Source organism: Aristolochia californica, unplaced genomic scaffold (assembly GCF_029961685.1).
Source record: "Aristolochia californica isolate CCGP_79_NKW_82.1479 unplaced genomic scaffold, dmAriCali1.0.hap1 SCAF_2, whole genome shotgun sequence".
Classification (NCBI taxonomy): domain Eukaryota; kingdom Viridiplantae; phylum Streptophyta; class Magnoliopsida; order Piperales; family Aristolochiaceae; genus Aristolochia; species Aristolochia californica.
In genome coordinates this window covers 47,993,562-48,053,329 of record NW_027181881.1, presented here as the reverse complement: position 1 = coordinate 48,053,329, position 59,768 = coordinate 47,993,562, and the positions used below count along the sequence as shown (strand labels likewise).

General features: G+C 38.1%; 10 protein-coding genes and 1 non-coding gene across 17 annotated transcripts; 5 read left to right on the top strand and 6 right to left on the bottom strand.

Annotated features, from left to right (window-relative positions):
* Positions 1-1,625: 1,625 nt before the first annotated feature.
* LOC137956883 (uncharacterized) lies at positions 1,626-3,623 on the bottom strand. Of its 3 annotated transcripts, none has more exons than XM_068804541.1 (4): positions 3,579-3,623; positions 2,922-3,311; positions 2,464-2,820; positions 1,626-2,202 (listed from the first exon to the last, which is right to left on the bottom strand). In XM_068804541.1, the coding sequence occupies exons 2-4, from the start codon at positions 2,959-2,961 to the stop codon at positions 1,850-1,852; spliced, it is 750 nt and encodes a 249-aa protein (XP_068660642.1). In that variant the 5' UTR covers positions 2,962-3,311; positions 3,579-3,623; the 3' UTR covers positions 1,626-1,849. The 3 variants fall into 3 exon arrangements, with proteins under 3 accessions (XP_068660642.1, XP_068660639.1, XP_068660640.1); XM_068804538.1 differs by having other exon boundaries at positions 2,922-3,470; positions 3,579-3,602; XM_068804539.1 differs by lacking the exon at positions 3,579-3,623 and adding an exon at positions 3,419-3,546.
* A 2,926-nt stretch (positions 3,624-6,549) lies between these two features.
* Positions 6,550-15,019, bottom strand: LOC137956065 (long chain acyl-CoA synthetase 9, chloroplastic-like). Of its 2 annotated transcripts, none has more exons than XM_068803373.1 (12): positions 14,810-15,019; positions 12,708-13,236; positions 12,435-12,515; positions 11,082-11,354; positions 10,487-10,618; positions 10,227-10,400; positions 9,918-10,147; positions 9,389-9,506; positions 8,462-8,593; positions 8,239-8,373; positions 7,705-7,911; positions 6,550-6,963 (listed from the first exon to the last, which is right to left on the bottom strand). In XM_068803373.1, exons 2-12 carry the CDS (start codon positions 13,152-13,154, stop codon positions 6,799-6,801), a joined length of 2,094 nt encoding a protein of 697 aa, XP_068659474.1. In that variant the 5' UTR covers positions 13,155-13,236; positions 14,810-15,019; the 3' UTR covers positions 6,550-6,798. The 2 variants fall into 2 exon arrangements, with proteins under 2 accessions (XP_068659474.1, XP_068659476.1); XM_068803375.1 differs by lacking the exon at positions 14,810-15,019 and adding an exon at positions 14,608-14,682.
* A 1,379-nt stretch (positions 15,020-16,398) lies between these two features.
* LOC137957285 (aldehyde oxidase GLOX) lies at positions 16,399-17,955 on the top strand. The gene has a single exon (XM_068805042.1). The coding sequence runs from the start codon at positions 16,435-16,437 to the stop codon at positions 17,953-17,955; it is 1,521 nt and encodes a 506-aa protein (XP_068661143.1). The 5' UTR covers positions 16,399-16,434.
* Positions 17,956-19,229: 1,274 nt separating this feature from the next.
* Positions 19,230-22,975, top strand: LOC137956432 (BTB/POZ domain-containing protein At1g21780-like). Of its 2 annotated transcripts, none has more exons than XM_068803927.1 (4): positions 19,230-19,376; positions 19,511-19,656; positions 21,716-21,807; positions 21,933-22,975. In XM_068803927.1, the coding sequence occupies exons 1-4, from the start codon at positions 19,264-19,266 to the stop codon at positions 22,536-22,538; spliced, it is 957 nt and encodes a 318-aa protein (XP_068660028.1). In that variant the 5' UTR covers positions 19,230-19,263; the 3' UTR covers positions 22,539-22,975. The 2 variants fall into 2 exon arrangements, with proteins under 2 accessions (XP_068660028.1, XP_068660027.1); XM_068803926.1 differs by having other exon boundaries at positions 21,692-21,807.
* A 325-nt stretch (positions 22,976-23,300) lies between these two features.
* On the top strand, positions 23,301-29,412 carry LOC137956204 (V-type proton ATPase 16 kDa proteolipid subunit). Its single transcript, XM_068803587.1, has 3 exons — positions 23,301-23,492; positions 23,599-23,884; positions 29,072-29,412. The coding sequence occupies exons 1-3, from the start codon at positions 23,414-23,416 to the stop codon at positions 29,202-29,204; spliced, it is 498 nt and encodes a 165-aa protein (XP_068659688.1). The 5' UTR covers positions 23,301-23,413; the 3' UTR covers positions 29,205-29,412.
* Positions 29,413-29,522: 110 nt separating this feature from the next.
* Positions 29,523-38,490, bottom strand: LOC137956201 (fatty acid amide hydrolase-like). The gene is made up of 20 exons (XM_068803583.1): positions 38,391-38,490; positions 37,505-37,614; positions 37,173-37,233; positions 36,762-36,946; positions 36,545-36,674; positions 35,339-35,416; positions 35,055-35,202; positions 34,809-34,921; positions 33,028-33,103; positions 32,864-32,935; positions 32,707-32,758; positions 32,209-32,280; positions 31,972-32,052; positions 31,774-31,877; positions 31,591-31,683; positions 30,831-30,899; positions 30,476-30,540; positions 30,307-30,368; positions 30,128-30,223; positions 29,523-29,754 (listed from the first exon to the last, which is right to left on the bottom strand). Exons 1-20 carry the CDS (start codon positions 38,488-38,490, stop codon positions 29,695-29,697), a joined length of 1,827 nt encoding a protein of 608 aa, XP_068659684.1. The 3' UTR covers positions 29,523-29,694.
* Positions 38,491-39,940: 1,450 nt separating this feature from the next.
* On the top strand, positions 39,941-40,527 carry LOC137956205 (uncharacterized). The gene has a single exon (XM_068803588.1). The coding sequence runs from the start codon at positions 40,026-40,028 to the stop codon at positions 40,356-40,358; it is 333 nt and encodes a 110-aa protein (XP_068659689.1). The 5' UTR covers positions 39,941-40,025; the 3' UTR covers positions 40,359-40,527.
* Positions 40,528-40,720: 193 nt separating this feature from the next.
* LOC137956202 (chlorophyllide a oxygenase, chloroplastic-like) lies at positions 40,721-44,600 on the bottom strand. The gene is made up of 9 exons (XM_068803584.1): positions 44,517-44,600; positions 44,167-44,412; positions 43,160-43,264; positions 42,733-42,999; positions 42,501-42,648; positions 42,158-42,342; positions 41,944-42,056; positions 41,452-41,746; positions 40,721-41,243 (listed from the first exon to the last, which is right to left on the bottom strand). The coding sequence occupies exons 1-9, from the start codon at positions 44,589-44,591 to the stop codon at positions 41,064-41,066; spliced, it is 1,614 nt and encodes a 537-aa protein (XP_068659685.1). The 5' UTR covers positions 44,592-44,600; the 3' UTR covers positions 40,721-41,063.
* A 2,908-nt stretch (positions 44,601-47,508) lies between these two features.
* Positions 47,509-52,607, top strand: LOC137956203 (uncharacterized). The gene is made up of 3 exons (XM_068803585.1): positions 47,509-47,874; positions 51,164-51,441; positions 52,182-52,607. Exons 1-3 carry the CDS (start codon positions 47,640-47,642, stop codon positions 52,494-52,496), a joined length of 828 nt encoding a protein of 275 aa, XP_068659686.1. The 5' UTR covers positions 47,509-47,639; the 3' UTR covers positions 52,497-52,607.
* Positions 52,608-52,761: 154 nt separating this feature from the next.
* On the bottom strand, positions 52,762-52,833 carry TRNAQ-UUG (transfer RNA glutamine (anticodon UUG)). The gene has a single exon. It is a non-coding gene; the product is annotated as a tRNA-Gln (tRNA).
* Positions 52,834-53,355: 522 nt separating this feature from the next.
* On the bottom strand, positions 53,356-59,530 carry LOC137956199 (filament-like plant protein). Of its 3 annotated transcripts, none has more exons than XM_068803580.1 (5): positions 59,404-59,530; positions 58,328-58,583; positions 56,033-56,282; positions 54,028-55,469; positions 53,356-53,872 (listed from the first exon to the last, which is right to left on the bottom strand). In XM_068803580.1, the coding sequence occupies exons 2-5, from the start codon at positions 58,436-58,438 to the stop codon at positions 53,492-53,494; spliced, it is 2,184 nt and encodes a 727-aa protein (XP_068659681.1). In that variant the 5' UTR covers positions 58,439-58,583; positions 59,404-59,530; the 3' UTR covers positions 53,356-53,491. The 3 variants fall into 3 exon arrangements, with proteins under 3 accessions (XP_068659681.1, XP_068659682.1, XP_068659683.1); XM_068803581.1 differs by having other exon boundaries at positions 58,328-58,448; XM_068803582.1 differs by having other exon boundaries at positions 58,328-58,442.
* Positions 59,531-59,768: the final 238 nt, after the last annotated feature.

Here is a 59,768-nt window from a genome sequence, read left to right as displayed (position 1 = left end):
GGTTTCTGTGAAAGTCTGAATCGATCTCCAGGTTTTCAGAGCCGTGTCCTGACATGAGGAGGGAGATACCCTGCTTTGTCGATGGGGCGAGGCCTGGTGTGGCCATATAAAGTCCAACCAAGGTTGGTTGCATCCTTTTTAAAAATATACTTCATTTATAAGAAGCTTTTTTATTTTATTATATTTAAAATAATATCATTATTTTAATTTGTTATTATTAAAATTTAATAAAATAATAAAACTCTCAAAATAAATTTACACAAATATATAGCATAATAAATAAAAATAGAACAAAATTAATTCAATTTTGATGGTAAAAATTAAAATTAGATGCACTTAATGGAATAGATTGGTATTTTTTTCCCTTATTTATTATTCCCCTACCTGAATTTATAATTTTATTGTGATGGTTAGAACCAAAATGAAAAATAAATAAATAACTGATAGGAATTTTAGGATAGAATTATGGAAACTAGAAATAGCCTATGCAAGTTTTGAATAATAAAAATAATTTAAATTTTTTCACAAAATAGAAAATCTTAATAAAAAATTAATTCTCAAGTAAACACGATTATGTAGACATTAATTAGGTTTAATTGTATCGATATACATACATAAGTCAATTAGAAAAACTTGCGTGAACTTAGCAAGTTTTGATTAAAAAAATAAGAACCGATCCAATTAATAATATAGCTATCAATGGAAACACTTATATTGATAAAAATTTTGAACCACGAATGAGATAAAGACAGGACAATATGTGAAAACTTACTTAGACATCTTAGAAAATCCCAAGCTATTTCACTTAAACAAGTTTTAATTAATGTGAAATTTTCATCTACTAATATATTTTTTATTTAATTTTTTAACATTTTCAAATATATTTTAGGCTTTTAAAATAAATACTCCTAATTACCCAGTTAAAAAGGGGGGGAAAAAATATTTTCTCCCAAGCTGGATGCCTGATAAAGATGATGCCTTGCTTCCAAAGTCACTGCAAGCAATTTGGCCCACCCGTTGGTTGTTTTTCAGAACTCAGATACCTTCTTCATTGGGCCTTTTCTGGTTTGAACATCTCCTTGACAGTCACGTCCGACACCGAAGCTCTGGTTTCCCCTACCGGATGTGACCAAAGAAGAACAAAAGACATGGGCTATTCTCCTTTGGGGCTTTCTTCCCTGTGTATGTGTTGTCACTTTTGATCCTCCAATTTTTTGCAGCTTTATGCAACCCCTTGTGGTCCAATCGGCAGGCGTGGTCAATGGCTCCTCTTTCTCTACAGGACTGCCCCACCCAGTGGCTGCCTAAGCCTGCGTCAGTAGGAAACAACATTCTTTGCTAAAGTTTGCTTCTGTTAAGCGAAACAACAAATCATTTTTATTTTGGTTGTGCTTTTCCATAATGGAAGATGAGTGACGACTATCGCGAGAAACTTTTGGCTTTATGGTTGAATTTTAGAGTAAGAGAGACAAAACCATGGATGATTTTGTTGTTAATTGAAGTGGAGATTGCAGGGGTAGAGGTGGAGAAACCATTTCGTTTCTGCAACTAATTTACTGTTTGAAGGAGAGAAACTGGGATTATGAAACAGTTTTTTGTGTTTTTTCTTCTCTTGTGATTCAAAGTTGTGCAGAAAGGAAGAAACCCATTAAAAATTTTTCAAGCCTCTCAATTAAAAAAATATCAAAAAGAAAAGCAGTAGCAGAAAAAATGAGTTCTTTTTCGGTCTCCTTTCTGCATAGAATCTCTTTACAGCTTTCCAGTTTCAGAGTTCACACACAAACATAGACCATGCAATGGGAAGAGCGATGAAGCGAATGGGGTTTTGGGAGCACAGGTCCGCTTCTCTTTATTCCATGGTCCTCCTCTTTGTCAGAGCTCTTATCCAACCTTTTCTCCCTTTGACCGCCTCCACTTTGGTGCCCATGTGGTGGCTCATACCGGCGGCGCCACCCTTGGTTGTCCGCTGCTTCCAGCGGGCCAACTGGAATAGGTGGCCAACGCGCTTTCTCCACCTCAGTGTGGTCGGTCGGGATTTGCCGTGCTCCACCACGCTCTTCCCGACCGATTTGTTCGTCTCTTCGCTTGGGGCCTGTGCTTTGCTGCAGGATAGCTCGAAGGCCTCTGATGATGGCCTCGAGCTCAGGCTCCTGTCCCAGGAAGCCCGCCCGTTGTCTTCGAATTTGATCGATATGAACGATTCTGCGATAACCCAGGTTCGAAATCAACTTTCAGTTAAATATGAACATCTCCAAAAATCATTCTTACTTTATTCTTCTGAATAGTCAGGCTTCAATAGAACAAGGAGCTACCCAGGAAAGAGTATTGATTTTTTATTTGCTATTTCTCTATCCTCCGTCTCCTACACGCATTTGACTACTGAAAAGAAAACTAAAATGACAAAAGAAGAGCTGATGTTTCTGATGAGAAAAACTGTGGTTGATCAACAACTTTTGACATTACCTTCTTTGCTACTAGTAGAAGCGTCGTCGTCGGAGACGTGGGATTTCCGGTACCGGAGTTCGAGACGATGGAGGAAAGAGCTGAGAGCAAATACCTTGGGTAGAGACTTCCTGTACAGGCCCCTGTGTGTCCTTACCTTGTCTTCAGACGAGGGGGCCGTTTGCCCTTGCTTGGAGGCCAAGATTAGAAGCCTTTCTTTCAAACACACAGCGCACACCCCCACAATCACCATTTCCGGATGGAAGTAACAGCACGGGTTATCTTCTCCATACTCCATTCTGTTCGATGAAAAGAGAGAGAAGGGAAAGAGGGATAAAACCGAACTCCAATCCTTTGGACAGGATGGAAGGTGGTCAGCTGAGGCAAATGCAAGCAATTCAATGTTAGGATTTATATATGTTTGGTACAAGGAAATAGAATAACTCTGGTTGGTATATTTTCTGGTTTTCTATCCCCACCTTTTTCTGAATACTGATACTGAAAAAGAATGAAGATCATGCATGACAGCTTTGAAGTTTACACCATGTTCACTGCTTCTGATCTCTGTTTAAAGTTTTCATGTAAAAATCACAAGTTGGGTTAGGCTGCTTCGGAGAAAAGAAGGGAGTATGTAGCGGACCCATCACGAAGAAAGATGGATTGAGTAGAGATAAAGATGCGGGACCATAAAGAATTCTCCTTCAGAGACTACCGTTACTGCGCAGCAAACAGTGCATGACTGACACGGAATGTCTTCCCATCAGAGAGAGAATCACCATAAGCTATCCGATCAATGAAACCGATTCTCTCTGCAGGTGAAACCTCCATTGAAAATGATGATCTGGTGAGTCATTCCGAAGCCAGATAATCTACAGATAAAAGATTGTCAGAGCAGTACAAGCTTATTAAACCCTGCAGTTGGTGGATGCAGCAACTGGTAAGTGAAAGGTGCAGCTCATAAATCTTCAAGCCTTACTTATGCTTATGCTCTAAGCATATCAAGGTTATGTTTACGTCTGGCCTCATCACTGAGAACAAAAAATCATTGAGAAACTAACATGACTAAACACACAGATTAAAAAATCAGTCAATAAAAATGTTATTTCTAATAGTAAAGAGATGAGAAGAAATTTGACCAGTCCTTTGGTTTTCTTCAAAACTTAGAATCACCCAGACAGCAATACGAACCAGGCCAGGCCAACACAACAAATCATATACTCATTGATGGATGAAGAGATGAGCACTATCATTTTAAGTATCTTCTTACTGAAACAAAATGAAAAGCCAGGCCATTTTTTAGCAGGCAAAGGGACGTCGATGAAAAAGAAGGTTCATGTACACAGTTGTAAAAAAGAGGTGATGGGAACAGACGAATGAATACTCACATGGGATGATGCCCAATTTCATCTCTGTTTTAGCCTTTAAGTCAATTTCACATCACAATCCATTTGGGTCCACGCCCTGATTTCAAATTATTGCCTAGTCTCCTCTACCTCTCTCTCTATCTATATTTTCTTGCCGCTGGCAAAAGAGTCCAAGGCTCTGGCGCAATTTCGGCTGGCTAACGCAAGGGTCTTCTGTCTTTATCCTTAGATCAGTATGTCTTTCTTTCTCTGTTTATTTCTCTCAACGGAAGACCCCGGAGAGAATGGAATGTTTCAGACTGTCCGCAACCTGTATTTCCTGAACTGGATAAGGATGCAATCAGTCATGCGACTAAGAAAGGGAGAGTGAAAGAAAGAGAAAGTCTCTGTTGTGATAATTTTCCAGAAAATTAAGTACAAACAAGCAGTAACGACGACTAAGTGGCTGGGATAGAAAACCCGAAACAGACTACTTAACAAACAGATGTTTGGTATCAATTTTTTTTCTTTTACATTATTAAACAATTACGTTTACAATAAGAGACGTGATCTCAACAATATGCAAAAATCACGCCCCTTCGATTAAAAGAGGGGCGAAAAGATTGATGAACGCCATAGTTTCTGAAATGCATTAACGAGTAACAGAGAAGACACATATATAGGGAAGCTCGACCCCGTTGATGGTGGGAAGAGGGGTATTAACGATTCTTTCTGAAACCTGATTTGCTCCAGCAGATGCACCACTTGATATGTTTCATGAATTTTTCTTTAAGAGAGTCAAGGTAAAAAACAGAAGGGAAATAGAGAATTTGAGAACTGAAACCGAATAAGATCAGATTAACGTAGGTTCTTCAACTAAAATGACTTGAGAAACTATGAGTATTTTTTAAGTACTATTTCTATCCCTTCGTCCCACCTTTTTTTATAGTTGGTAGTAAAAAGTTTCTCAACAAAACGTCGTCCATCTTCATGTCAAAAATTTGATAGAGATTAATCAGTTTCTATGTTCAGTGAATTTTTTTCTATTTATTGATGTTTCAGTGAAAAAGTAGCCTACTTTAGTGAATTGATTCTGGTGAGCTGGGTGGTTGAATTGTACCATGTCATTACTTGAGATAAATGAGGTGGGGGGAGGGGCGCGCTCCCCTCGTCCCTCTTTCTATAGGACAGGAGAGGGGCCCTTCAAAAAGATTATTCACTAGGTAAAAATCTCACGGAAGAACAATAATGCTTACAGTTAATCCTCTTTAAAAAACACCTAAACATAGAAGAAACGGGCTGTTTGCAGGTGGAAGCCATAGTAACAGAGATCGAAGTCTTACCTTGAGAGAAATGCAAGTGCTTCGAAATACAGAATTGTCGAAGACATCACCCACAGAAGCTGCCACAGTTCAGGAGCCAAGGAGTTAAAATTACTTCAGGAGAAAATTGATTTCATTTCACGAAGTAACACAGCTTGTTATCATCCTCAACCTCATAATGAGAGCAGACCAACGTGGGGATCTCTCGCTTTCTCACCATAATGCCACTTTCGACATCACTCTCCTGGTTCTCCCACTTTAAGCTACTACCCATACGAGTCTCGGCTTTCGAAGGGGAGATTTATCCCCACATGGGTTATTCCACAAACACCTCGTCTGCATTCCCACATGCTGGCCCGCTGGGGCTTCGAAGATCTAAGCAATTTGACTATCAGCGCCATCAGGCGGAAAAGATTAAAAACTTTAATAGAAACGGATCCTGCTTTTCTGACAACAACTCTTGCAGAGTGGCCAGACCAGGGCTTAAACAGCGGAAAGAAGAGGGGATTGAAGGATGGGCAATCATGGAACCAGATCAGGTTCTGAGCAGCATATGGGCTGCTCCACGACTTGGGAACAGGCACACGAGGGTACCCAAGCATACCCAATAAGATGCAGTAAACCGTAGTAGAGGTGCCAGGGTCCTATTTTTGTTCTTTTAGTCTTTCAGAAGCGTGGAGACGAAAGATATTGCACGCTGCCACCCCCCTGAGACAGATAGGGCGGATAACAAAATCTCATCCAAATTTGAAAGGTTTTTTTAGGAATCAAATCTAAATATTTTAGAAGAGAGAGAGAACACCCCCTTCAATAGACATTAGTCTTGTTTTTTCATTATTGGGGAAAAAACAATAATTTACTTTTAGATGATATAATTTCTGATAGCTAATAACTTGGAATTATGCAGCCAAAAAAGGCAACATGTAGGCTTCCTTATGGACCTAATGTTGAACCATTAGCAGGCCTTTGGGCTCCTCACCTACTTCCTTCACTTATTCTTACTTTATGAAATCAAATATGAAAATAAGAAATCTTACGAAAACACACAACCATAGGCTTAGCCTGAGATGAAATGTCTAATGTGTCGGAGAGCAACACCGAATCCCATCAAATCTTTGAAAAGACCTCTTATTTTCTTCTCTGAATCCTTAGTCACATCAGACCTCTTTAGCCTGTCTCCTGCTTTACCTTTGTGGGCGCATTATTTTTATATGGGCTATCCGAACGTAACTTTTCATTCACGACACCCTTGTTGTCTCAGAGTCCAAAGCCAAAAGTGTTTCCACTTTCAGCCCATCTCTAATCTTTCGGCTTGTCTCTGACCTTTCTGGGTCAGGTTTAGACATGTCAATCGGTGTGAAGGATTTTCACTTTTGTCAAGAAGGAAAAGCAGTGTATAATTCCTTCAAAACACCTGAAACTCCCAAAGATGATAGTCCAAATTAATGTGAAAATGTCCTCTGTAAGAGAGAATAAACCCATCCTACTTCTGGGGTGAAAACTGAAAAAGAGGGCAACAGTTTCCAAGGTAAATAAGTAAAACTCAAAACAAAAAAAGCTTCAAAACAATTCCAAATGCATGTAGTCAGATAGACATAAATTGGAGAAACAAACGGGTAAAATTCACCAAGAAGGAATTCACAATGCACACCACAAAATTGAAATTAACCAATGTACAGATGATTTTGTTCTCATTCATATAACCTGGCAAGATCATCTGCAAAAGCTTTTCTAATGATTTCTCTCTTGAGTTTGAGAGCAGCAGTAACCAAACCCATTTCCGGAGTCCATGGTTCAGGAAGCAATTTGATTTTTGCAGGGATCTCAAACTTCTCCAAACGTGCACTTTTTGCAGCCTACAAAGTTAGAGACGAAATTGTAAAAGATAAACACAGTAGAGCTAAGAGCAGAGTTAAAGGAAAAGAAAGAAAAGTTCAGTGGAACACGTTCAAGGCATCTTTGAGGGTGACTCTCAGTGTGTCATTTCATGGTGCTCATCATCATTGGAACTGTTTCTGTGAAATCCTTGATCTTGCTATTTGTTTTGTTTGTAATTAGAGTTATTATGTTCTTGCTAAAGAGGGGGTTTCCATTCAATCCCTCATCGTTAGAGACCCCACACTCTATTCTTTGTAGTTTCTTCTTGCTGTTTGGCTTAAAGAAACTCCACTTTTCTCAAAAGTACATGGCATCTTTTGTAGCCTGTAATGTCAGTTCTGATTTTTTTTGTATGAATGTTCTCTTAAGTACAAAAGACCTAATTTATGTAAACAATTTTTATTTATTTTTTACATTTTTGGCGTTCAGTATTGTTTGCCTAAAAAGCTTGAATACTTGGTAATGCAACTATTGATTCTTCTTTGAGTTTCAATTTTTTTACGTAAATCCTAATCGGAAAAGAAACTGTTTTCGTGTTTTCATTTTAGAGCACTTTTTCTCGAATTCCATTTTCAATAGGGTCTATGGATGATGGATTAGCACGAGTGCTTCTAATAGTGGCCACCAAACTCCCCCACTAAGGTTTAGATGCTCCCCATAGAAAAAGTGTCATCATGCTAATCCAAAATAATTGGACAGGAGAATCAGCCAATTCAAACCTTGACAAGTGACTGATGAACTTCTTTCACCGTTTCTTCTTTTCGACATAAATCTGAAAAATCATTGACTTTGATTCCTTTACTCTTTGCCCAGTTCTCTACAGTTTGAGTAGAAGGAACCACTAGAGCCACACAAAAACTGTGGAATGGATTGGCATGCAGCATGATATTATCAATGTAAGGGCTCACAACAAGGGCAGCCTCTACCTGCGACAAGTAGTTAGTTAAAAAAGAAAATTAGATCTCTAATCACCTTTCGATAGCTTTCAAAAAACTGTGAAAAAAGGCCTGAACTATGCAAGACTGTATACAATGCAAGATAAACTAAGGATTTAAGCTCAGTCTCAGTCCAATGCATTTAGTCTCATGATGGTCAAGGCAGATGGAAACCATTGAATAAAGTGTTGCGACTGCAGTACATCGTTAACTGTAAATTGTTCAACCATGTGCAACAAATAGGCAGACTGAAGCTAGCGCCATCATCAAGGTACAAGTTCAACCCACATCTCACAATAGAGAGATAGAGATTCATACCTTTCCAAGAGAAACATACTCTCCATGCTGTAGTTTCACAATATCTTTCTTGCGATCAATAATTTCCAGACAACCATCAGAGTGAAATTGGCCGATGTCACCCGAGTAAAACCACCGCATTCCTCTTTCATCAACCTATATCTCGTCAAGACATGAACAATGAACCATTTAATTCTGGCATATCTAAAGCTCAAGAACTTTTGAAAATGTAAATTGAACTCACCTTATAAACTTCTCGTGTTTTCTCCTCATTTTTGAAATATCCAAGTGTAACATTTGGACCACCAACAACAATTTCTCCCCGTGGCATTGGTAAGTCACTTGTTAAATATCCACCTTCAGGCCAGTCAATCAACTGAACTGGAAAGATTTCTAATTAGTATGACTGTATGTGCATAAGCAAAAGAAAGGGCAAATTAGACGAGGAACATGTCGCAACATTTGTCACGTCTCTTCCTTGATTGTCCTGTACCTTGAATTTTAGCCACGACATTCGCCATGTATGCTTTCATTACTGAGCTAAAGATATTCAACACCACACTCATGAATGGAGATTAGAGGGGTATATCAGTGCCCCCAAATAGCTCTAAGTCTTTTCACTAAGAATTGTCTTTACAAATAATGAAGTGTTCAAAAATCAGATACTTGTGGTAGCATGCATCCAAACTGTTCCAAGACACATACTTCAAAATCTGAAAATTGGAGAAAGCTTATAATTGGAGCTTTTGTGCAAACAACAGGATGGAATCCACATAAAGACTACAGCTGAATTATTATTTTTCTAAATAATAATGAGAAGAGGGGTTTCATTAAGAGCTCCCGAGGGAGGAAAGAATACAAGGAATTCTCATATTGACAAATAACAGGACATCATTGTTCTTTTATGTAGTCCAACAGAGAAAGGGCACAATCTGACGACTAAAGCATCCAATTTAAAATTTAGCAAGACCCACTGGCAACCAACAAAAAACCAGGGTAGCAATTTGGCAAGACGCTTCATAATTTATATGCAAATTCGTTTTTGTCAAGAGAGACACTGATGATGAGCAAAATATTTCCTTCATCAGACAAAAGGATCAGAACAAGCTTCCTCCTTGAGACTAAAAAATAGTGATAATACCATCTGAAGAAGGAAAAAGGAAATGATTACCTTAATACATGAGCAAGCAAGTGGAGCACCAACACGACCAACAGATGTATCATCACGTGCAGAAAAGGTTCCACCTGCACAAGTCTCAGTGAGGGCATACCCTTGCACAATGGGAGCCCTAGAAATAAAATTCACAATAACAATCAGTATAACAACTGGATATAAGTTCTTTATTCTTTAATTTCAAGAAGCAGGTGCACCTTTTGGTTTGTACTAGATAGGAAACATCAGTCACAGTCAGAGTCTGTTGACATGCCAATTTCAAATGGATTTCACAAACTAGTGATTACCAATAAATTACTTTAAACCACACTGAGTGCACGGCATCCATTCTAATGGACTATTCAAGAAACTAATAGGCACCAATAAACTACTGTTAAACCAGACTTGGTTTTTGTTGGCATGATTTCTCAATGAAAGAAACCACACTCAGAAGCTACCAATAATTATGTTCTAAACCAAAATGCCTCAAAATATCCCTATCATTTTATTTTTTTTATGGAAAACTGAAGCTTTAGATTGTACAGACCCAAGGCATATATTGATGAATCGTTGCGTATCTCCAGAAAGGGGAGCTCCCCCAGAAAGAAGTAAACGGATATGACCTCCAAGAATTGCTCGGACCTTTCTGAAAACAAGAATATTCCATATAATCTTCTCTATTCCCCATGCTCCAAACCAATTACCATTTACTGCAGAATGTCTGCGGCTACATGCAACATCAAACAGTTTCTTTGAAAGTCCGCCTTTTTCATCCACCTGGAAAAGAAAAGAATAATAAACCCTGTATATGATCACTGGTATTAGATAACAAGTTTTCACAACAAAACAGCCAAACCTTCTTTTTGACACCATCACGAACACGGTCAAGTATGGCCGGGACAGCAGTCATGAGACTGGGGCTTAATGCAGAGGCATCTCCCTTTGTTCCCTTTTTTATCTTGTTAGATGAGTCAGTAAGAGTCAAAGGTGTCCCATACCCAATTGCACCTCCAACTGCAAAAATTACATTCTGCAATTCATGCAATGAGATCAAGAACATATCAGGAAAAAAGATCATGGAACTGAATACAGCTAACTTAGACTAAAGGTACACACCTCAGCTGCTAGCTCAAGAATATGAGCAAGGGGCAAGTAAGCCAAGTATACGTCATTGCTTCCAAGGTGGGGGACAACTGTCATGACAGCAGAAACAGTTGCAAGGACATTGCCATGAGTTATCATTACTCCCTGCATGAATGATATAAGTGCTCAAATGGTCAAGGAAAGGTACTCTTCAAATCTTTTAAACACATAAGTGCAGAAGGTTAGGATTGATTGGGGAGTGATCTAATGAATTAGCAAGGCAATGGACAACAAATTTTTCTAAAACGTGATTTATATGCTTACCAAGTTCAATATTTACATAAACAAACAAATAAAGATGCAAGGAAGGTTCTCTCTTACTATTTGTTTATAAACCAACAGCCACAGTCAGTTAATTCCTTAGCAATCAAATCTAGTACTCTTTCTTAAAGATAGCATACTTATACACTGTAAACCACTTTTATATTAAATATTCTACTCAGAGCTGCCGGAATTCCTTTGTCATCGACACAGCCTTTTGGTCTGTCCATGGTTATCGTCATTCATATTTTACCATATGCAACTTTATTCCCCCAATGAAGCGAGTAAAGAATCATAGTCTACCAACCTTAGGCACACCTGTACTCCCGCTTGTATACATTATAACTGCAACATCGGCTGAAACAGGCAAATCTGCATTGATAATGTTTTCTTTGCCCAGTTTCTCTACATCACTGAATGAGGTTATTGTCCAGCTCGTGTCCTTTTGAATGAACGGGTCTTCAGGTACAATGCCAAAATCATCCATAACAATTACACGTTTAACAGTATCAAGTTGCCCACCTATGTCTACAAGCTTCTGCAGCTCTTTCCTACCACAGATCACAGTTGAAACCTCTGTCTGAAGCGCCAAATGGAAAATAAAATTAGACACCCCAATTTGAAAATACAAAAGCAACCGAGAAAATGCAATGGACCAAGGGAAACAGAAATTTATACAAGCAAACAAGACTGTTTGCATTATCTACAATCAATCATTCAAAAGGAAGGAGAAAATGAGGATGATGTAAAACATAAAATAAGTGTTGGGTGGCAGAAGTAGAGATGACTTTTGGGGCGCTGGGCACAAGAAGAATGTGCCAATAAGGGTGAAGCCAAAGTCTAGAAGACAGCTGTTAGGCAGACATGTTTTATGGGGCAGAGTGCTACATTTTTTATTTTTTTAAAATGTTGAAAGGCTTTTATTGCTTATATAACAAGGGGCAGAGGTATGCCCCTAGCCACTAAGAGGGAAGGAATGGCTCACTACAAGAGATGAACAGGAAATTACAAGATTGTTTGATAATGAAGAAGCACTGCATTGAAAAGATGAGATGAGAAAAGGTAAGCAAGTAGTGATACTAGAAACAATTATGAAAGTGTACATATTATATATCAATTAGGAATAGCACCAACAGATGCAAAAAATAAAAAGAAGAGTTTGATGAGGTCTGGGCATGTGCAGTGAATACCTAATACCAGTTTGAATACCATGCTGATATTGGTGTAGGACAAAAAAGAGACAGAAGAAGTTAAAAAAATGAAATAGATGTGACCAGAGAGCAAATACTTCAATAGGGCCAAACTTACACACTGATAGAGCATAATGGAAGAGGAGGAGGAATCATCTAAGCTAGGATCAAGCTTTGATAACGATGATGAATCTAGAAATTATATAACTTGAATTACAGAATTGTTTCAAGTAGGGAATTCAACGATCCATGTGAAATCAACTGTAAAATTCCTTTTGTATCTCTAATCATGATTGAGATATCAGATGTGAGTATCTAAACATTGCAAATGAATCACTCTCCTCAGAAGGAGAGGCCAAATCTACACATGTTGAAGAGGAGTCAAATCTTTTGAACTTTTTTCCTGGAATCCAATTCTAGTTCAAAGTAGAGATTTCCACTGCTAAAAAAATACTGAGAGAGAGAGAGACCTCATTTAGTGAATGTGCAAGAGCCTCCTCTCCAAGTGATGCATAAATAGTGACAACTGTGATGTTGCGCCTGAAGCAAGCCTGTTCCAAAAGACATTTGCCAACTCAACAAACAGGACTCCTTCATGCCAGGTCAGATCATTCAATCTAAGGCTACACTCAAGAAAAAATAGCACCTCGTGAAAACTAAGGACAAGAGTCACCTTTTTAGAATAAATTCTAGAAAGACCAACTGGCTAAAAAGAAAATGAGGAATCTTGATAATAAGATCACCTGTAAGGCTATAAACCACTCTGCCCTTGTATCAGCAAAAATTGCTGCACGTTCTCCACTCCCGTGGCCAATATTGACTAGGCCAGATGAAAAACTCCTTACAACGTCAAAGGCTTCATGATAGCTTAGCCATGCATAATTTCCCAAATGAAGCTTCTCAATAGTCTTTCCATCATCAGTGACTTCTACTTCTTTTGCTATAAGAGTACGAGTACCAAGGGATTGCTTGTTAGCATGACGCTTACATGATTCCTCAAACAATTCTGCAAGTGTAGAGACTCCTTCCCATGCTGTCTCTACTGCCGATGGGAAACGACAGTTTCGAATAGCATAACCAGGCTCCCCACCAACATTGACAGGCACACCCCGCTTTTTCTCTTTCTTGAAATTTCTGAACAACAGAGAGAATAGAAGGGGAACAAAGATTCCAACAAGATATGGACTCATCTTTGGGGCACAATAAACTTCTAAACTTGAGTCTTTACTAGCTCTCGGGACTAAACATGTGTTCAATCAATTGTGTGCAGATCTGGCAAACAATAATGGGAAAAGTTGTTCATATGATACAACATAAATTGATCAAACAAAGAAAATCAACATAATACAGTTCATGCCACAGTGTCTCTCATGTAGAGTAAATCTACAACAAGTAAATTAATTATGGAACTCAGAATATATAAATAAACAAATAAATTAAGGATGATACAAGCATGCTGCAACAAATACTGAACATCTTGTTCTCCGATCTGAAGACTTGTTCTACATAGTAAAGCTTTTGTTTCTCCTTGCAAAAGATTTCTCAGCAGGATTCCTTACTGGAAATTTTATTTTCTGTGGAAACCAACTTGAAGAAAATTCAAGATTGAATAGGACATACGAAAAGGGCCAAGCCAATCTAGAAAAATGACATGTGAGAAATTGTAATACTTTAGTCAGTAGATACATGTGCAGCAATTATAAAAGTAACAGAAATACTGAGGGAAATCTCATATAATTGAATTATAGCAAAAAAATAAAATAAAATAAAAGGGAAATGACTTAAATATTTGAACTCATATCCTGAAATGTTGAATCTAGTAGGAGTTCAGGAAAGTTTTTATTAAGATATATTTTCAATATCAAAACTTTTTGGGGAATTCTGGAATATTTCTGACTATTTACAACAGTCTTTGCATGGTAAAAAGGCTCTTCTAATTTCCTAGAAATGTTGAATCCGGTAGGAGAATTCTATAATTATATATTCATTAAGAATTTATTTTCTCAACACCAAAACTTTTCAGGGTGGAAATCTGGAACTCTTCAGAGTATTTATAGCAATTTTTCGGTGGTAAAACATTCTTCTGCCTCGGTCTTACAAAGCAAAAGCAGATTGTAATGCTGCCTCGATCTATCCTTATGTATCCCATATTATCTCCTGAAGTTCCACTTTTTCCCAGCAAGAATGGCTTGTTAAAGTATTCAGAATGTATTTGACCAGAGTCTACCATGTTTTTAATATAAAATGATCATATAAATATTCTGGGATGAGTACTGGAGAACAAAAACCTGGTTCTTATGGTTATTTTTAAAGGTTTCATGAAAAAATAGGACGCTTGCACTTTATCCAGGCTTTTGGACGAGTACGCAACTTTTCATCGTTTTTAAAAATTTTGAAAAATAAGAATAACGAGCCACTTCATGCTCAGAAAGAATAGTAGTTACACGTACACCTTCAAAGGCATTCATGGTTGCAGAGGCTCATGAAATCTACCAAGATAATAAGAGAAAATAACTAGATTATGCGACAAACAGTATGATACACCCAGCACATTACCATCCGAAAATATTCCGTAACAAATAACATCCGAAGCTTACATGTTTCAATAAAAAAAACAGCGGAAACAGAACAGAACCGACTCACATTTCATAAATAGCAGCTGAGAATTGTTTTGATTTATGGCAACTGACAAATTATCCTCACACCTCCCGAAATCATATCATGCACCAGTTCTAAGTAAGTAACCAATTTCAAACAGACAAAAAAAAAGTGATATTGCATTGCAAGGAGTTATAACCAAGGTAGTGAATTCAGTTTGACAGCCTCAAGACAAAGACTTCAATACCTGAAAGAAAGATAAGAAAGAGCCAGGCTCAAACAGAGCGCGCTCACGAACCTGCTCGTTTGCATCAGCTTTACACACTCGGCCGAAAGAGAAGAAGATCAGAAAAGATGGAGCCTTGGAATGAAGGAAATGTGTTGGCTGTTTTATACGTAGGAGAGGGGCGGGTACATCGAGAGTGCGTGAGGTTGTAGAATCAGAACTTGGTGAGACGAATTTCCATTTTTTCTGACTGCTGTATTCTTCGGCTCTAAGCGGCCGGGAAAGCATTTGCGCACGGCAAGCGAGTTAGTCGAGGGACCCACCGCATTTTTTCTTCTTATTTTACAGTTACAGTTATGTTTCATCGCGAGTGCGTTGGAGAACGATTTTGACCGACAAAGTTCCCCGAGCGCTCTAGGGTCATAACACCGGGACAGTTAGCCCCTTTATGAGTCAAACTGCGATTTTATTGGTTGTTTTAAAACAATTGTGACGAAAACAATATAAAGAGAGTTTTTTTGGGAAGGAAAAAATGTCATTAAAAATGGTATTTTGTGCCATTTTTTTTCCCTTTGATTCTTCTAATTTTTGAAAAAAATTAAAAAAAGAAAAGAAAAGAAATTCCCTGTTGCTCCAATAGAAAATTATAAGAAAAATAAACCAAGAAACACTACTATAATTTTTTATCGGCTCTTAGTTTTAACCTTATTTATTATTATTTATAATAAATTAATTTATTTCTAGTGTAAATATAAACATCACAATTATTTTTCTCATTGTTTCTTATGGTGGCACAAACGTAAAAATATACCCAAAAAGAATTTTTCTAATAATTTTTTCAATAACCAAAAAAAAATTCTATTATTATTATTATTTTAGCAGCACAAATAAGTCCTTGGGAGAATAAACCCCCACGAAATGCCCTTAACAAAATAGACATGATATATATAAGAAAAAAGACACTAAATGTAACATGTGACATGTGACAATAGACGATTTCTTGAATGGTAAAAGGCACAAGCTCCATGAATACCATTCAATGTTAATTGAGACATGATACTATGTACAAAAAAAAAAAAAAAAAAATGAGAATGAAAGGGCCTAAATTTAGTGAAGCATATCTTCCCCAAATTGGTGAAATTAAGAAGTCATTCGTTACTCCTGAATCAACCGTAGCTCTCCAATAATGCACAAATTGTAGTATTTATCTAATCATAAGACTTAAACCGTTCACCAGACAAATAAAATAAAGTTAGAAACAGGTTCCACTCATACTCTAACTCGGGTTACTAGATTCAGATTCAGAGCCACGATTCGGGTCCTAATAAATCTGTCTCGACCTCGATTAGGCGACCTGAACGGCCTTCGATATTTAATTCATTTTCGCTGCAAATTTGGTAATTCTCTCCTGCCTCCCTTCAACCCTTCACCAAGAAACCCAGAGAAAATTCACCAAGAACCCGACGCTTCTCTCTTTCTCTGGTCTGAAACTTCACCTGGCAAAGATGGCGAAATCGATGAGCTCCGTCATCCTCCCTCTGCTACTCTTCTTCTTCCTCGCCTTTCTTCTATACCCTCATCCATCTCGCGGCGAAATGCTGCTCGGGGAATGGCGTCTTCTCCGTGACAGCATCGGCATTTCCGCTATGCACATGCAGCTGCTCCACACGGACCAGATCGTGATGTTCGACAGGACGGACTTCGGTCCTTCCAACCTTTCGCTCCCCGCAGGTCTTTGCCGCATCGACCCCGACGACGTCGTCCTCAAGACTGACTGCACTGCTCACTCTCTCATCTACAGCGTCGAGAGCGATTCGTTTCGCCCCCTTTACGTACAGACCGATACCTGGTGTTCCTCCGGCGCGGTTCTTCCCAACGGAACCCTTCTCCAGACCGGCGGCTACAACGACGGTGAGCGGGCAGTCCGGATGATAACCCCCTGCGACTTCTGCGACTGGTTTGAAATGCCTGGATATCTATCAGTCCGTCGGTGGTACTCCACAAACCAGATCCTCCCGGACGGCCGCGTCATCGTTGTCGGAGGTCGGAGACAGTTTAGCTACGAGTTCTTTCCTCGCGCCGCAGACGGTTCTTTCATCCCGCTTCAATTCTTGCAAGAAACCCACGACAAGAACCAGGAGAACAATCTTTACCCGTTCTTGCACCTTCTGCCGGACGGCAACCTCTTCGTCTTCGCCAACACGCGCGCCATCCTACTCGACTACGTCCAAAATCGCGTCCTCCGGGAGTACCCAAGCATTCCCGGCGACGAACCAAGAAACTACCCCAGCTCCGGCTCTTCAGTCCTCCTTCCTCTCCGGCTTGATGCCTCGGTCCGCGACGACGGCTTAGTCGACGTCGAGATAATGATCTGCGGTGGAGCCCCGCGGGGGGCATTCCGGCTAACCGCCAGTAACTTGTACGCACCCGCAGTGGATACTTGCGGCCGGCTGCGCGTCACGGATCAAGATCCCCGGTGGGCAATGGAAAGGATGCCGACGCCGCGAGTCATGGGAGACATGCTGCTCCTCCCCACAGCCGATATCCTCATCATCAATGGCGCCGGGAACGGCACCTCTGGTTGGGAGCTAGCCCGGAACCCCGTCCTGACCCCTGTCCAATACGGCCCCTACGAGCCTCCGGGAAGCCGGTTCAGAGTCCTGCTGGGGTCACCTATCCCCCGCATGTACCACTCGTGCGCCATCGTCGTCGGCGACGGCCGGGTTTTGGTTGGAGGGAGCAACCCGCACGTGTACTACAATTTCACTAACGTCATGTACCCGACCGAGCTGAGTCTGGAATCGTTTTCGCCACCCTACCTCGCCTCACGCTACGCCGAGGTGAAGCCCAGCATAGTCTCCACCGCCCCAAGCGACTTCTTGACCTATCGACAATTACTCACCGTCGATTTCAACGTTCCGGCGACGCTTCCCGGATGTCCGATCAGTCTCACCCTCTTGTACCCGTCCTTCACCACTCATTCTCTCTCAATGAATCAGAGGCTGCTTGTGCTGAAGATCATCAAAGTGACACAAATCCTGCCATTCGCTTACCAGGTAACTGCTCTGGGCCCACCGTCTCCGACAGTCGCCCCTCCCGGGTATTATATGCTCTTCGTCGTCCACGCCGGGATCCCCAGTCGTGCCGCCTGGTTGAGAATACAGTGACTTTTCTCTCCCTCTCTCTGGATTCTTTCTTTTTTTTCAGGCTTGTTTTCGAGATCTGAGGACATTTACAGGAGTCGAAGCATCATGACGTGGTGTTTGATTAGTTCGGATTTTTCTTCATTTGATCCTTTTGTGTCTAATATTCTGCATCGGATGTGTTCGAGAGGGAGCAAAGTCGTTGGGATGAGTGGTAGAATTTAATGAAATTTATCTTTGTTGGCCCAAGAATGGCAGATATTGATGATGGTTAGACTGATTTGTATTAAATGAAAAACTGTTCAATGGAGAGGTGAGCGCAGAGGATCTTAATGGACAGTGGCTTGTGCATAGATCTTCATCATTATTGAGAACTGAGAAACACAACCGCAGCAGCAGAGGGAAACAATCATAGAGCGTTCTCCTTCAGTGCTACCCCGGCAATGATTCTCTACTCTTACTGCTTTTGAAATTCTCACCATGCCGTCAATTAGCATTCCAAGTTCTTCTGGGCTCAATGGGTTGTCACCTTCAACGATGAACTCGAGAGCGTTCTCCTTCCATGATCCCGTACTTGTATAAATACTCCTCGTCGTCCATCTGATCCTTCACATAACAGAACTCCTCCGCGGCTGCTCTACTCAAACAGAAGAAAGGAAAAAAGAGAAGACAGAAGAAGGATTTACGTGAAAATCGACTCAAATGCTTGGGAGAAAATAAATAACAGAGCGTGGTAGAGAAGAGAGATTTTCTGAGACCTGCTCTGTGTTCTGTGTTATTCAAAAAGAAACTGGTACATCAGATTCATGGGTTTATACGAATAGAAATGGAAATGAAGTTGAATTCTTAGTTTTCGCGTACACAGACTCTACTCTAAGATTAGAACTTCCCATGAACTCTGCCGCAAGACTCCACGATGCAATCTGGGAAAGTTATCTGTCTGTAACTCCAATTCGCTCAACTCACGTCATCTAACAGCCACCATTTAGCTAAGCCCTACCGTGCCAAACATTTTTTTTTGAACTTAGAGAAAAATATCAATCTTCAATAGCTATAATACTAGATCACAATTTCCTCCACCACTAAATCTCCTAGCAACTGATGAAATTGCACTGGTGAGCTCAAATCAACTTGATTAAACCCTAAACTAGTTTAATAACTATTTTAAATTCTTAGGGCACAAGTAGGCTTGGGAGTTTTGATATTCACTATAGGACCCACCCTGTCGAGGGCTTTCAGGTAAATTCAAAACAAAATATACTCGATGCTTACAGAACTCGACTCGGCAGTGTTCACTTTTAGGTGGAAGAAGGAAGAGAAACAGAGGAGACGATGAACAACTCGAAGGTGGAGACGATCTCGAGACTGGCTCAGTGGAAGATCGACAGTCTCGGCCCCTGTTTCTTCCGACGATCCGACGCGTTCAAAGTCGGGATTTGGAACTGGTCTTTTGTTTTCTCTTTCCTCCGTTCTTGCTCTTATCCTACTGGTCTCCCCTCCTGTTTGCTTGGGTTTTCATTTCGGAAGTGATCTCTTATATCTTTGCGATTCTGGTTGTTGGTTTTTACACGATGTGCAGGTACTTGTGTATTGAAAAGAATCGGTATCTCTATGTCCGGTTGTTTCCTGAACCTTGCCGCACTTCCAAGGAGCAGCCTCCGGTTGCTCGGATTGTTCTTCGCATCACAAATGCGGGTGCTAATCGCAAGCCGTACATCTCCCCTGGTAAACTTTTCTATTCATTTATCTATTTATTGGCCTTCTGTAAGAGAAAATTACTTAAGAGGTTGTTTATCAGCTGGATGAGGTTGAGTATGAGCCTAAATCTACTTTTTTTAACGTGGTTTGTGATAATATGGGAGAATTGCCTCTATGAAGAAGATTTAGTGGAACAATCAGATTTCTGCTGTGCATTTTAAGTCAAGAATATGTGCAGGTTAAGAACTACGAATTAGTGGAGCGATATCCGACCAACTGTTTGTGAGGCAAAGTTCACTCTTGTACGGATTAATCTGGACTGTCAGTATGGCCAGAATCTTTTTCTCCAAGGATAGGTGCTTGTTTTTAATGGTCACCGATGATTTCTCCTGTGACTAATAGTACTGGCCTTAATTTTATTGGACGTGAGACCTTAACGGTTTAGGATCGTCCCTTTGCTTTCATGTCTTAGGGAACTAACACTGATCCATAAATGATTTCTAGGTGGTTTCTATATGGCCTGTGGTCTCATTGATAGGTGAGGTTTGGTCAACGGGAGATGCCTGTAACGTGATTGTCATTTGTAATACCTCACTGGAACTGTTTCTCGATTTTGTAAGGAGTGTCATGAAATTGAAATAAATAAATAGATTAATGGAAAAGAATCCATTTTGGAAAGGTTCTTTTGTTGCTTAGGCACGTGTGTCTATCAATAGAAAATATCACTTGATGGCTGTGACAAAACTGTCTTGGAGAATTCTGGGAATATCTTCTGAAGTCTTTAATTCCTTTGGTTACTTAGTAGAGATTCAAACATAAGAACTTTATCATACCTTGTCATACTTGGAAAATAATTCAGGTAGGCTAAGATATGTCAGGAAGATGGTGTTGATCATTAAAGTATTTATTGTTTGAATTAAATTGCAATGAGGGGAATGCAGAGGATAAAATAAGACATCGGCCGGGAGAGCTGTTTCAGCTGAGTTATGTAATTTTTGGGCATTTCAGATGAATAGCAAAAGGATCTTCCATTTTTTGTCAGTAGACTCCTCTTTTACATTGCAGATTAATCATATTATCATTAAGAGACAAAGACAATAATCAGCTTTATCACATTTGTACTTATATTACTGGGATCTTTAACTGGTTCTCATGGATGTCACATATATGCAAATTCCTATTTTCTGTTGTGATTTTTCCTCTTCAAATTTGATGATTATGACCAAGTGATGCCTACCTCTTGCTCTGTTCTACTTGAGAAAAACCTTGGCTGATATTTCCTTCTCTAACTGAACGTGATAACTATCAAGATTTTGCTGTCTTGGTGAAGTTTAGGATTAAAAATGAATGCTGTCTAGCCTTCTCTAACTGAGGCAAATTTTTGTGATTCTCTGGTATCATTTGTTGTCAAACAATGATGCTTTCAGAAGGATCTCTTGAGCTATATTCGAGACTATTGGTCTATCAGTTGCATGTAGGAGATGTTGTCCAGCTGATAACATAATTGAAATGTACAGTGCCATTTGGATATCTCCTTATCTTGCATATTAACAAAAGAATGTGATTTGTTTAAGAAGTGGTTCTATAAAATAGATGAACTAGGACTCCCCAAACCACCCAGACAGCAGAAATGATGGCTAGAATGTGTTTCGATGGGACTACCAGGTGTTGCTTAATGTGGAAACCTTCAGATGAAAATGTTTAGATGCATTCCAGAGGAGGATTGAGATCGCACAGATACTGAATCTTTGTTAACTCTGTTCTTTTGTCAAAGATCTGCTTTCCTTTGTTTATTGAAGTGCATACTCCTGCATTCTCTCTGTTTCTTTTCATTCAGTCTAAGAAAACTATGGAAATACTAATCTGAAAGAATCTTCCACAAATAACACTCTGAAGTCTGTATGAAAGATTGATCTTTTACCAGACAAAGATGTACAATCATTTGGATCTTATCGATGCTTATTCAATTGATTTTGTTTTAACAATTTGACAGTTGTCTATATCTTATTGCATATATAATCCTGTTTATTTTCGAATTTTAATGATGAATTTCATGATGCAGTTCATGAGAAATTGCTCCGAACAGGTGATGAATTTGTGTGGCCAGTTGACTCCACTTTCCAAGGGCGATTTATCATTGATGTGGAATTTTTAGACCTCAAAATTTCTCCTATAAAGGTGAGAAAATAAATCACTTTTTCTTTTTTGTGAAACCGTTAATTGGCTATGGCACAATATGTGCATACATATTTCCTTGCTGGAGTGGAAATTGGTGCAAGCTTGATGTTTCTTTTGAAACTCAGGGTGGTGAAGCCTCTTCTATATGGCCCAATCAAGGAGCAATGGAAGCTCTTGCCAGCAGAAGTACCCTCCAGGGCCTTGCTCGCATGCTTGACGAAGGCATTCATACCAATGTTACCATCAACACATCAAATGGTTCTCTGAGAGCCCACAAGGCTATCCTATCTGCCAGCTCTCCTGTATTTGCAAGCATTTTCAGTCACGATCTAAAGGAGAAAGAATCCTCTACCATTAACATAGAGGACGTGTCCTTGGAATCATGCACGGCTCTTCTCAGTTACATGTATGGGAGCATAAACCAAGAGGAGTTTTGGAAGCATAGGTTGTCCTTGCTTGGAGCTGCAAACAAGTACGATATACCAGACCTCAAAGAGTGCTGCGAGGAGAGCCTTATGGAAGACATCAATTCAAGTAATGTCCTGGAGAGACTTCAGGAAGCCTGGTTGTATCAACTCGACAAACTGAAGAAAGGGTGTTTGACATACCTGTTTGATTTTGGGAAAATATACGATCTAAGAGAAGAGGTTAATAATTTTTTCCGCCACACTGATCGGGAATTGATGATGGAGATGTTTCAAGAGGTACTCACTGTGTGGAAGCCGTTATGATTAGAATGCTTCTTGCACTGGTGAACCTGTAGATATATCTACAAACCTCTGCTAGTGTATGTGTTTAGTATGGGTTGCACATATATTTAACTAGGAGAGGAGCTTTACTCTGATAGAGCTAAGCTATTCAAGAGGTACTGCCGATATGATTAGAATGCTTCCTGCACTGGTGAGCCTGTAGATACTTCTGCAAACCTCTGCAAGTGTGTTTAGTATGTGTTAGACATATGTTTAATTAGGAACTAGGTAGTGAACAGCAAGATGCGTGTGATGTGTAACTTACTGTTTTGTTTCTCCATGCTTCTGGGAGCCCTTCTCTGGGATTTGTCTTTGTATGTAACTTACTGTTTTGTTTCTCCACGTTTCTGGGAGACTTCTCTGGGATTTGTATCTGTAAATGTTCTCAGCTTGTCTTTTATAGCAGTTGGTGATATATATTTGAGGTTACAATTTTGATATCTAAAATCATTGTTTTCCTTTTTATGTTACATTATTTATTTATTTAATTATTTTTTATCTGATTATATAATGAAGAATTTTATGCAAACATTTTAGTTTTATACGAAGTATCTCTCCATAGATCTGTAGCTTAATTAACGGCTGAGATTAGATAGCACCCGGTTGGGAGGCCTATGATACCTTATGGACCCTCTCCTCCCCATTCAGGAACAAAAGATTGCATCCACCTCGTGATTCCGCAAATTGTCAAGGGTATTATTGTAAACAACTTCTTTTTCAGCTAACCATTCATTAACTTGCTCCTCGTCGCCGATCCAAAACCAAAAGCCAACACGCCAGAAATTGCCGAAGAAGAAGAGCGATAAGGAGAAGAAATTTGGATTTCTGAAATTTCTCTCTCCGGAAAAAGGAAAAAAATGTCTGACACTTTCACTGGCGATGAAACTGCTCCTTTCTTCGGGTTCCTCGGTGCCGCAGCGGCACTCATTTTCTCCTGTAAATTTCGATTTCTGGCGTTTATTTGTTTATTGTCTGATATTTTGTATTCAGATTTGGTTTTGATTTATTTGTCTGTGTGTTCTTTTTTCCTTTGCCTTTTCAGGCATGGGGGCAGCTTATGGTACGGCGAAGAGTGGCGTTGGAGTTGCATCAATGGGTGTGATGCGGCCGGAGCTGGTCATGAAATCGATCGTCCCGGTTGTTATGGCTGGAGTTCTCGGAATTTACGGCTTGATTATTGCTGTGATTATCAGTACTGGAATTAACCCTAAGGCAAAACCTTACTATTTGTTTGACGGTTATGCACATTTGTCTTCCGGGCTTTCCTGTGGTCTCGCTGGTCTTGCTGCTGGAATGGCAATCGGGATAGTTGGAGATGCTGGAGTCAGGTAAATAATCTGCTACCTGTTGCTGTTTGTTGTTCTGGAACTTGGTCGATCTTGAGGTATTTTGTGAATGCTTTGGACTTGTAGGTATTATGTGGAATTGTGACCTTTAGTTTGTTTATGATGTTACTTGACAGAATTTTTTTAAAGGATCGAGGATTCTACCTGGCTTTATTTTTTTGTTTTTATTTTTTTAAATTGAAGTCCTCAGGAATTTACGTGTATTATTTACTCTTTTGATTTGTTTCAGTGGTTGATTTAATTCTTAAGTACTTCGGTGTATGTTCCATCAAGGAAAAATTGAATATCTTCATTTTTTTTAAAGTATTAGGTTAATCTGGGAAACTCAGTTTTGTTTTAGCTAGGGTGTGCTTGGATTCATTAGTTGTTTCCAACCATATCTGGTTTCAATGTTGGAAATATACCAGAAATAACAAAACATTGAGTGGTCTATCAAATGTTTGTTGTATGTGTTTGAAAAGGTACAATGAACAGTGTGATGATGTGTAGTTGATTCAATACTACATTGAAAAGGAAGTCTCATGAAGTAATACCATTGAAAAGCAACTGCATTAGCGTGTGTTTTCTGTTTCCTATCATAAAACATGTTTGATGGAGATCTTTTGATATCATGTTATGTGATACTGATAGATGGAACTAATCCATTGTTCTATTGAGTTGTTGAAGAAAAAGTTGCCTGTTCTTTTTTCTTATGGAAACCAGTTAGTTCTGCATCAGTGATTTTTGTTGTTTCTTATGCTGCCTTTTATATGTTTTAATAAATGTATATTTTTTTACTGATATATTCTTAAATATATTCTTAAGTCTTAACAATATGGCTAAAAAAGCTCAAGCAGCCTCTCCAAAGCAAAAAGAAACACATGATTTTCTGCATGTGTGCGTGAATTAACTAAAATATAATTTCTAAATATAACCATCTTGGATGTCGTATTTCCAAATAAGATCAACTTTCAAAAGGGCCATGGGTTACAAAATCTGCTTTATGAAAGATACATTTGTCTTGTTGCTTTTGTTTATTTAGTAGGTAAAAAGTCCCACCTCTCCTTCTCTTTTAGCTCCAGGAAAGAAGAGGGAACAGCTCCCTCTTAGTCCATGGTCTCTGGTGGGAAGTGGAAGAGGGATGGTGTGGAGGAACATACATTTTGTCTCTTTTTTTTGCCACAGAAACAGAGGGGGGAGAGGGAGTGGGAGAGGGGAGGAGGGGGGAGCTGCTGTGGAGGGGCTTTCATACTGATCCCTCTGTTTCCTCTGCCCCGACACAGAAGGGATAGGCTTTCTATGCTTTTCCACTTTGTCTCCATTTCTGGGCAGAAAGTAGAGACAGTTGATTTCTGTTTTGTGTGGAACATAGAGACAGTTCATCTCTATTTACATCAGAAAGAGAAAGGGGGAGGCACAGAGGCCATCCCCATATCTCCTCAATATGGATTTAGAGGAAGAGGGAGGGGGCACTCCCTATCTTCTCTATATGAATCAGACACAAACAGGGAGGAGGTTTTTTTGTGCAGATACTCAAAAGAAACCAGCAGGACCAGGGAGTCCTTGGGGGTGGGGGGGTTGTCGGTTGTTGAGGAATTGGAGAGTGTACCCATTACTCCCTTCTCGCCCAGTGTTGGGAGATAAAGAGGATGGGAGGGGAGGTGGGCCTTCCCCCTTCTGCCCTTGAAATAAAATGAGAGACTGTATCCGCCATCTGTCCCACTCTTGCTCCTATGTAGTTTTTAAATTTTTTGTGACAAAAAAATCAGTGAAAAAGCAATAAAGTTGTTTTTATCATGTACATGAGCAAATAAGGAAAAAAAGTCATTTATGCATTGTCACCTGAAATGCTAATGATGATGCTATATTTGTTTGCTAGAGTTTAGCTATAAGGTTGGATTTGAAAATATAGCATATAAGAGAGACATATTTAAAATTAACGTTACTAAATAGAGGTTCCATAACCTTGGAGCTTTGTTTTGCTCTAATTAGCACCTGGTTTTCCATCTTGCTGACTCTGTAGCATATGAAATAATGATAGATATTGCAGGAGATCAGATTCTGGATTGCGTTTAAAAAAACGGACTGGACTTAGGCTTTAATTCAATGCTATGAAAACCCGATCCATGGAGGTGACTGGGCCTGGTCGAACTTGGTTCAACCAGGTTTAAATTGCTGGTTGAACTGGTGCTGGCATCATAATGACATAATCATAACTAAACAAATAAAAATACGTTGGGAAAATTTTCTCCCCCCAACCCGGTTCAACTGGTCTGTCCGCACCGGGTTTTTTAACGCTGATTGTTGCCAATGTCAGTTTTGCTTCTTCTTTTTCTTCTTCTTGTAATCTACAGCTTTCCAGCAATATATTGCCGCAGCTTGGTCTTGGCAATCATTCATCTTCTCAAACTTAATGGGACTCTGACTGCTTCTCAGCCTGTTGGTCTTGCTTTTTTGTACTCATGTAGTGCAAATTCCTTAACTTATCTTGCATTTTTTACTTTTTCCTTTTTCTATCCACCTCATGTCTTTGACAGTCGGTCCATTAGATGTACTGTTTGTGTTAACCTGAACTAGTTCTGCAGTTCTTTATTTAATATCTTCAGGATACTGTTTTTCAAAAACAGTATCCACAGAATATTCATGGCCATTTGTAGATTGGTTGGTATGGTTAATACTATATTTTTACTTTTCTATGTTTTGTGTACGCTTTCTTTGTGTTGTCTTTACAATTTACACACTGGTTTCTGTGTTTCATTTATCAACTCCAACATAATTGAGACGGTTGGATAATGATAAAAGTATTTCATACAGTTTCCTGCAGCCCCATTGATTGCATGTTATGCTGTAATCTGCTTTTATGTTCTGTTGTATGATACATTTATGATTTTCTTATTGAGAGAATATTTATTGATGTTCTGAAGGTAATAAAATTAAGATATTTAGTCTTGCTAGTTGGATTTGATCAGTTGCAGAGTAGGTAATGCCTCTAGATGTTTTATGTTATAGCCCTTATGGTTAACATTCTCAGACAAAAAAATGGCCCTTTTGGCTAATTAAAATTGATTAAAATTGTGAATTTTTCTGTGTTGTTCTCTCATATTTAATAACAAATGCACATCTGTAATCTGTAATTGATTTGGAATGATATGTATTCTGTTCAATTAGTTGGTAGAATTCCTCCATCTATCCGGTTCACTGAACTGTCAATACAGTACTTATAAGATTCTTTTTGTTGGCAATTTTGTTGAGGATTGAGAAAAAGCATTTTGGCATTTGATGCTTTTGATATAAACCTTGTTAAACATACTAAAAAGTAAAAAGAAGTTGCTGAGGGAAGCAATATTTCAATGAATCACAATTTTGTTGAGGATTGAGAAAAAGCATTTTGGTATTTGATGCTTTTGATATAAACCTTGTTAAAGATACTAAAAAATAAAAAGAAGCTGCTGAGGTAAGCAATATTTCAATGAAAAGACTATGTTAAAGTTCATATGTTTTGTGAAAATTAGTAAAATACAATAAGTATATTGACTATAAATGCTTTAGTGAACAAACTCTTTTGATACTTTCCATGTTTGGAGTTGTGGTTATGTGGGCTCATAAATGAATCAGTTATCTTATATTGAAGCTTTTAGAGGACTCGATCTCTTCATCTACTGTAGAAAAGGGTTGTGCACACTCAAATTTGTTTTTACTTGTGGTGGGATAATCACCATCACTGTTTAATACTTAATCACCAGGGGCAAACACAGGCCATAGTAAAAATAATTTAAGCTATCAACAATTTTTTTCCAAATACCTCAGATGATTAAAAATATGGTTCAAAGGCAAAACAAAATCTAAAGCAACAATTTGGATTTAATAATTTCTGATAACCCTATTCCTATTTCCAAGTCAAATTACATAAAGGTTAAAAAGATTTTTGGATAATTTAAAGGCTTAAAAAAAACTTTGAAAAAGTCATAGATGGGAATAATTTTAAAAAGATAACTTTATTCAATCAAATCTGATTACTTATGAAACTATAAATCGGCGTCTAACATGAAACAATTTTTTTGGCTATGAGGTAGTTGTTGGGGAGGTTGGTGTATTAATTGGTTAGAAAGAAATAAGGAGGAGAGTTTTTCTCCTAAAAAAGCCTAAACAAAATATTAACATCCAAGTAATTGGGGGGTGGGGTGGGGGTGTTTGTGGTTAAAGCTCATGTTACATACTTGATATTTAATCCAATGTTACCAGAAGGTATGCATTTAGTTTGCGCATTTTGAAATTTTATGGCCATATTACCATCTTCATGGTGGATTTGGAAAACGTTGGAGAAGCTTAGCTTTGAAAGGATTGTAAATGGACTTATTAGGAGAATACTGAGAAATTGTTGGTGGTCCCAGCTTTTCTTTGCATTTTTCATTTTTTTTAACTTGTATATTTTGTAACAACGTAAACTTTACTGCCGAATAATTTCTCAACTATGAGGATTGTTTCTGATGCTCTTGAGATTGTGAAATCCACCATTTTGGCCGAGTATCTACTTTTCTTCTGTTGAAGTGGATTACATGGCACTCCAGTAGATAGTAATTTTAGATGTCTAATACCTGTCTATTCTTTCTCTGCTCCCTGCGTCTGTTTAGGTTAATTCAGTCGTTTTAGCTTTGTTAAACTTAGTGTTTATATCTGCTAGCTCAATTATTACTTGTTTTTATTGTTTTACTGTCCTATTATGGACCTGTATTGATTTGTGTAAGATTACCAGTTTTTACCTGTAAAGAAGAGATAAAAGGTAAAAGGTATTTTCTTTCTGATTATTTGAGATTCTTTTATTTCATTTCTTTGCTTTAAATCAGTGGGTGACTTGATCTTGTAAGTTAGTTAAAGATTAGTTAATTGTTTGTTAACATTTAAATGATTTTATTAGTTCTAATGTTTTTTTTTTTTTCAACTCATTGGGTAATGGAATTCGAAATAAGTATGGAATGGATGCAATGGATAATGCAATACCTTAATATATTCCAATTGTACCCATTTACAGCTGGTGCCAACTTTATTTCATAATGTTTTTCAATGTAACTTGAGATATCTAACTTGTATTCTGAACTAGTTTAATGTTAAACGTTCTGCTATACTTCAAGTGTGTCAAGTTAATTTAAGGGCCATATTAATGCTGTAGACTGACTGCTTGTTCTATTGCAGGGCTAATGCGCAACAACCCAAACTTTTTGTAGGTATGATTCTTATTCTTATCTTCGCTGAAGCTCTTGCTCTTTATGGTCTTATTGTTGGGATCATCCTGTCCTCTCGAGCTGGCCAATCTCGAGCAGATTGAGAAGTCGAGTGTTGGTTTACTGGAAACCATTGTGTTCAAATAGAAATAGAACCATTTTGGAACTGAGATTCGTGTTTAATTTTCCGATTCTATTTATCATTGGATCGACTCTTTTGTGTTGTATTGAGGAAGTATGGAAAGCCCTTGTTTGTATTCCACTAAATTATTGGTTTCTGCAAAGTCTGTAGATGGTGTGTTTTTCTTTTCACCCCAGGATCACGGACCCCTTCCCTACTTAATTGGGAAGTTTTTAAGGGCAGGGTACCTCACTGCTAAGGTTCAGGGGCCCCTCTGCCTACGTAAAGGGAAGGCTTCTGAGTCTGTAAATCAATAAATTTTCATCCGAAAGTAGGAGATTGGAAAACAGTAAGTTTGACAACAATCCAATAAAACAAACAACACGTCAACTGAAGCAAAAGAGCTGCCCGCGTAAATTTCTAACTTGGCCAATTTTTGTAATCCCAGGAACGATATCGATCTAGTTTGGGGCCTATTCCTTCAGGAGATTAAAGAAAACCTCAGGATCTCTATAGTTCTTCATGCATATGGCCTGCAAAAGAAACATCGGATAATACAGCATTTCTGAAAGACAATATAAACTCTCGCTTTTCCAACAATTGCAGTTAACAAAGTTCAAAAGCCGTGAACTTCTGACAACAGAAACTTGCGTTTAAATAACGACCTCGGAGATCAAACCCAGCAAAGTGAAATTAATCTCAAAATGTTGACTAATAAAAGGATTCGATCTGAACTAGGTTCATAGTAAAGTGACAAGCTAACAGCCATGTCTGTGGGATCGAGTACTTCTAGTCTTTTTACCAACACAATAACACGCGTTTACTTTGAAGGTTTTCTAAATAAAGATACCTAGTAGCTGAAATGAAAGAAAACTTCAAATGATGACAGGTGATTAGTACTATTACCTGCGTTGCAAAAGCAAGATGGAGCAATGTTGCTTCACCCCATGGTTGTCCAATAAATTGGAGGCCAATAGGCAAACCCTGCTTGTCGTAGCCAATCTATGCAACAAAAATTTCTGCTTAAATGTCGAAAGCCAATTTTACCCTTCGGGTCGAATGATTGAAAATGAAAGAGAACCTACTGGGACGGTAATGGCCGGCAACCCAAGAAAATTTCCTGCTATCATGTATCGAACAAGCGAAGCTATGGCAAATATAAACATGTCACACATTGGTATATCATAAACTGGCATCTGAATACAATAGGAAAATAGCTTATGAACGACGAAATATTATATGTTGAGAAAGTACCTCCGTTTATATAGTCAAGCTCACCAGTCTCCAGTGCATCGCTTTGAATTGAGTACGCAGTAACACTGTCCAAAACACCAAAGCAAAACAGCTTAGAAGAAGTGCTTCTTAGAAACTATAAATGATAGTGACCCAAGTCTTTCAACATCTCTATTTTGTTCTGAAAACACTACATCATAATTTACTAATCTTTTCTGCAACCCTGTCCCTGCATTACGACCCCCCACATTCCTATTCTGGGGTGATTAAGCTAAAACATTTCCTGGAAGATTCAAGTTCCTATCCACTGATGAAGAGTACCAAAGCATATAATCTGTTTGCTTGAAACTTAAATGCGGTATAGCTAGAAAAGTACCCTGTTGTAGGTGTGACAATTACATCCGCTTTTTTGAATATCTCCTTGTGAAAGTACATTTGGCGTCTCCTGGAGAAAAGACATGATCTGCACATCGTCATGCAGAAGAAATAGAAACAAAATTTGACAGGTCGTTCATTGCGCCACAACAATATCCGACAAGTACCTATGAGATTACAAATCGTTGAAAAGAGAAAAAAAATTAAGAGCCATGAACATAGGACGACATTCCACTACGGTAGTCTTCTGTATGAAATCCGTGTGAGAAACTATTGTTCTCTTGTTTTAACTTAAAATTTATTTAGTTTGATCCAATAATAAGGAACACTTCTATAAATGTGACTGTGAAGAATTGTATTATAAAGAAAAACACAACTCGTACTTCTCATGACAACAATAACTTTAAAGATATGGTTTGTAGCAGTTAAGTGGGATCTAGAGAAGATCCAAGTGGTGCAAGATCTTGTCAATGTTGTTTGGGGGACTGGCAAGGAACACAATAAAGTGAAAAATAACATCGATGACAAGAAAGAGAAATTTGAAGACAGCAACCTATTGATGAAACTAGAAAAAGGAGTACAATATGGAGGGGGATTCATGCGGCCAGCTCAAAATAGATGGGTTGACGTAATACATACCATGTACCTATCATCTATAACTACAAGGAACTGCAGAATGACAATTAGAGCGAGAAAGAGAGACTCATGCGATACTAATAATTGAGGATGAAAATTAAAAATTGAAAGGTATAATAGTGAACCTGAGCCTTTGGGAATTTAGATACTCTTTGCTGTTAAAAGCACCATATATGCTCATTGCTACTCTTGTATCCCATCCGAATTGTTTGACATTCCTAGAAGAAAGAAGAGGATATCTGTAAGAAATTCAAAAACGTTTTGCTCAGACTGGTTATATACTAACAAAAACAGTGACCAAATCATACGACGTAACAAGGTGGCGACCCAATGATGTAGTGCACTCAGATCCAATTGTTAAATAATGGGCAAGCCGCATAGCCTCGATGTCTGGTAAAGTCACCTCTACGGTCTTAAAAGTAAAAAAACAAAAAAGAGAGAGAATTGAGATATTAGAAAGGTTGTTTCTATCATTAAAATCAATAATTCAGAGTCAGAAGCAGTACCTTCCATCCATAATGCCCGGAGAGCCTAGTCAGGGCTTGGTCACAACAGCTTCTGATCTCTTCATGGCTATCATTAAACCACTACTTGGTAAAACAAAAGAAAGAGAAAATAGAAAAAGCAACTGTCAGATCTTGTTTGTGGACATGCCTCCGAAGAGACTCATATCAGTTCAGTTAAAACACATGAAACTGAAAATAATGTTTGATATATCTATTCATATTTTAAAATAGGCAAACCTCAGAATATTTTGCCAGCTTGATGTTAGAAATTGAGCTTGTTGACTTCAGCTGGGGAAACTCCACTCTTGGCTGGTAATTTCTCCACAATCAAAAGAAAGGAAAACTTTTATGAGACCCATGACATAGGCATATGGTGAAAGTTATCTTGAGTAACGATTTGTGTTAAAATACCAGTCCATGGGTATTTTGGTTATTTCTCACATTACATTTTTCTCTTACATTATGGCAGTTAGATAGACAATGTCTTATTTCATCTCTGGTTCAATTTTCATTCAATTTAGACATGTATTTTAGGAGATATTGAATATTGAAGGGTATTTTTGTCCTCTTGTAAAATATCACTTAAACCCTGATTAAAAAGAGGTAGAATGTGATTTTTCTCACACTTTTCCAAGGCAGTAAGGCTGATTTCTCTCGGGTCTCTTTTTCCCCTCTTTTCTCTTTTATTCTATCCCCAAATCTCATATTTTTCAACTTGTATATAGTAGCACTTACAGGTGAATAAGCAAGCTCGCTTTGTACAGGGTGATCACTAATGGCTGCATGGCTGAACACAGAAACTATTTTAGGTTCCAACTCAAACAAGATTCAGCCCTCTTAAAACAAAAGAAAAAAGTGACCTTGATGACCTTCTCATCAAGGAAAAACTTACACTATAAGCGCATCTTCTACTGTACCAGCCAATATTCCTATGGATCCAACAGTCCAGTTGAGAGGAAGAGCACTGGAAGAAAAGAAAGAAATACATCTTAGAATCTTTTCATGCATGAGTTTAAATATTATAGAGAAATTAGGTCAAAATAAAGGGAACTCAACCCTATGTGAGATATGCATCCAAAAGTAGGCTTAAAACCGACTACACCACACAGAGCAGCAGGCAGCCGCACAGAACCTGAAGATACAAAATAGAAACAAGTCACGGCTACCTTACTATGAAATGACCAATGCTGCCACTAATCAATTTCATCTACCACTTTGAGTGTCTATCCTCTAATTGTAAGAATACTATTATGTTTTTTCAAAATAGTCACAAAATTTATTAACAGAGCATAAACAATTTTTGAGGATTCAGTAATTGCCTAAAAGGCAAAAATCTAAGGCAGATCAAATCGTGCTATCTCTTAAAGTTTGAAAGATATTTGATGATCTTGAAATCAAGACGGTGGTGAAATTTACATGCATGGTCTTTGAATGGCTTGAAATCTTCATGTAAAAGTCTGAATGCATCAATAAACCAAGGGCATTTAACAGAAGCCAAAAGAATTAGTTTCTCATCATCAGTTGGATGGTGCATCTGGCAGATGTACGCTGTGAAAGTGCTCAAAAAGCTTGTAAAATTATATATGGCAGGCTGCACCTTGTTCATTGCTCAAGGATACCTAAGCTTTACATGCTCTCCTATGGTGACAGACCTGACATTACATAAATCCAAAACAAATTTAGAATGACGAGTTTGCCAGATTACTGGGGTGATTTTCATTTGTAAGGGTAAGACCAGAATCTCATCGTGCAATTGATTGCAGCTTAGTCTTGATACCCATGCCATTAGAAAGCAAAATAGAATTGACAAGTGGTTGGTAACCCCACAAAGTAAAGATTTAAAGAAACAAATTACCAAATGATCCAAATCAAAATGTTTAGTTTTAGTTCCAACTACAGGATTGGAAAACTGAGCTGATTGAAAATGCTGGCTGATTTGAAATCTGAAAAATGCTGACATCTCCTGAAGGCCTCTACTGGAGAGGATAAAGCACTACTATATTCAATACACTGAGGGAAATACAACCTATCTTGTTTTTGGGGAGATAGTCCATGATTGTCATGTCCTATTACAGAAGACATCATTAATCCTCTGACTACAATGGATTCACTCAGGAGTTAAAACAGGAGTTGCCCTGCCTGGTGGAAATAAAGCAGCTAATTTCAGAAACTAAGCTACTGTATATTGTTTTCAAATGGTTTATTATTGAAATATAGGAGGATGTTTCGGTGCCAATAAGATCATCTTACTCCCAGTCAAGGATAAAAAAACTGGGGGAAAAAAGAAAGATTTCTTTCACTGATGGTAGTGATGATCATCTTGGACTATCACAAACTCCACATGTTTCTTCTCATTTACAGTATATGAAAGTTGGACTTGATTTGCTTGATTTTTAAAATAATAACTGGATAAAATAATAACATAAGTGGTGTAGCTTCCATGCTCTCAATTACAAATCTGTATCATACTGCAAGAATAGAAAAAAATCACCAACTATATTGGTTAGAGGTTTTGGAATAGCTTGCTTACTCAACTACGCATATTTGATTAGAGCTTTTATTATGAAAAAAAGAACTACAATTTATATAGAAAACTTTTAGCACATCTAGTTTGTCTGATTATTATTAAGTAACACTTTCTCCTGTCTGTTTATCATTAAATTTGAAAAATATATAACAGATGGCAAAATGGGATAAGTCCAAAACAAAGATCAAAATATTTTTAATTTCAAATAGATTATTGTCAATTTATGACCACATGTGATTTGTCAGAACGCAAGCCCCATCTCGACATTTGTAGTAAACTTTTTCAATTGAAGGAAACAGAAGCTATCTACCTCCACCATCAACACCAAGAGCAACAGGGCACAATCCTGCTGCAACCACTGCAGCAGATCCACTAGATGAACCTCCACAGATTCTTTTGATGTTGTAAGGATTTTTAGTAACCCTGAAATTACATAAAAATAAATAACTAAAGGAATGACTGGATGAATAAATAGAAACAGCTTAGCTACTAAGTGTAATGAGATAAGTATATATCAAACATGGTACAAGAAAGTAGAATCAGTAAACTTTTGTACCCATAATGTGGATTGATCCCACTTATCCCTGTACCAAGTTCATGCATGTTGGTTTTCCCAACAAGTATTGCGCCACAAGACCTGAGGTGTTGGACACAACATGCATCTCGTTTACAAGGCCTAACCTTATGCAGCCATGTGGTTCCACCTAGAACAATCAAGTAGAGAAGAAATAGACAATTTAGAATGAAAATTAAGTTATGTCAACAGAGGGATGATGGTAAGCCAGACTTAATGGCTAAAATATATCTTAAAGGTGAAATCCAGAGGCAAAATTAAAGCACCTGTAGTCGGATACGGCAGGCAGTCTATCTCATCCTTAACTGCAATTGGTACTCCATCCAAAACTGAAATGGGTTGGCCTATAGGTGACAGTAAATCAGTGGGAAGCTAGTGTGGACAAGCATTGTAGAAAAGGAAAATTTAAACTCAACTTCCAGAAGTTAGTGTATAACATTGGTGACAAATATTTTACAACAGTGAATAAAGTTTGTTGCTTTAGATTATTATTTACTACATTGGATTGCCTCATTCTAATTATATCTCTATTAATATAGTTGTTTGTTTCGCAGGTTTTCTTCTTTTCCATGCTTTGTAGTAGAAAAGAAATATCAGAACATGGTGGATTCTAGTGGTGGACGAGAAGATCATAGGAGGAGATAGCTAGGGATATTTGATTAATATTTTAATTGTATCTATATAGAGTTCACATTAAAAAAAAAAAAAAAACTACAGCCTTATTGAAAAGATATCAGCTACCAACTTGAATCCAAGCAAGATACTCATGACATGTACAGTATCTTGATAGTATACCAGGTGGTGAATTCATTTTTCCCTCATGCAGAGAGTCAAGGTAATCTAGGGATTACACAATTGAAATATAGAGACTATTCTCTTCAAAATAAAAGGTTCTCCTCTGAGAACACAGCGTGACAAACTTCTGACAATTTCATGCAACAACTATCCATGATATTCCTATCAAAAGAAAAAAATTATTTTTAATATTATCATATCTGATTGAGATATTATCTGTAGGAAAGCAGATCACACCTTCTCCCCACCCCTCCAATGCAATCCCTCCTTCTCATCTCTATTATCTGTGAAGTTGGGTCCAAGGCCCATCCCAAAATGACTAGCCAACTTAGGATGCCTCTTTCCCAACTAATAAACTCAAGATCATTGTACTCTCTAATCCACGTGGGACTATTTCTTAACACTCCACCTCACGTGTAGGCCCTCTTTTGTGGCTCTACAAGTGGATAATTTGGGTGGAGGCCCACAAATAAGTACCTGCTCTGATACCATGTGAGACTATTTCTTAACATTATCTACCTTATGTTTGGAAGTAAGATTAGTTGAAATAAAAAGCTAAATGACATTTTCAGATTTTTTCCTTCTATCTCCAAATAAAAGTTAAAAGACCTTTTGTTTCTGTGAGTAGAGGGCTAAAAGATATTTGACAATGGAGTGTCATATGTTGGAGTTTTTACCTCTCTCATATCGAAGAGTTGATTCAGTGGCTTGCTTTAGAATATCTTCAGTGTCTTGCTTGATAAAAAATCCCATTTGAAGGTTAGGTTCCAAAGACTGTTTAACTGCAACTAAAAGCCGCTCTACAACCTGTATAGCTACTTCATAAGCCTCCTAGAAGTAAGACATTATGTAAGATATAGGCCAAACTACATAGAAAGTGCTACAAGAAATCACCATAGTAGGAGTCGTTTCTCCAGAAAGATAGGCTCCCGAGTAATCTCGAATTGTCCATCGCCTAAAAGTGAATGTGGAAGCAGCAATCTTTTCTGGACATGGAGGAAGACAGTCCATGGCCTGTTCAACCCGTTCAGGTGGAGTTAAATCAGATTGTATGCTTTTTGTTTCTTGCTCTTGATGATCTGCCATGGTTTTTTGAGGTCAGGTGTGAATTTAAGTAATACAAAAAAAAGCAGAAGATACAGAAAAAAACAGTCACCAAGCAAAGTTACATCCACCTGGCAAAGATGTTCAATTTACTTATTGAATGAAAGTTGATTTAAAAAACAAAGAGGAATGGAGTGTGAATGTGTTTGTGTGATATCCAAATTTTATTAATTTGAATGGCCTTCTTATACAACGTCATACCTTTTGATGGATGTAATGGAACAAACCAAGGAGACTCAATCTGTCCTGCAAATGAGATTAGCTGCATGTGGACTATGCTTGTCAGAAAACTGAATTATAGCTTAACCAAAAAATCTAACACAATTTTTTTATCTGATTACATAAATAATTAGAAATGGATTTATTGTTAAAAATAGCACATAGAGCTGAATTTAGTCAAACTGTAACACTTATGAAAAACAGGTACAGTAAGAGCAATAATGTCAAATAATGTACGAATGTTTTATTTAAACGTACACATTTTTCTTAGAAACTATTTAAACACACGTTGATGAAAATATGCTGACACATACCTTGTGGATCAAATTGTCTCTTTTCAATATGTACTTAGCAATTGGACCAATAATCCAAGACTCCAGAAGCCATACAGAAATCTTGATTACAATTCCAGCCATCCGAGGAGCTAATCAAGCATGCAAATTCTAAATGTCAGCAACAACATATTTATGCATGGGTAATGGGGGACGTTTTTAATATTCCCGCTTTAGAAAAAAGAAGTGCGTTCACATGAATCAAATTGAGCGCTTTATCATTTTATGGTTACCCAGATCCTTATTTCAAAAGCATACTGGGAGCAGCAGAGAATGAAACCAGTAAATCACTAAATGGAAATAGAAAAAAAACAGCACCATGAGCGACACATAAATAGGGAAAGAAATTGAAATTCAGAGAGAGAGAGAGAGAGAGAGAGAGAGAGAGAGAAATAGAGAAATCTTTGAGTATTTTAAAACAAACTTAAGAAATGAAAAAAGAAAATTAAAAAAAATAATGATATTTTAGAAAGAAAATCTAAGAAGAAGAACAAACACAAGTTGGTAAAATGACCAAACCATGCTGCTATGTAGGAGAAGGAACTACCAGCGTTCTTTGTTAAACAACAGAAAAGTGAGAATAATAAATTCTGGAAGGAAATTTCAGATAAAGATTCCGAAGCAGAAATAAACTAACAAAGCGGAAAGCACACTCAGCTAGCACGAATTAGTCAAACAAGGCAAAAACAACTATCACAATTACTTCAGAGCATTTGCCGTCATATTTACACGAAAAACACATAACAGAGTAGAAACTTCAATTGAACCACATTTACTAAAAACCACGTCGAGCACCAGCATCCAGCACTGTGGCTTGGAGAATCAATCAAACAGAAACTAAAACAATACTCTTAAAGGCGTTGCAAACCTTTGACATTTGCTCGGAGGTACGTCTCCTTGCTCTGCGGACCAAGATCAACCTCCTCCTTGGGCGCATACAACTTAGCTCTCACGCCAAAAAACCCCATCTCTCAATCCCCTGCAACTGACAAAATCCTTCGTTTGCAGTCACCTTAAAAGGTGAACAAATCGAAGTAGAAGAAGGCGGACGGAGATTTCGAGACATGACGAGGAAAAGTGAAATGCGAGTTGAACGAGTCGAAGACGAAAGGTGAAAGTTGTAATAAATTAGGAGTTGAGTGGAGAAGAAGATGGTAGAGCGTTTCTAGAAGACGCAGTCGCCAATCTCTGCCCGAGAGAGAGCGGGAAAACCGATATAGGGCAGAAAAGGAAGAAAAAAAAGTCCGGCTTCCGAATTCGACCTTTTAACGACTTTTACCGGTCAGTTTTTTTCTATTCCCGAATTGTCCCTTTTGTGGCAGCAAGCACTTGAAGTAAGTGTGATGAAATGGAGTGGTATTATCGTAATTTCATTCGGGAAGGATATCCTCTTCAAAGTTTGTGCGCAACTGTCTGGTCCAGGCCACACGCCGGCTATCAAAGCAAACCTGAGCTGGTCCGGTTTACCGAACCATGGAAATTTATACAATTGTTAGTGGTACTTCTCTTTTGCCGGAAAACACAAAAAAATGGTAATCAAGCTACTAGAACCATTTTTGAGGCTCATAAATTGGATCTTGGTCATGTGAGTTGTAGTAAAAGAGTATAGGCCAAAGTAACATTATGAGTAGATAAGATTTATTACTTCTACTTACTTGATTGACTTTGTATAAGATACATAAATTTTTAATGGGTTTTGATTACATTAATTTCCACATGCACAATCTTTGTACTAGCATTAAAAATATTAGGAAAATTGTGAAAAAGTTTAAGTCTTTTACTTGTAATTCCACATCTAATTTGGTCGATGGTTAAGGTGAAGCGAATTGCAATGGGGCCACTACGAAAATCGAATTCGATAATTAGGCTATATGGGCCATTGGTAGGAAAACTCTACCTAAAGGAAGAGGTGACATTATTTTAAATGGAGAAGATGAGGTATCATAAATACACTGGAAGAAGAAAAGGTCTAGCATGTTCTGCACCCTTGTTATGTGCCCCTAGTCAAAGGGAAGAAGGAGAAAATAAGCAAGGGTTTCCTAAAGCTCGCAACAAACAAACATTTTCCCATCCTTTCTAACGTTTCAAATCATAAGTTAGCCTCATTTAGATTTATGTAGTAAAAAAAATCAAACAATCATCTATGCCACTACTTTGTCACTGTTGTCACTCCAATACAAAGCCAAAATTGCCTCAACCCGCAGTTGTACTGATTTCTAGACCCGAAGAGATAATATGGTCGATGTGGAACGAGTTCGCCGCCCCGATGGCCCCAGGCCCCTAACGCACGGGCATGGGACAAGCGGGGAACCGTCGAGCCGCAGGACGCCAGGGGCAGATTTGAAAATAAATCAAATCAAATGAAAATTATGTTTCGGTTCAAGCCTGGTTGCAGCTCTCACATTCTAGAAACTCCGATGCCGTTCTCTTGCGCCTTTTAAGTAATTACGACAACTGAGGCATATGAGGTAGCTGTATCCGTAATCCATCCCGGGTTTTGAGAATGTTCTTCTTCTTCGTCGGCGGTGTGGACCAACAGGTCCGGCAGGTTCTAAAGTCCGGTGCCAGCCGCTGTATTCGATGTGGCTCCCTTGCCGATCTCGTAGAATACGAAAAAGTGTTGAAGCTATTCTTCGTTCCAGTGTGGCGTTGGTCCGGCAAAGAGCCCGCTATGTACTGCAACAACTGTTCCCTTTTCTTCCCTAGAGACTACTCCCTCCCTCCCGTGGACGACAAGCCCTCTTCTTTACTTCCCAATGTCCCTCGCTGCTACTCCTGCGATCGCGTCGTTCAGCCCGAGTTCCGGTTCTGCCCCTTCTGCGGTGCTTCCCTGTGATTCGTTGGTTTTCTCGTGAAATCTTTTATGTTTGGGATAGGAATCAGTATTCTGTGACATGTTACTTATGGTTCTTGTACATTTTTCTGAACTAAATCTGGGTCATGTGCTCGTGTTCTCTGTGTTGAATGCTGATGAATGACACAAAGTTACTGAGAATTTTCACTTCTTCTCTTGTGCTTTTTCCACGAGGAAGATACAGAAAGGGAGGAATCAATCGGTATACAGTTTCCTTCTTCCGATGAACGAAGCAGGGTTCCGAGAGGGTAATGAGATTAAGCTAACATTAGAATTACACAACACCTCAAGTATCCCCCTTGAAAGATCCAAAACCAGTTTCTTGAAATGTGTACTCTAGAACATGTTACAAAGCAGTGAACTCCGGAATTCTTCTAATGAAATGGGTAAAAACAAAAAGGAAGAGAAAAAGAAAATGGGTAAAAACAAAAAGAAAGAGAAAAAGAAATTTTGAATCATAAAATGTACACAAACAATCAAGACGGACAAAGCCATTGCTATGCCTTGCACTTCTCCTTGATTACAGTTTATTTTACAGGGGCATCAGAGACCATCTTCTTCCATTTAGGATCCGCAGATGATAGGCCAAGCCAAAAACTCAGTTTATACCCTCGCTCCAGTTTATACATGTCCATGATTGTGCTTTAGCAAGGATTTAGGAGGTATAGTGGATGACGCTCCATCTGTTCAAGGACTCGCTGAAGATTTACTATAGGGTAATTGCTTAGCTCCTCGTTCGAGTGCATCTCTCCATAGTCTGTACCTTACTCCAAGCTTATCGTAAGAAACAGGCCAGTTCCAAACATTTGCTCCATTAATCATTCGTTCTTGTTGGCCAACCACAAGCCGTAAATCCTCATTCAACACCTGTGTCCAGAATGTAGAACATAAGCCGTGAATTTAAAAAAACTGTTTAGAAGGCCAACAGAATAACATGTTTCAGACAGCACTTTGTGTTCTCTTTGCTGCTAAAACTCTTAGTCAAACATTTTTGAGTTACGTCTGACATTTTCATATTAAATTGATTGGGAAGAAAATGGAACAGAGAAAGTTGATTTGAGTTCAAGATTTTTACCTGCTCTGCAAAATACCTCCACAGGATGTGCATAAAAGGTATATGCTGCAATATAGGTGCAAAGTCCAGAGACATTCTATACAGCAGCCTTGTCTTGTTTCTAGAGGAAGGTATGCACACATGAAGCTGGTGCAGGTGTGTTGAACATTGTCTGGTATTCTGGCCCTCCAATTTTCCAGGCTTTGAGATACCAATAGTCGAGAGAACCATACAAGGAGGCCGAAACTCCATATCAATAGGATAGGGGTCCCAGTAACCTTGAAGGCCAGATGCAGGAGTCAAGAATTTCACCAAGCTGGAAATCCAATAAATGCCAAGATAAATAAAATATTCTCAACTTTTTCTAAAGCTAGTTGAACCATCCCAACTTGATGAACATTGCAATAACTTATGTACTACTACTTGAGTGACAATACAGGTATTTAAAAGAAATTATAATGCAAAATCAGATCAATAAAAATACATTTCAGAACTGGAATAATTAAGGCAAACCTTGGAACTGTCCAACCCTTTGCAAAGGTGGAAGTGTGTGTGAAAGGAGCATGGGCAAGATCCAGAAGATTATCTAGAAGAAGCCCATGTTCAACGGGCAGTTCCATGACAATCTACAAGACAAATTGAAGAGAGTGACAGTTAAAGCATATCAATACTGCAAAACTACAACAGAGTCATCAAAGAACAAGAGTAAAAGAAAATGCCTTGCTACCTCAGCATGGATTTTGAACCCTTCAGGAGCTTGAAGTGATGGAATATCAGCCATTGGAGGTGCATCACCAGGCCAGATCCAGATCATGCCTTCTTTCTCAAAGCATGGCAACGAATTTATTCTGACTTTATGCAACCGAGTTGATGGCATTTTCTCACATTTTCCGTCAGTTGAGTACTCCCACCCTGATGAAATTTCACTGAAGTCATAAAATTTCAAATAGTAGACCAGATCTCAAACTTTTATGTGCCCTATTGGAGAATACAATCACGAGCTTTTATCAAGGGCAGATATTCCATTCATGAACAAAATTTCAAAACGCAAGCCAATTGATTATACTAACCATGATATGGACATTGTACGCGGCCCTCGTTAACTGACCCAAGATGCAGAGGACATGCTCTATGAGCACATGTATTCTGTACACAACCAGGTTTTCCATCCTTTCCACGAAATACTACCCAGGTATCTTCGAAGCAGTCTATAGGAATCTGTTAAAGAGAAGTAATTTACGTTACACACGTCAATGTATTAGAACCTCATCTTATCCAGTTATAGAAAAACTATCATCTTACCATGGTGTCATCCTTTAGATCATTAGAGAAAGCCACAGGGTACCAAAAGTTCTTCAAGTTAGGGTGGTAAGGTTGAGTGGGGCCTGACACGTTTAAACTTTTCCGAGGTGTTTTTGGTTTTAAAGTGTCTTTAGAAGATGAAGTGCTTGGAGGAGATTGATCGCACTCCTGTACATTGTGGTCTTGTAATAGTCTATCATTCACTAAGGCTTCCATGTAAGCAAGCTTGTCTAAGGCAGTTCCAACCCTAGCTTCAGATATATGAACCTGTGATACAACAAATAGATCAGATACTTTTATCTTAAGTACCATTTTATATTCCTAGTTAAGGAATCATTAATAAAGTTTGGCTCTGATAGAAACTATTCAATCAATTAGTATAGGGTATTAAGGGACGCAGGATTATTCAACTGAAATGCAAGCAAACCTGTCTATGAGCTTGAGCTAGTTCATCTTGTAACTCGGCAAGCTCTTTCTTCACGGTGCCAATTGATTTGTATTCACGAGCTAATGGATTGAGAACCTCCACCACCTGCAAAAGAGCAGTTAGAAACATACATACAAACAAGCAACACAGACGGTAGTCAAAGCATTATTTATGTTTTACTACGCTTTATTTTTTGTGACAAAGTCATGGTACAGTTATCACCAAAATAAACAAAAAAAAGTTGTCAAGAAATTAATTTGTTGATTCGTCTAAAAACTGTACGGTGAAAGAGTTCATCTTGGAACCAAGTAGGAAAGACGAAGAATGAATGCCAAAGACTCAAGTAAGCCACTTTGCCGACAGTCATCTCATTCAGTTGAGCCATCCAATACTCAAGAAGCCCATCCTGGAAGCTTTTGAATGAATAATCCAAACATCTAAAATAATAAGGATTGTCACATATGATCTCCTATGAATTCAGCAAACCAGCCTTTGCGAAGACAACTAGAGCATCCATTTAGCGATTTCTTTTGACTGAATGATATCTATTGAAGCACAACACAAATGATACTGTTCATAGTTTGTTCATACAGTCACTGTATCAGGAGGGTTTCCGCTGTGAAAGGAGATTGGAGCTAGGCTAATCTTTTCTTTCTCTCCATTGTTCATTTTGCATAATAGAGGTTGCATGCTCCGTGTCTCTTATCCATCTGGGAACCAAGCATGTGACGCAGTGCTGGACATTTATCCGGTTAAAAAAACAAAATGGAAAATGCAGAGAGTGTGGCAACCACTGCGTTATTCCGAAGCGCAGAAACTTCACACAACTGATAGAAGCAGTATTTTGGAAATTTATTGGCCAACGCGGCATCAGTTCCATGTGAACATGCTCCCGGAATCAGGAGTCCGCTCAACAAGGTTCAAGGCAACAGATAACCCAAGAGAACCCCTTTAAAAGCAGCAATGCAGAGTTCAATTTCAACAAGAGCGAGTCATAAGAGACGTACCTTCTCGTGAAGAAGCATGATCGTGAGTAGATCCTGCCGAGCTCTCCAATCACAGTATTGGATATCAAACCTCGCCACCTCAATCGCTTGATAAACATCCAAGAACTTGCCCTTACTCCGTGGAAATCTAGGCCTGGGGTCCTCCACGTCAAATAATGGACCCCATCCATTCAAATTTTTCTTCTCCAGACCTCCGCCTTCCTCTCCAAATATAGCAAAAACACCAAATCCTCCTCTAACAACACTCTGAAATTTTACAAAACAAAAACGAACCAATTAATCAACCACCTGAAAGTAACCAAACTGGTATTCCACTCCACAGCGTCGATAAACGACGACTCCAAGCTTACCTTCTTCGTACTAAATCTAATCTTCGAGGGTCGGCAGAGAGAGAACGGGAGAGAGAGAGTAGAAGCAGTTGTCATGGCGCTGCCGCTCCCTGCAACAGAAAAGAGAAAGCAGAGAAGGGAAAAAGCGTTTTTATTTCGACAGCCGGGAGTCTTTTGGCGGAGACGATAAGAGGTTGGAGTTGGTCGCGATCTCCGCTGGCCTCCCAATGAATGCCACGTGGAAATATGCGCTGCACTCGTGGCGGCTCGATAGTCCACACGTTGGTATGAGGAGAGCTTGTGGTCTGCAAGTATCTCGCCACGTCGCCCAATATATGTTGCCAGATCGGATCGAACGATATCTCCCTATCTGGTTTTTTGCATTTTTCAGTGTTTTTCCTAAAATGAGTTTTGCTCATGGAAAATGAGAGAGAGAAAGAGCATAAGAGAGATATAGTTTTTCTTATTTGGATATATGTAGAAAAAAATAAAAGAAAGTTAGTAAATTTTAAAAATTTGATTACTAAAATTTTCTCTCCAATTTTTTTTTATCTTAATAATTCTCTACGGACAAACAACAAAAAATATTTTTCTCTCCCATTTTCATTTATTTTATTTTATTTTCTTTTCTTTGGGTTCCAAACATAACCCTTGCAAAAGAAAATAAAATAAAATATTCACTATTATTATTCCAAAAAATAATTAATAAAAATAATATAATAATTAAATTCCTCTTTTCGCTAACTATTTTTGAGAATAATAATAGTCTAATTATCATTTTTTTATTTTTTTTCCATAGGATTCCAAACCTTAAGGGATTCAAATCAACTCAAATCAATTCTCTAATAATCAATATATATTAGTTAGACACGTAGGTTGGTGGATACGAAAAAGAGTCATACAAATTCGACATGGACAATTTTGAACTTACTATGGTCATCGTGGTCAAATTTAAGATGGTTCAGGGTGGTAAACACAATCGAAATGTAAAAAAGCCGCTAAATTTGAACTAGGTATGCTTATCATTTTCAAATTTAAGAGGGTTTAGATCAACTTAAATGTTATAATTGCATAATTTACAATACCAATATGATTTTATTTTTTTGTAAAAAGGTATATGTAAATAAGTCACATGGGTTATTAGATAATAATAAATAAATAAATATTCTAGCTAAATTTGAATTGGTTACTTAAGCCCTGTTAGTGCGCAATGTAAGTGAAATGTATTTCACTTACGCTAGGTAAATGGAGCCAAAATGCGTTAGTGCGCAACGTAAGTGCAGGGGGAAAGTGAAGTCCAGATGTATTTCGCTTCCCCCCGTTTTAGGCATAAAAGCGATGGTAAGTGAATTCAAAGGGGTCGAGCTCTGAATTCACTTACCATCGCTCATACATCTCAAGCTCGGGCTGTCGGGAAGGAATTTTTGTCGAACAAGGGTTTCAAAAAAAAAATTTCTCTCTTGCTCAATCATGACCTTCAGCAATTTCAATCGCCCTCTGTTCTGCGACCTTCGACTTCTCTTCTCTCTCAGCCTCCCTCTCCTCTCCCTCTCAACCTTTGTCGCAGAGCACGGGAGGCCAAGCCTTTGTCGTAGAGCCTCTCAGCCTCCCTCTCTTCTCCCTCTTGGTGTATCGTCGGAGTGCCTCCTCCGTCGCCGTTGCCCGCTGCCTCCGTCACCGTAGTCTCCCACCGCTGAGGAAGACTACGTGCGCCGTGAGGAAGATGATGGTTTAATTTTTCCTAAGTTAAGAAAAATTAAACCATCGTCTTAAAAATAATAATTTATATTTTTTATTTATAAAATAATTTTTTTATTTATTTTATAATTACTACATTAAATTAGTGATTTAATAGTCATAATTAAAATATTGTTAAAATAAATATTTGATAAATTGTTTTGGTTTAATTAGCCCATTGCTATAATTAATTAAACCAATGGTTTTAAATCATAAAAATATATTATGTTATTGATAAATATATATTTATTTATTATATTAATTTTGTATTATTGTATTAAATTAGTGATTTTAATGTTAAAACATATCTTATGTTATTAAAAAATATTTTATTTATTTATTATATTCACTTATGTTATTTTTTATTTATATTTATTTTTAATAATTTATTTTAGTCGCACGTAATTATTGTATTAATTTATAATAAACTATAATCATTAAGTAATAAAATATAGTTTTTCATTAATTAGGATATTAATATATTATAATACTACACGTTAAATCACTTATAGGTCCTAATTAGTGTGCAATGTAAGTGAAATGTATTAACTAATATTAATTTATTTTTCTGAAAATCAGATATATCAAAATATTTTATTTAATAAATAATCTATATGCACTTTATATCACACTTTCTATTATGCACACAAACAATTACCTTTACATTGTACTTTACATTGTGTACACTACCACAAATAAGTACTTTACACTGCACTTTCCATTGTGCACACTAACACAAACAAGTACTTTACATTGTAATTCACTTTTCCTCTAACCCCCTATTAGTATTCATGTTAAGTGAATTCTAGAAAACAACAAATGGGAACATATATGTTAAAAGTTGAATATATATTTTAAAGCAATATATTTACAATGGGTTTGACAATGTTGAAGCCTTCGTGTTATACCATTTTCTTTATCTATTTACGAAAAATAACAATTTATCTAAATTTAACTTATTTATTTTAAAATTATATAAAAGAATAAAAGCCACCCGTATAGATGTGTAAACTTGATTTGTCGGAGGCGATTCGGTGGCGTCAGCTAGTCCACGAAACAAACCAGTCGCGGTTCGGACACGAGGCAGTGAAGCCCCGTATCTGTCCGAAATTCCGTGTCAGCAATCTCGAGTCACGAGTGCCGAGCGCGTAAGACCTTGGTCCCTTGCACATGGAGTTGGACGGCTGTGATCTCTCCCGTGTAATTGTGGGGAATTCCAAAAAATACTTTAAAAATCGAAAAGAGAAAGCAAGGCATAGAAGGTACATCTGATTGAACACGGCGTCACCATGCCATAAACTTCCTGAGCTCATGGAGCTGAGGAGCCCGCGGCAACGAGGGAAGAAGAAGCGGAAGGTCTCTCAGCCTCCCACTGACAAATAGCAGTGAACAATTCATTCCTGCCCAATGGCAAGAGGGAGACAAGACACGGCAGTGTTCTTTTTAGCCACCCTTGTATTGTGGTTCGTCTCGGTTGTGTTTGAGATAGTCTTCAACGGAAGAAGGGAGCTCCTCGCTGTTGTTGCTGGCTGCTGCTTCTTCCAAATTGCGAATTGGTTCATTCGGTTCTCGCTCTCCAGGGACCCTCTATTTGTTAATACCACTGTTTCTTTACTTCATTCCACTATTACTTCTGTTTCCGGTACTACTCTCTCCTCACTTTTTCTTTTTTGAAATATTTTAATTTATGATTTATATTAGTTACATGGAACACATTTCGTTGAATTATTTCTGTGGTTCCTTTCTGAATAATGCCTGTGTATTTGTTTGAAGAGACTGCTTGCAGTTAGGTTTTGTGGATGATTTCTGGTGATTTTCATGTTCTGAAAATGGTTTTCGGTTAATGGATATTTCATTTATTCTTTTCTTTAACTTAGCGGAGTTTCTCTTCGTCATAGTGGAAACGAGTAAGTTTTGGGTGCCTAGGTATCCAGAGACCTAAATTTTCTTGGTTTTGCTTCACGAGGACGGACTTAAATTTCAAGGTGTTTGAAGTTATCTTTTGGAGGTTCAATTTAGGCATCTCGTTTTTTATTTGTGTTTTTGTAGTCATTTTTCTGTGGATTAAGCCTGTGGGTCAGTTGCCATTTAGGAAGGTTTTTCGATGAGTGTATCAATGCTTAATCAATATTCTGAAAAAGAAAAAGGACTGAAAGTGCTCATTATTATTCTTTCGGTGGTATTATTTGTATTTTCCTTCCTGTCTGATTCTGATGAATTTTATTTCCTTTCTTTTTCTTCTTTTATTTGCTAAAACAAAGTTATTTCATTTTTACTTGGGTTGAGCACTTGGGTTGGTAATGAATTTCATCTTGCTTCTTAGTTTGTAACTGGTTATTATTACACTTGCTCTTGTGCAGATCTACTAATGCAACAAAATCTAAATTTGTGCATGAATCAGTGAAAACAGATATGAGAATTCCTGAGTTATTTGCATTTGCCTGCGTTCCTTCCTAAGCATGTTAGAATAACTAGGAGATGGTTGACAATTTTTGTATTATTTTATACTTCAATTTAGTTGATATGCTTAGGTGACTTAACCTTTCTCTTCTTTGGCAAGAGAGCATGTTGTCAGATGTTGCAATTATATGTTTCAAATTCAATTGATATATGTTGATAGGCTGGATTTTCAAATCCTAGGCTTCAACAACATCTTCAAACTGAACCTGGTCTCTAACCTAAGCTGGTACTGTTTTTCATGACTCTTCATGCTTTTTTATCTTCCATTTGTGTTTTCATTTTTTGTTGTCATGGTTGAAGGATCTCAAATGCTGAGTCCAAGTGCCTTGGTTGTCATGTTTATTTTCCTATCACTGACGGGTTCTATGGGTTGTTGAATCCATTTAGAGTGCGTACTCTCTTCTTACTTCAATGATTTAGGTGTATCCTGAGCTCTTTTTTACTCCAACAGCCTTTCATGTGTATGTCCTCCTCATCATCGTCATTGTCACGTACTACCCTTGTAGTTTTGATCTGTGTATGTCCTCATTAATGTCTCATAGTTATCTACAGTAAAGTCTGGTCATGATACTTTCTATGTAATGGACTCTTTCATAGATTTATGACTTTCTTGCACTATCTTTTGCTCCAGCTGCCCTTCTTGATGATGATGATCAATCACTATCATCATCATTGTCATGTACATCCCTTGTACTTTGGATTTGTGTGTGTCCTGATTAAAGCCTCCTAGTTTTCCACAAAGAAAACTTTGTCATACTATTTTCTCCGTGATGGAAACATTTGATGAAGTATACTGGATCTCCAAGCTAGGTGGAAAACTAGTTTGAGTTGTCTCTTCATCCAAAAGTAAGTCTAACTCAATTGGTGCCTGTTTTTTCAGTCTTTCTTAGCAGTGTGCTGTCTGCATTTGGGAACTTCCATGTCTTAGACAAAACTTTCGAGTTTGTCTCCTTGTATTCTCTCAGACTTGAAATTGGAAGAATCATTATCATCTTTTGAGGAAAAGTTTCAAATTCGACAATGTGTTCCTTCCAACCATTGGTCAGTACATCTATCGAGAGTGAGACTGTTGAGCATTTTGAGATACTATTTCCTTAGTAGGGCTGTAAATGGATGGATTCAGTCCGGATATGGTACTATCCAGATCTGATCCATTTCCATCTATTTAGACACCTGAAATACTATAGATAGTAAGACTATCCACATTTTGATTTTTGGAATCTCCTCCGGCAGGTTTTTTTGGATTCGAATACTATCCGAATAAAAAATCTGTAAGGGAAATGTCTAACAAAAAAAAACCTGAAATAAAAATAAGAGGAACTGAAAAAAAAGGAAAATAAAAAAATCTAAACAACTCACCTGGTAGTCAAGAATACAGGATAAGTATCGTACTTGGTTTGGTTAGAATGGAGAATCTTTTCAAGCTGATTCAGCAAAAACAGAGAAGAGAAGGAAAAGGAAGAGAGAAAGGAGAAAGTGGGAGAAAGAAAGATAAGTAAGAAGCTGCACGATAGGACAAAACAAGTTGCGAGGAGTGAAGCTGAAAAGTAAAAAAAAATTATTTGTAAAACCAAACAGTAAAAAGCTAAAAGTGAGGGAAACTAAAAAGTAATAGAAAGTTAAAGAGGAAAAGTAAAATGATAAAGAAGGAAATATGAAGTTGGCTAAAATAGTTAAAGACAAGTACTTACGAGGGAAATTAGGTAGATTATGGATACAAATATTTGCCGGATCCAAATCCCTAGATTGTAGTTCTGATTCGGAACCAAATTGGATACCTTATTGGATATCCAATGAAGGTTAAATAGAACTGAATTTTTGGGTTCAGACTCGTTTATACCCCTATCCATAAACTTCGAAGAGTGAAAAGATTAGGTCAGTGGTGTTGGTACTAGGTTCTGAAAATTTGATTGTCGTTTATATCCAGACTTAAGTCATGAATTTGCTTAGTAAATGGGACCCATCAAGGATGAATACAGTAGGTGAAATTAAACTTGGTCCCCCCCCCCCCCCCCCCCCCCCCAAAAAATAAAAATAAAAAACAAAAACAAAAAAAACAAAAAGAAAAAAGAATAAGTAATCCCAAAAGTAAGTGACAGAGTGGAATTCTGAAATCAGATTTCGGATAGTTTTACTATCTATCAGATTTCAGGTATCCAGATAGCTGGAAATGGTCCATAATCTGCTCTAGGACTGTACAAATTGGTGTTTCAACTGATGTATTTTGGACCATGGCTGTAGCCATTGTGTACACCATCTGTATTGTTGATGATATAGGTTAGTAATTATATCAGTTGTTTCAGCCAATACTTATCGGTTTATCACTTCATTTTTATGGGTTTATGGTATGAGAGTTATGACATGATCTGCACCTTAGAACTATTTTTTAACTTTTTTTCTACTGTTCTGTTGTAGATATTTTTCTTCTTCTCTTTTCCACTGCCTAAAACTAGTCTTTCGATTTCTTGCAGTGGTTCTTGTTCTGTTTAATCAATGGATGAGTAGTGGTCTCACCAACATGTTTGATCACTCAGAGTTATTTAGCGGCAATTGGCCTGGTGCATACACTGCCTTATGTGTCTCGTGCGGTTATTTTGCATATGACCAATTGGATATGTTACATTACCATCTTTATAGTGGTTGGATTCCTTCCATTCTTGCGCACCATTTGATATTATTGGTTTGCTTCACCCTTGCTCTTTATCGAAATGTCACCATCAACTATCTTGTTCTCACGCTTGTCTGTGAGGTATGTTGAATCTTAACCTTCAAACATTTGGCTTAAATGTATAAAAAAAAATAAATCTGGAAAGAATAAACCCAAGATGTTTCTTCATTTTGTGCTTGTTGTCACTTGTGGGTATCTTTTGATCTGCTTTGACTCAAAACTTTCTAAACATGTTGAATTACAAAAAGTCTTCCAAGTTTCCTTCTCTAATCTATTGTAATCTACTTTCATCAAATGCCGAATCCATATTAACCTAGATTACTTGATTACAATTAGAGCTATTAATGTACAAATATTTGATTTCACTATTTACTAACTGCCTGTTCCAGATATAGATATGAATGTATATCCAACGGATACTCTTGTCAGTTTAGGAAGATGTCAGATCCAAGTTGGACTTTCCGAGTATGTCCGTTACTGTACATATATTTCTTAAACGAAAAGTTGGAACATGCCGCTTGCGATAGCCTAATGGTGTATTGCAAGAACTCGCCAAGTTCTAAAAAAGTTAAAAGTGGCCAGACAGGAGAACCAATCTCTCTCTCTCTCCATCAGAAGATGCTGCAATATCTTTTGTTAGCTAAAATGAACTAAAACCAGTTCCAGTCCAACCTGCTTGCAGTTGACCAAAATTCATTGTGCTAACCTGACTGTAATCCTTGACTTTTTCTATGATATCGCTCTGTATATCATTAGCATGTTCTTGGGGTCTCTACTCATTATGCATCTGTAGTAAAGATAATCTCTTCTTTGATTCACAGATGCACTCTATCTTTCTGCATGTAAGGAAAGTGCGTCGCATGGCTGGAGTACGTGATGCAGAGAGTAAAGTAGTGAAAATCGAATGGATCCTAAATTGGATTACCTTCTTTTTTGCGAGACTTGGATGCCATTTATTCATCACATACAAACTAATAGTAGATGCCCCCAAATTTGGAAATGGGGTGGAGCTGCCACTGGCCTTCTTTGGCATGGCAGGCATGAACTTGCTTAACTTGTTTCTCGGGCAGGACCTCTTTAAAGCTTATAGGAGAGAGAAGAATCCCAGTATGCATCGCGTTCGGAAGAAAGACTGATTTATGCTTCAAAACTCCTTTTTGTATATCCAATATCGTGTAAAGAATTATCTTGCACACGACAGATGTTATATTTGTTGTACTCATAAAATGCCTTATTTCATTCAGTAATTGTTGTGCACTGTGATATGGAGCTCCTGACTACGATGAATTACTGGTTTGTTTACTCTCTTAGAGAATTAGGATTTTCTGAATTTGATTTTGAGTATCTTGATGCCGAAAAGGGCCACTACTCTATTTCAGAAAAAATCTTGGACAAAATAAAAGGTCCTACCGGGAGTCGAACCCAGGTCGCTGGATTCAAAGTCCAGAGTGCTAACCACTACACCATAGAACCTCTGTACATGACCCGATTTATTTTTACAACATACTTTCTTTATTAGATTAAGTTTAATGGAAATGGGAAACAGTAATCATAGGAAACGTAAAAGTAGAAAACAATAAGAAGATAAGCGAAGTCTCCGACTCTACGTCAGACTGAGCAATGGTGGCACTTGCGGTTGTAAGAGAAGCAGATAGAAGAAACCGACAAACAGAAAGGAAACAGGGTCTGGTGTTGATTGTCACAGAAGGTAAACAAGATGAAAGAAAAGGAAACCAAATAAAACAGAGAAAAGGACACAAAATACTGATACCCTTTTTATCACAAAACTTGGAGAAGATAAAGAGGGAACTCTTATCACCCCAACCTTGTTCCCTTGTTCCCTTGTTAGCGTCCTGTTCACCTTTAAAATATTGCTCCAATGGAGGTTGTCACTCGCTTTGCAAATAACTCCTGTTAAATTGTTTGGAATATGTCCAGAGCGATAGACAGGTAAATTAATGAACAAGAACCCTGTAATTGGCGCTGAAAAGACCAAATCCCAGAACTGCTATTACTACTCATAGGTTTCACTTGTATTAAATTTTGATTATAAGCCAAACACCCCATCAGTTCAGCTTAATCAGTGCGTCAGCACCAACAAATAGTTGGGCTTTACAAGAAATTTTACTCTTCAAAGACTTTCAACATGAACACTACTTCTACCCCGAGAGAACAACTTTCCAATCCCATTACGAGCTTTCTCTACACCATTATTTCCGGTGGACGACAGGGATGAAGATGAAGGTGGGGAGTCATCTTTCCCACTCTGTGAGGGACTACGCCCACCAACTAGTTTTGGAGAACCAACTTTTGATAAATATGATTCGTTACTGACGTGTGATAGTTTCGTTTCTCCACCTATCTGTGCCAGTGATAGCCCATTGAGCTCCGGCAGTTCAGGATCAAGCAAGAAGTCCTCCAGGCTTGCAAGCGATTTCAGTTGACGCCCAAGAGAGGCTATGGTTTTCTGACACTCAGCCAGCTTTTCAGCCGCCACAGCAAACTCCTTCTCCTGAATACAGACACTAGGTTATGAATGATCATCACATGTATAGCAGGCTCTTGACAAAGTTGATTTGGCCATAGTAGTAACGTTTATCCTTTCATCAAATGACAGAAATTTAACATTAAAAGGATCCAAAGGTATAACAAGGAAAGAAGTGTAACCTGTTTTAATTTTAATTCACCATTTGCAGTAGCTGCCAAACGAGTCTCAGCCTTCCTTTTCATTGACATCTCTTTTTCAAGATTTTGACACTTCGCCTTCATTTCTGCTGATAAGGTCTTCTCCTGTTGAATATCCATCTCCAAATTCTGACACTTACTCTTGATTTCTTCAAATAGTGCCCTCTCACGTCCATACTCAACCTCCAAATTCTCATACTTGGCTTTAATTGCTGCTGACAATGTTCTCTCCTGTTCAATATCCATCTCCAGTGAACCCACTTTTGCTCCGAGCAGCTGAGCCTCAGCATCAGAGGCTTCAAGCTGTAACTCAACCATCTTTCTGCTTGTATTCACATTCTCAACTTCCTTCTCACTGGCCTGCATCAAATCTTTAATCACCTCCAGCTCTTTTTGCAACTCCACTATCTTCTCCTCAGCTTCAACTAATTGAGTTCTTGATTTTTTGAGCTGATCATGAGTTTCATCTAAAGCCGTCTCTAAGCCTGCTTTCTCTTCTTCCAGCTTTTGCAGTTTCTCTTCCAATTCAGACACTCTTTGAACCACAGCTTCTAATTCAGATCTAGAAGGGTCGCTGTTCCTAGAACTCAGCCGCTTAGTAATGCGTCCTTTCTCCTCAGGTAAAGCTGCCAACCTCTCCATCTCTAAGAAATCATCCATAAGGCCAAACTCTGCAGGAGAGGCTGCCAGGTTTTTGTTGCCTGCCTTTTCACTGCTGAATAGATCAAGCTCAGCAATAAGAGCTGAAGCCCAAGAATCGGAGCAGCTCGGTTCACACTCAGACCATTCCAGACTACCGATTTTGCGTGTATCTGTTTCAAGTTGGTTCAACCGGTCCCCACTATCTGATTGACTATCAGTAAGAGAATCCACATAAGCAAAAGACACTTGCTTCTGGTCATTACCAGAAGAAGAAGCCTTATGTGTCAAGACTCGAAGTCTTTGGCACTCGGCTTCAAGCTTGGCCACCTTCTTTATGCTCTCCAAGTGCTGCTTACTAGCTGTTTCAGCTGTGCGGGTGCACAGATCTCTTTCCAAAGTCTTAATCTTGAGTTCCTCGGATTGCACAAGGAGCTCAAGCTTAAGTGCTGAATTCTCTTGCTCTGCTTCCTCAAGCTTAGACATCAGATCAAGATCAAGAGAAGAGGAGGCTACTTCAGATTTTGCAGCCTCAAGCTGAGTTTGGAGCCCACTGAGTTGCTTTTCTAAGTCTAGTTTCAGAGATTCAAATTGTTGCAGTTTTTTTGCAATGCCTTCATGGATCTTCTGCTCTTGCTCCTCCCTTGCGTGTCTGAGCTGTCTCACACATTCTTTGAGGGCGCCATCAAGATGGCCTATCCGATCTTCTAGAGCATTATTCTTCAGGACTGTAGCTTCGAGTTGCTGTTTTAAAACTGTAGCTTCCTTTTCTGCCTTCTCCCAACCTAAAAGTGTTACATCCAACAAAAAATAAGAAAAGGTATTGAATACTTCATATGTCACTCTAACACTTAAGGAGAAAAAAGATGTCACCCAATTTTAGGAAATAAATAGAGAACTATTGGATCCAAACTGTAATTGGAATCAGGGGCATTGAAAAAGTGAGCCATTCTCCATGGTTTAGGCTCCATTTGATTAGTCTTAACAATCATATCAGTATATGCATCAGACTAATGTGAAATGAATGGGCCTTCACAGATTGATAAATGCTCAAGGCCTCTCACTGTTTTTTACAGACCCAACCACTCTATCTTGCCCTGTTGGAAGCAAAATAGTTTGATGGTCAACCAAAATCATCCAGCCTTCCTGATTTTCAAGCAACAAAACCAGTCCATGGTTAACGGCGGTCCAGTTGCAGAAAAGGGCATCCTGGGAGCATATAACGATGCTGAAGAAATAATTCTTAAATTAAAGAACGTTCATCCAGTGCAATCATAAAAAGCTCTGTGCTACACCAATCTGGCCATCAATTCATTGTCAAGACAGGGTAACAGGTTGAACTATATACCTGTAACGGCTTCTTCAGCTACCTTGGCATGTTGTTTGACTAAATCTTCTTTTGCTCTTATGTTCAGAAGAGCAGCAGATAGTTTCTCCGTCAATGTCTTCTCACCATCTGATAGTTTGTCTATCAAAGACTTCTCACTGTCTGAAAGCTTCTCATTTGAATTCTTATCTCTCTCATTGGCTTCACCACCTGAAGGATTTGATGAAACTTCTGGTGATTGAGCCTGATTAGGAGAAGCCCTTAATGCCTCCTGCACCACCGACATAAGGTTCTTAAAGAGATCGGTAAAAAATTAAATCAAACCCACAGCCCAAGGACAAGGGTTATAAGGTAAGACCTTTTTTTTCTTTTAAAGGCAACATCAAATAAACTTGAAGAGCCAGATTTCTTTGTTCGACAGAGCACTGTGAATACAAGTTATCAATGCTTGCAAGGCATGCACCTCTGGTATTTGTGTTACCTCTCCACTCTTCTCCCATTTTTAGGACAAGGGGAACAAATAATAAAAATGTTCAATCCTTGATGCTTAGCTAAATAATAGGAAAGATAGCTAATATAATGCAATAGATGAATCAGAAGGTAAGTATGTTAATTCATTATCTAAGTCCCATTTCCTAGGCAAAGAACAATTTAAGCGCTTGAATTTGGACAGGCATCAAAAATCCTCTCAAACATATAAAAGTCATTAAACACGGCAAAGACCAACGCCCTGCAGCTCAGTTCTATCTTTTTAATTTTTTAGAGTCAACTAATTTTAGAAAATACCATTTTAAAAACAAAATTTGAGATAGATTGACAGCTGCTATTAATACATTTGTTCTTTTTCCTTTGAATAGCAAATCACATTATCTTAGTGGCAAGAGGAACCTCTGTTCATATTTTCAATAACATACTGTACAAATGTAATTTTAGTTTAAATTTTCAAGATATATCAAAACACAGAATGCCCAACACTTAAATTTTTTTTATTCACCATAGCAAAACAGCTAACTGAACTTCTGCCTTGAAATTTCAATAGATGAATGCTGCACCAAAACACGATGATTGTTTTGTTCAACCCACACCAAAGAAGATTCAAGCATTTGACTTAAATATGAAACTTTAATATGATTTAGCTTCAAAGGTGGGTATTGCTATTTTGGGGCTCTTCTTGTCAGTGAAATGAAACCTTGTATAGTGTTTGTTGTATGTAAGGTCAGATACTAGCTTCAGTTCAACCGAAAAATGGGTTAGCCATAGCTAAGCAGCTCAGGATTCATGATGATTTATATATTATAGTTTTTTTTCCTTTGAAAATGTTATATATGTAAAATACAGTTGCTCTGTCTGTCCTTTGCTTCTGAGGCAGGGTAAGAATGAACTGATGAGTTTACAAAGAACGAGCAGCAAAGAAAAGATGCATCTAATAACGCTAGTTAACACTAACACCGTAACAATCAAATCCCTGTGGCAACTATGTTGAAATAACTGACATGAATCTTCCTCCATTCTGCTCAATGATTCCCTAGTTCAGCCACTAGATTGCCCTTTTTTAGTTTTGCCCATGCATGTGATGTTCAGCCTACTTCTATATCATGTCACAAAAGAAAATTGATGAGAATGAGAATAAGAACAAACAGTGAACAAATAATGAATAAAATAAGCTTATTTCCAGGGAAGTTAGTATTCTCATATTGGAAGAATCAAAATTAAGTTTACATCTCTTCCTTCTTTCATCTTAGGTAAGTTCATAAATAACTTGGAGAGGAGGTCTATCCAACAGTCATAAAAGTATACCCGAGGAATGAGAAGATACTTAACAAGATTTGTTTTGACCCCAGTAATCAACACTGGACCTACTTAGTTTGTGCAATGGTTAAGACGGATAAGTGTTTCAAGTTCTAGTTAAGATTTAAGAAAACACAAAATCTGGTAGGGGCTTAATGTAGGTTCAGAAATTCTGATTTCAAACAGAAGTTTTAAGCTGTGTTACCATCGAAATAACAATGAAGTTCTGCTTTCAGAGACAGCAGGAGCTTGATAAGATATGTAATTCCTCCATGGCGGAGTGAATCACAACTAATAACAAAAGCTTCATGGTATTTGCATTGTTTAGGAACACAGATAAACTACCAAAAGAAACATGAAGAAAAAAAAGATACATAAATAAATAAATAAATAAATCAAAATATAAAGATTTGCACCAGCTCAAAAAACTCTGAAAGAGGAAAAAATTGAAATACTAACTAGAATAAGCAAAGAGGAAGATGCATAGACGGACCAAAGCAATGGTAAAAGCTGAAAATGAAATCTAACCTGTTCATCAGAGAATCTCTCCGACAGAGAAGAAACTGATCCGGAGCTTTCTGTCTCACCCGGACTCTTCTCGGACGATTTCCTTCTCCACAGCCAACTCCTGCGATCCATGTTCCTGAGACTTGAAAACGTAGACTATTCAAAACGATTCCATCCACACAATACGGCAGCCTTGCTTTTCAGTCCAGAGAACCACAAGAACCGGGAGAATAAGAAGCGACTTCCACAAGATGACGATTGGACCCAAAATGGAACCCTAGAAAACACCAAGTGCAGAAGCCATTGATGATTATCTTGCAACTACAACTGTGTTGAAAATGACTCTTCTTTTACTCTACTTTGCTTCAAAAACAAACCAACCAAACTTCAACGAAGTCTAACCTTTTTTAAATACTAGAAAAATGATTATACAATACTAAAAAAAAGACAATAACAAACGGAAAATGGGAAGATAAAACGTACATTTCAAATCGCCAGCAGAAGAAAATGCTGAGATAAGCACAAATGAGGTACCAAAACTCAAATCAACTAACGAAACTAAAGACGGAATCGATAAAAAAAAAAAAAAAAGGATAATAAAAGAATGACTAGTATCAAACTCATAAAGAGAAAAATCCGCCAAAAGCCATAATTGTTAGCTTAAAGTATAAAATGCCAAAAAATATTCACAATCTATCACCATAAAACCCCCCACATTTCCAACTATCAACAAGGAGAAAGATAAGGAGAGAAAGCAAACCCGGAGAAAGTAAGCCTTAAGTAAAATACGAAACTCGTAGAATCCAAAAACCGATAACACCCATTACAGAAAAAAAAAATCCAGAAACAAAAGGGATGTAAAGAACAACTCGTGGAATCTAAAACCAAGTTTTAAAACCCATAAATCAAAAAATAGAAAAAACAGCAACCGGTAATAAACGGATGAAAGACCAAACTGTCTGCAATAAGCAGCGAATATCAGTACTATAAAAAAATGTGGAAAAGCCTTAAAGAATGGCGTAGAATCCGAATCACGCAAGCACAAGTACAGATTTGCTGGGAATTGAAGAGGAGAGAGAAAAAGATGTAGTGTTTACCTCGGGGGTTAATTTAGTAGAGAATTGAGAGGGAGGAGTGCATGTGAGGGGGGGTATGCGAGTGAGAGCGCTTTTTCAGCTTTTTGGGTGCGTTGGGGCCATCATTTTCAAATGGGTCTGCCCTGATTCCCGCCCGCGGACGACGACCCTATTCTTCTCACCATTAATTTTACTGCCGATCTATGCCTCCGATCGCTACTCTATGTATCCCGTCTCTCTCCCTGTCTCGGAAACATTACTTTTAAAAAATTTCTCGCTTTTCTAAAATTTTGGCCATTACCTAGATTTTGGCTTCCATATAATTTTGAGATCGACACTCGTTAATGCCAAAATTACCCAACAATTGCTGGTTTTTTTTTCTTTCA

Bases quoted from the DNA above. Each gene is read 5' to 3' on its own strand.
- LOC137956201 (XM_068803583.1), bottom strand. From the start codon at position 38,490: ATGGGGTTTTTTGGCGTGAGAGCTAAGTTGTATGCGCCCAAGGAGGAG. The intron at 32,936-33,027 runs GTTGAGTTCCCT...CTTTTCTTCCAG, and splicing joins GGATGCATATCTCACATAGG to TGCTCTTCCTCTCAACTGGA. The intron at 30,369-30,475 runs GTACTTTCTCAA...TATTTGCCATAG, and splicing joins GCTTGACTATATAAACGGAG to CTTCGCTTGTTCGATACATG.
- LOC137957285 (XM_068805042.1), top strand. From the start codon at position 16,435: ATGCACATGCAGCTGCTCCACACGGACCAGATCGTGATGTTCGACAGG.
- LOC137956432 (XM_068803926.1), top strand. From the start codon at position 19,264: ATGAACAACTCGAAGGTGGAGACGATCTCGAGACTGGCTCAGTGGAAG. The intron at 19,657-21,691 runs GTAAACTTTTCT...TTCATGATGCAG, and splicing joins CAAGCCGTACATCTCCCCTG to TTCATGAGAAATTGCTCCGA. The intron at 21,808-21,932 runs GTGAGAAAATAA...TTTGAAACTCAG, and splicing joins TCAAAATTTCTCCTATAAAG to GGTGGTGAAGCCTCTTCTAT.
- LOC137956205 (XM_068803588.1), top strand. From the start codon at position 40,026: ATGTTCTTCTTCTTCGTCGGCGGTGTGGACCAACAGGTCCGGCAGGTT.
- LOC137956204 (XM_068803587.1), top strand. From the start codon at position 23,414: ATGTCTGACACTTTCACTGGCGATGAAACTGCTCCTTTCTTCGGGTTC. The intron at 23,493-23,598 runs GTAAATTTCGAT...TTGCCTTTTCAG, and splicing joins AGCGGCACTCATTTTCTCCT to GCATGGGGGCAGCTTATGGT. The intron at 23,885-29,071 runs GTAAATAATCTG...GTTCTATTGCAG, and splicing joins GTTGGAGATGCTGGAGTCAG to GGCTAATGCGCAACAACCCA.
- LOC137956199 (XM_068803580.1), bottom strand. From the start codon at position 58,438: ATGGATCGCAGGAGTTGGCTGTGGAGAAGGAAATCGTCCGAGAAGAGT. The intron at 56,283-58,327 runs GTTAGATTTCAT...TCGGTGGTGCAG, and splicing joins AGAGATTCTCTGATGAACAG to GAGGCATTAAGGGCTTCTCC. The intron at 55,470-56,032 runs GTATATAGTTCA...TAACACTTTTAG, and splicing joins AGCTGAAGAAGCCGTTACAG to GTTGGGAGAAGGCAGAAAAG.
- LOC137956202 (XM_068803584.1), bottom strand. From the start codon at position 44,591: ATGACAACTGCTTCTACTCTCTCTCTCCCGTTCTCTCTCTGCCGACCC. The intron at 42,343-42,500 runs GTTAGTATAATC...AAATTTCATCAG, and splicing joins CGTACAATGTCCATATCATG to GGTGGGAGTACTCAACTGAC. The intron at 42,057-42,157 runs GTAGCAAGGCAT...TTTGTCTTGTAG, and splicing joins GGTTCAAAATCCATGCTGAG to ATTGTCATGGAACTGCCCGT.
- LOC137956883 (XM_068804541.1), bottom strand. From the start codon at position 2,961: ATGATCTTCATTCTTTTTCAGTATCAGTATTCAGAAAAAG. The intron at 2,821-2,921 runs GTGGGGATAGAA...CATTTGCCTCAG, and splicing joins GTATCAGTATTCAGAAAAAG to CTGACCACCTTCCATCCTGT. The intron at 2,203-2,463 runs GTAATGTCAAAA...GGGTTATCGCAG, and splicing joins TTCTACTAGTAGCAAAGAAG to AATCGTTCATATCGATCAAA.
- LOC137956203 (XM_068803585.1), top strand. From the start codon at position 47,640: ATGGCAAGAGGGAGACAAGACACGGCAGTGTTCTTTTTAGCCACCCTT. The intron at 47,875-51,163 runs GTACTACTCTCT...GATTTCTTGCAG, and splicing joins CACTATTACTTCTGTTTCCG to TGGTTCTTGTTCTGTTTAAT. The intron at 51,442-52,181 runs GTATGTTGAATC...TTTGATTCACAG, and splicing joins TTCTCACGCTTGTCTGTGAG to ATGCACTCTATCTTTCTGCA.
- LOC137956065 (XM_068803373.1), bottom strand. From the start codon at position 13,154: ATGAGTCCATATCTTGTTGGAATCTTTGTTCCCCTTCTATTCTCTCTG. The intron at 10,401-10,486 runs GTGTGTACCTTT...CATGAATTGCAG, and splicing joins TTCTTGAGCTAGCAGCTGAG to AATGTAATTTTTGCAGTTGG. The intron at 7,912-8,238 runs GTATGAATCTCT...TACTTGTCGCAG, and splicing joins AGTATGTTTCTCTTGGAAAG to GTAGAGGCTGCCCTTGTTGT.